The sequence below is a fragment of the Mizuhopecten yessoensis genome, unplaced genomic scaffold (assembly GCF_002113885.1).
Source record: "Mizuhopecten yessoensis strain PY_sf001 unplaced genomic scaffold, ASM211388v2 scaffold11069, whole genome shotgun sequence".
NCBI lineage: Eukaryota > Metazoa > Mollusca > Bivalvia > Pectinida > Pectinidae > Mizuhopecten > Mizuhopecten yessoensis.
Window position 1 is genome coordinate 1312415 of NW_018408864.1, and position 72089 is coordinate 1384503.

The following is a 72089-nucleotide window of genomic DNA, read 5'->3' on the forward strand; positions in this document are numbered from 1 at the left end:
GTAAACAGCTTAACCAATGAGGAACACTCCTTGAAAACAGTTGACCAGCTCTGTAAGAAATCATCAGGATATAACGTTAACGTCGATGCTTTCCCAAACTCAATAATACATCAGTGACAGTTGTTCTAAGTTATTCAATAAAAAGAGATTCCTTCATATAGCATAAATGAACAAGATCATAATACAAACGAAAAGAGCTTTTCACCGACCTATATCGACTTAAGTGACACATCCAATAACGATACACATTTAATGTAATTGCCCACTTTACTCCGGAGTTGACTTTGTCACTGACACCCGTCAGGGATTTCATTAGGTGGTCTCCCGTTCTCGTCAATATGCAAATCGAGGCCGGAGTAGGCGGTGATTGTGTATAACTTGTGTTACTGTGGCTAATGAGGCTGCCGAATCTCGTCACGTGGTTTCAGGGACAGCCCACTTGTAAACATAATATCTGTTTAGATTATTATAGGAAAGGAAACGTCCAAAATAAAATAGATATATTAATTCGGCACTGAGGATAACAAGACGGCAAAGAGAAAACTGTATTTGTATCACTAATCAACTTGTATTGTTTTCTGGACACTCTAGAGACAAATTATCTGTGCAAAGAGTCTGGAGTAAGACCATGTTTCCTTCACTGTCTATGAGGTAAGTTGCAATAGTTTAATCAAATGACCAAAAAGTAGCAATCTAAATAAATTCCATGAACATCTTATAACTACACTGAACGAAAATGAAAAAATTTACAAGAACGAAATAAAAAGTAATAAATACGTAGGGTTCCTGGTATGATTCTCCACTACAAAACTGGATGGTCTACATAACAAAAGTGAATTAGTAGATAACGGATTTTTTAGAATACAAACAGTATATGTAACGTAAAAGTAAATGTAAAGTTTATATCGTTATTTATTTTGACATACTTGCAGAACGGCACAGCTCATATTCATTATTGTAAAACACCGAGCATATTCTTAGCCTATCTGTATATCCTTAAACTATTTGTATATCCTTAAACTAACTGAATATTCTTAAACTAACTGAATATTCTTTAAATATCTGAATATTTCTTGTAGCATTAAACAGTCATAACTTCCAACATCTTAACTCTACAAATACTCATTGTTTCAAAATCGGTTTGGTATCGATAAGTAATTGTTTAACGTAGAAAGTTAGGTACATATTATCTAAATACGTATAAGTTAAATATACAATAGCATAATTTCTTATGTGAATATTATGGCGTTCAACGTGTAGTTATATGTCTTTTGCAGTCACGACGCGAAACTAAACATTCATTAAGATGCACTGCGCGTTACACAACTAACAACATCTTGACTCTACAAATACTTATCGTTTCAAAATCGGTTTGGCATCGATAGGTAATTGTTTAACGTAGAAAATTACGTACATATTATCTAAATACATATTAGTTAAATATACAATAACATAATTTCGTATGTGAATATTATTGCGTTCAACGTGTAGTTATATGCCTTTGCAGTCATGATGCGAAACTAAACATTCATTAAGATGGGGCAATGGTATTAGTAACATATTAGGCTATATGATGAATGCAGTATATACGACAAACACTAATCATTCTTTAACTCAAAGTAATGAGACTTAACAATAATGATAACATCATGATTTCTTTGAACTTTTTAAAAACTAATATTAAAAACATATCTATTAACTTCAGAAATTGAAAACTACATACCGATTCAGGACTTTCAGTAGAGTATTTATTTAATGGGCGAACCTTACTTGCAATGTTTTTCCATCTCTATATATATTAATATTCATACCCCGAAAGGCTTAATATAACATCTGTATTTTTCTGTTTCATGAATTAGTTAACATTTCAAATCATACACTATAGTAATTTTCTTTTCTTTCTATCTTTTCTTAAATTTAATGTTATACATAAACCAGAATGTGTCGAATATGTGGCAGTTAGAATTAATTTGATTCGTCTACTTAATGAACTGTTAGAAATACACAAAATCGTGTCGCAAAAGGTAAAACAGACAATGTAGTCTTCATACAAAAAAGCAAAAATAGGAGATTCAGATTCGGTTATTTAGGGCAGCGATACAGTGCAATTTATATTTTCGTTATATATCAGAGGCCCTCAACAAAATTTGCTGATATATTAACTGCTTTTTTCGGTTTCATCAAACCATACAAAAATATTTTGTTTAATTACCATTACAAAAGTCACCAAAAACATATTGCTGTTACATATTAATTATACCGCTGGAACCGATAGTCCACCAGGAGCACAATAAACCGAAAAGGAATTTCGGTGCAGCATTTGATAAAACATTCTCAGATAAGTTAATATTGTCAACTTTAAAGAAGAACGAATAGTATAAAAGACATTGTATCAGTTAGACATTATATAAAATGATTCAATTTTACAATACGTATTGTTTACGGCAGGCTTTACATAGCTTCGTAATGACGAATTATTTTAAGACTTTTGCACGACTACATATATATTTTAATGTGTGTTTTTTAATATTCTGCATGTTGTGTTATCTAATAATTTTTTTAAGAGGATATTTCATTTTAAATGATAAAAAAGTGTTTTTGAAACTAGTGTGTCATAATCAATAAGGCTTGCTCGGATTTAATTTAAAAAAAGGCACTCATTTGGTCATGTAAAGCATATAATTGATATTCAGTGTATTTGCTTTTTGTCCATGTATTTAATAATGCATAGTGATATATTTTATTGTAAGTAAATAACAAAATAAACCAAAAGAAAATTAAACCTTGATCAAAATATGAAATTTATTTACATTATGAGGGATCTTTTCCTTCAAGTAAAGTGTACTTGCCAATATTCAATATTGTTTTGAAGTTCGTATTTCTGAATATAGTTTTAATGCATATTACAATGTATTATGATAGTAATATTTCCCTTATACTAAACCCTTTTTAATTTTTTTTTTTTTGTTGTAGTTATCTGTGTGTTAAGGATAATTTACCTTCTGTATCACAGGGGATGGTTGTAAGAAGTGACTATTATGATTTCCCATGCAGAATCGGAAATATAAAAAGAATACAAAACACAAAAGTTACTTGCTCCCCCAAGTTAAACACTTGGTATATTTGGCGTGTTTTATGCCTTTGTTTCATCTAACTTTACTTCCACCTCTTTTTGCGTCATTGTCTCTTCTTCTACAACCATTTTCTATGTTACTCATGGAACATTGTTTAGTTATATTTATCTTTTTTTTGTTTGTTTTCATTTCATCCACATGCCTCTAAAGAAATATCCTCCATCTCTCCTGGTAGTTATATCGCTTACCCATGTTCAATTAATTGTCCGTGTATGACATTATTGTGTTGATGGACCGTTAAAACTTCAGTAGTATTTTAAATAACCCATCTTGACTTTAACAAAACCTATTTAAATGTACAGCAACATTGTTTATGAAAACTTACAAATTGGATCAGACAACCACATCATTCAGATGTCTTCACAGATAGTGTGCGTCCAAACAAATTAAAAGCAATCCATTCAAGAAAGTACGAACAACTTAGGACCTTGAACATATCCCTTTGCCTTCATCGATTCCTTATTATTAGCTATAGATATAAAGAATAAATACTAACTAACAGGTGTGTATTACTATTGTGTATTTGTCGTGTCTAGAAGTACCGCATAGGTGATAGATTACCCAGGAATCTACCGACAGCACAGGAAGCATTCAGAGCAGCTCATATCCTTCCCGCTTGTCTCCTCAATGTCATGCCCGGGGGTGAGGCCACTCCCTGGGGTGACGGTACAATAAGGAATGATCAGTAGTAAACAGGAACTTATTTTAAGTGGACTTGGCCATATAAAACGGATTGAAACAGGAACAGATTGATTGAGGATTAATCAAACAGCATTAGCGTAACGATGGTAGATCATCACAGAATTAACTTAAGGATATGACTCCTTCATTCATACGGCAGTCACTTGACCTCAAATATACATTACAAATATAATAAAAATACAATCAGGTCTCTATTGTTCAAATACCCCTAGGCAAATAATGCGATTTTGATATTTCTATAAGAAGCGCACTATATGATTAGGTCTCGAAACATTGTAACCTTACGTGCTTTATACTCAATGTGTTTAATGCTATTAACCTACCCAACCGACAAACCCTGCACTGTCACATCATGACGCAAATACATCATTTTCCTTTGCAACAATTAATAGAGGCATTTTATACACACATATAAAACGTATCAACGAAAGTTCATTAATGAACCTAGGCAATGTGCAGCTTTATTCACCTTTATTATTTATCACAAAAGATACTGACATGTTCTAATACACATGGACAAATATTTTATGTAGACATCAGTCTTTATACTTTATTCTAAATTAAAATCAACATCGCTATATACCATAACCTAACCAATTATATGTCAGATGTTTAATTGGGGTCCTTAAATAGGACGTCGGCTAAGTTACCTTCTTTGAAGGGGACTGTTGCAACCCAACAGATAATAAGTCGGAATTCAAGCTTTTTCTTTCGTCCGTTTCTTAGTCTAATAAGGAATAAATATATTTTTTCCTAATTTAGAATAACTTGGATAATAAAATGCGCCGAAAAGTAAATCTTAAGTTTTTTTACTATTTTTCTCATCACTATTAGAGAAAAAAACTCCTTTTGACTAGACAGATAATTAAATAGGTATATAACACATGTATATCATTTATTTGTACCCTCGATAGTCGATTTAGATGTTGAGATATCCGTGTTAATTACCATACCAGACTATTTGTCGATACTGAATATGTGAAGGATAAGATGTCTATATTACTTGCCTTAGAATACCGTCCACTAACATTTGCAAGTCATTGCTAGTATGGATAACTCAGTATATGTATAAAGTAAAATATATACTTGTGTAAACGAGTTCCATAAATGAACAATACATCACATCAATACAGTTAGAAATATGACTACGTTAAATAGAATTACAAAGCCAGATTAAACATAAAATCAATGGTGTAGCTTAGATCTCCTCGGGACGCCATACATGCACGACATCCCGAACACGTCCTGGTCCGGCGAGGCGCCGTCACGGCTAGCATAATGAAATACACATAATACTCGGAACAGTTTGAGAGTTTTCCCGGACAAAACCTCCTCACAGCGGGAGCCACGATATGTGTGACGTCATTAGCCCCAACAGTAATTAGGTCTAGTTTTATTTTCGTTTTATTGCTGCTCAAATGTGCGAAAAACTTCAAACTGACTATAGTGATAATACATGATTTACACTCGAGCGGGGATTCAATTTTCGCAAAAACATCTGTGACAAAATTGTTAAATGTGTTATCAGCATGAGGTTATTTTGTTATTTATTCACGAAAATCGTCGCTTTTCTTTAGGATAGTGGGATACGGGGTTAGACAAATGTCGACGATAGAAATCGGCTTGAAATATAAGTGACAGAGGTAACATATGATTTGTTGTCGACAGGAATACTAACACAGTAGACGTATATGTAACACACTCATATTGGCCCTACAAGGCAGTCGTCACAACGGTAAGGTCTGTGCTGAACGGAGATACGTAGACGAGTAGTGATAGCTTTCTCAGAAATTAACGTTTATTTTATACCGACGTTTACTATTGAATATATTATTAGGTGCTGTTTGTGTCCTTTTATGTCGCATTCTTTTATAATGCGTCCTGGTGAGTTCATCAAGCGGTATGTTTTGTTTATACGTCTTGGCGATATGGTACATCTTGTTCATTGACGTTGTCATTGTAGTATGTTTTATCCTTTAGATTTATCTTTGTGTTGAGGCTATGGTATGTCTCGTCTCTGAACGATTAAGCTGCAGCATTTTGTTTTTATATATGAGTGTTTTAATTAGTTTTAAATATAGCACCTACTGTATTTAATAAGATATCATATTTATTCATGAAAATTGTGTTAAATGCCATCAAGTTTAAAGTTTTGATTTTGCTGACTAAACCACTTTTCGGATTGATGTCAGATAAATGTAGTTACCTTATGTTTCGTGTTTAGTTGACGCAAATATTTTAAAAATATTACAGTAAAGCGTACATTACTACAGCACCTTTGTATCACAAAGTGGCCTATCTGCCACTAAATACACAGGCTAAATAAAGGAGGAAATGGATTAGAGGTGACATGATTATCGAATTGCAACTATATATTGATTTCCAATGTAATTGAACTAAACTTTCTATCGGTGTCAGATGTATCAATGATGGCTATCTATTCTCTCACAAACAGGACCGATATTGTATCAATGACGCTATCTGCCTAATCTGTTTACAATTAGTTTACAGAAAACATAACTCTAATAACTTGGCTGTATCAATCATATTAATAATAGTTTATTATCGTCAAGTCAACTCAGTAACACACTTGTGCTTTAAAACGTCTCAGCGGGGTCTCAAATTATCGCTCTGGCATTTAAGATGATGTTCAATTCCTAATCTCTGCGACGTAACACGGACAAGTGAGAAATTAATTTACTATCAGCCAAATAGGCCGATCAACCTATCAGGAACCTCAGAATCACTTCCCAAGATTTCTAAACCGGTGATTCTGGTTGAACAAATACTTTCCTGTTGTTACTGTTTCGATCAACCACTACAAGTAAGGATCCGGACAACCTCTCGCCTTAATCTGAAAATTGGTTTTCTGACGCATTCATCATAATTTTCACGCCTTCAAATTAGAGAGTTACTTCCGTCTCTAACAGTTTTCTCGCCCATGTTTCCTTGCACTTATATCAGTGTTTGATCTGAATCGATCAACTTAAGTTAAATGTGACTGTCGAGCTTTATATTCAGAAAAAGCATTCTGCGGAACTTATTGGATTTTTAAGCAATTGTAAATGTCTCCAAATGTTATCCTGGTTATGTCTTGTTTATTTACTTCATGTTTTCCCCTTGATTGTAAACGCCAAGGTGTTCTTTTATATATCTCCCAAGTTATTGCATCATGGATACATTCATTTATTATTTATATTCCTTTTGTCCAATTAGAAATTAAAATTCCTAAAAACATTTGCCTTTATGAGAATTTTATGATGTACAGCCTTTTTTATCAGTCCCATTTGCTGTTTGTTCGGATGTTTTTTGTTGTTGTTGTTGCTCACACTGTTACTTTAACAACTCCTCAGAGTGATATAAAACAATTTATAGGTATTGATTGTTTAGTTTTCAATAAATAATGCAAACATTTTCGATATACTTATATGTACGTTGGTTACGATTTAAAGGTCAAACTCAAAATCGGTATCAAATACGGCTACATATGCTCAAATCATTCACTTTTTTTATCTATACATATGGATTGGTGTAACACTACAATAGTCATATGTTACTTTATCTTATACTTCATTTTTTTAAATCATTCAGAAGCATGCTTCTAATACGTTTACGAGATTTGATTTAAAGCTAACCAGAGAGGATCCTCTCTCGACAATTACTTGTAACACAATGTCAACTCCATCAATACGTTATATTATCCTCTGATTGACGGCCACTTATCTTCAGATCCCCGCACGCTCCGCACTAGCTGGGCCACTTCTAACGGAGAATTAAACTTAATTGATACAATAACGCCTCCATCAATAGGGAACACTGTAATAGCCAGTTACAGTTACCTACACAAAGGTATCCCTGACTAGGCCCAGGACGTCAACGAACCGCCAACTTGACGACAACTATATGTAAATTAAGTTTTATAAGTTTATAATATAAAATACAAGTTATATAACATAAAAAACCAATTGTACTTACTTAATGGTAATGATTTTTGAAAATCCAAAAAAAAATAAGGTGTTTGACTTTGATCTTATCTATGACAAATTACAAATAAAAAGGTGAGGTAGGATATCGTCAAGCTGAATGGATTTCATAAAAGTGGTGTCTGGGTGTTAAATGTTATTATCCTTTATATATATCGTGTATCAGTCCGTGTTTAGTCATAGCACATTTTGATTAGTAACATTTCAAAAAGTATAAGAAAATAATATAAGATAGTATACTCTAAATGAAAATACCAGAAGATTACAGCAAGAGTTCATATAACTAAAATACATTTATATATTGTTAAAAGAGGAGTTCGACCATTTTGATCAGGCTTTTTTTACGCATTTTTCTAATCTTGAATGATTTAGTACAACAAATTAAAATGACTACCAATATTATTTTTTTGCTGAAACATAAACTTTTAAAAAGTTAAAACGATAATAAATGGTATAGAACATTGTGGACTTAATGACAACTAGATACTTAGAACTCTCTTTAGTTTAAGCCACATTATTTTATTCCATTCACAATTATCGTATCATGCCATCTTGTTAACTCATCACAGCAAAGGTGTGCATTATTTACAAGATAGAACTAAACACACCAAACGAGGACATTGATAATCTGATTAAACTTAAACAAAGAAAAGTGGTTATTATTATTAAGAAAAAAACACTTTACAGCAAATTTGAACATTTAAAATATGATGAAACTTAAACACAGTAAAAGCGGAAATTATCAATAAAATGAAAGTACATTACAGCAAGTTTGTGATCATTAATACGAGCAAATGTGTAATAGCATATGTGTACATTTTCAATTATATAATATAAAATATAAATGTGTGTACAGCTAATGTTGACAGTATTATGTTCATTCAATAGGTTCTTGATCAAATATACAAAGTTGAACATAAATACAAAGACAGTTTCCATGTATATTACAACTATTTGTATCGTCTGTAATGTTGTGTTTATATGTGATATATTACAATGAAAACATCAGATTACGTGTCATAACTGCTGTTATTTGTGAGCAAAATTAATATTGTGTATCGGTAAACTTTCGCCCAGTCCAACATTCGCCCTTCGCCAGAAAAAGTCATATTCACCGAGTGTATATTTCGCCTTCACACTCCATTACTATGCATATAAGGTTGTTTAACAATGTTCGTCGTAATGATAAATTCGCTATCATTACAATGGGCAAAAATGGCGAAATTTAAAAAGCAGCAAAAAATTCATGGAATACAGTAGATAATTTGAATACAAGGCTTTTATATGTTAATAAGCAAAAAATATACATAACAATTTTCAATATCGATGGCGGGATTAGAACTCATTTCGAAACGAAGTGGTGTTAAAAAACAAGTGCATACCGAAACAAACGGGAGACATTACGAAACAAAACAAGGCCATTGTTTAGAGTTGAGATTATGGCATGCTAAAAAGAAAAATTATATAAATTCCCAGTGTGTGAAATAGAACACGATATGAGTCCAATCGGACATTGTTAGTCTAATCTTACTAAATGTGATGTGTGATGATGTGTGTTTTGTTATCAATACATATATATGAGCCACGGCATAACAGTAAAGCCGGTATTAGCATGGCACTAAACATAGTCACATGTCGTTTAGGTTGTTAGTACTGTATACGTTCATTCATCAAAGCTAAGACATAACATTATTTGTTTTAATGAGATAAATCAAAAGGTGTTATGGAACATAAATTTAATATCTAATAACTAAAATGGTGTTTTTTATGTTATACAGTGGTCCCGGCGCCTCTTTATGTGATGCTGCTACAGTGCGCCCGACCCACGACCTGGACCGGCGATTGGCTCATCATCATCACGACCAAGCTCCAACCCTTAGGACAAGTGGTCCACCTGATAGTCTGCATCAAGGTCAAAGACCTCCTATGAGGGCGTCGATGACAGCAAGTCTTTCACTGAGGACAATCAGTGCAACCGGTCTCCAGCCCTTCCAGAACATCGCTATGACCCCTGTGAGCTGCCAGCCAGGTATTGCCATGCCTTCACCAATCCTACAATACCCCACCGCTCTGTATCCTACAGCGGCCATGAACGCTGCCACAGCGTCCAATGATCTGAAACAACTCACGCTTGCCCAATACCACGCCATGCACCCTCACTCCGCGTTCCCAACAGACCTCTCCAAATACAAGTCTCCCTTTATCAATAGGAATTACCTGGAGCTAGCCATGTTGGTATGTAATACATTCCGTGGCAAATTGTTTCCATGTCCACATTGCCGCTACGTCACGGATAGGCGAAATAATCTAAAGCGGCATGTATCCACTATGCACCAAGCGTGTGAGAAGGTCCTTGAATGCTGTGGAGTGACCTTCACAACCAAGGCGTCTCTTCGGGAACACATCATGATCTTTCACCATAACGGTTATTCTTGTCCATATTGTGGAAGGCGATTCTGCCGGAAGGCACTACTGAAGCGACATCTATCGGTTCACAGTGGACAAAAGGATTACTCTTGCCCACATTGTGACTATGCTACGAGTCACAAGAGCAATCTTGAGCGTCATAAACGTATCCACGACCGTCTTAAGGCAGGCGAAGATTGCTCAATAATAGATGTCGAACAAGTGTCCGAACTATCTGTTGATGCATCGTTACATCCTAGCTGCTTGCACATGTGTACTGACGATGATAGCGACAACGATGACGATGAACTCAACGTAACAGACGACACGGACATCAGCCCGTTTTCGGCTAGTAGCGCATGTGCACAGGATAATTTCAATGATATGAAGATGATACAGGGTGACGTCAATAAGACTGCTCTGAATCTGTGTACGACAATGCATTGAGACTGTTTACCGTAAACATGTGACAATCTCAGTTTACAACCTCAGCAATCACGCATAGATTCTAGACTCAAATTAGTTATTTGATCAATTATCAATAATTCAAAGATTCAGGTAATGCTTAGAAGTGTAGGATTCCAATACTGAATACATTTGTTTGTCAAATAGTATTTCCATTTGCGCAAAAATCATACGACGATTAGAATTGCATTTTAATATTCACAAGTATGTCACTCAGATAGATAAAAGTGTTGATGAGCCGTAACGTATCAGCACGTGAATTAACGTATCATACGAGCACACATGTTGTAGACATTTTGTTGTTAGTAGTTGACGATATGATGTTGTTATTTATTTCCACAATCTGATCTGAATCAAGTTCTGTACATAACACCAAAATATTGCCATTCGTCTACGTTCACAAGTTAGTTTCCTATTAATTATGATGTCACATGTAACATTCTCGTTAATTATTTGTCCTAGCTGTTAGATGTGTATTGTTATTTCTAGATTCACTGTTTAAAATAAATTATTACCACTACGTTTTTGTTTGCTTTAGTGATTGTGTAATGAATTATCATATACAGTCGATTGCCTCAATTAGAACGAGTTTCAAATCATATAAAATTGATGTGAGTATAACGATTTTAAAAGATGCTTAACTGAAATGTTTTTACAAGACTTACACAATACTGACTGGTATAATGTAATACGTGTGATATATGACGTTGCCTGGAGACGTGACACTGGGAGGCATCCAAAAGTTACAAATGATACAAAGATTTGTGTTGCAACATACAGGACAATACAATATTTATAATGTGGAAGATATACTTAAATACTATACTAGTAGCAAACAGTGCGATACACCAATTTATTGATGACAAATGTTTAATTAGTTTATCAATGTGTGCACAGAGAATCTTAGACTCATAGAACGATTATTAGTTTGGACAATAGATGATATCGCGACCAGTGGAACTCCTCAAATAGGAGGGGATTAAACTGTACTCGCTGGGGCAACGGATATAAACAACATGGCAGCGCCAAAATATTCAGATACGAATTTCCGCGAACTTCCGTGTAGTGAATTGGGTTATATTTTAAAGTCAAAAGGTATCACCTACTCCAAATAAAACAAAGGGGGAGCTATTCCACCTATGATAGCAAGCAGACATGTTAAATTGGCCAGATATTGAAAAAGAGGACGAAGCTAAAGGGTCAGTTGTGACGGACCGCCAGTGGCGTACTGACTATCGTGCGATACCTTTATGTAAATGAAACGTCAGAAGGCTTGTTTTGGACAAACATTTTGATTGGAATGTCATCAATAGATGTATTTGATGTGACCTCTATTCTCATGAGTTATTTTTGTTGTTTCAAAATACGAGTTCCTTGAAAGAAAACTGACAAGGGTAAGCGTTACCAGCTACACTGCAATGGCCACATCCATGACGTGTTGATGTTCGTATTTGGTACTGTAGGTGTATTTAAAACGTGCAACACTGTATGGAAATCAACATGTATTCTAAGCCGTTTGTGTCAAATAATAGTTCTTGAAATTAAATAAATAATGACATCTATTTTGGTATTCCTTTCAATGTCAAGAAACAGACTACATGTGTTTAAGGATTATCTTTATATACTGTAGTTTACATCACCATATGGTATTTGTGTATGTAAATGATGCAATACTGATGTTCTAGAAATAGTGCATACTTGCCAACCTTTTTAAATGTCCATGGGGGAGATTCCACATGCTCAGATTTATAAACATAAATAAACTGTTTTGTATATCTCCCCTGAGAGAAAATAACTGTTTAAACCTACTTTGAGTTGCCCATTCACATGAATAGTTTAGCTAAAACACTAAATACATTTGAGGCCCTTATACATGACACCCTTCTCCTGCTCAAATTATGATTTTGCACTTACAGAAATCCAATTTTGTATTCCAGTAATAAATTAAAACGTTAAATTCTGTCATCGAGTCTCAATATTTTGAAGAGATTTTGATCCGAATACTGTCTACAGTGTTTACACTTGACATTTTGATGATTTGACCCAGGAAGCTGGGTTTGCTGCTTGAGCATGAATACGGGCCCAGTAATCTCTGTAATGTCAAGGTGTTTTTTTCATTTTGTTCAGATTACAAATAAAAATATCTTTATTGAAAGATTTCCATTTGATCCTGTAAAATGTCAAATTCTTTTCTCCAAGATAAGACATTCTATGAAACCTTTCTTCTTCCTCTCAGCTCTGTGCTGAATTAGAAACTTTGAAAATACAAGAAAATATCTCAATTAAAAGTGACTATTTTTCAATTTATAACATGTACATTTTCAAATAATATGATATGACATATCAAGCAACTACAATTTTACACATTATTTGATCATATCTGTGTAGGCTATATTGAATAACAATCATTCTTGTATTTCCATGATTTTGTACACACAAATTATAACAAATTAATATAACTTGTATACAAACTAAAGCATTCAAAGTGTTATGTATCTTGCAAGGACTACATGTGCTGGCCTAGTTGGGCTCCTGAATTGCTCGATTTTGTGTATTATAGCTTAGTTCAGTTAATCACAGCAGCAGTGTCAGGGTATTTTAGATTGCCATGCTTTTCTTAAATTTGTCTCAGGATGACCGCCTAATCAGAGGATCTAAATTTTCGCACGTAATAAAAACCACCTTGAAAATAATTAGGACAGTTGGGCGAAACATATCCCAAACCACACAGCAAGGGGGAAAAAATGCACAAAAACAAATTCCTCTGTTATGGTCAGCTTCCTTGCAATTGACACTTCTGGTTTTACATGTCTATCTTGTTGACTGATCAGAAATTAGGACTTTTTTTGTGATATTATCGTCTGAATGAAGTTGTTGTTTCAGGGTGTCATTCTCTTCCTTCAACCTTGCATTCTCTTCTGTTAGATTGGCACATTTTGTCTAGAAATAGCATACAATATTCTATATGATGGAAAGGATTTATCAAGAAATATCTAAACCTACCAAAGCTAGCTATGACCATTAATTTCTCTGGCGTTGTTATTATTACAGCATTATAATTGTAATATCAAGAATTATGTTGTCACAATCAATGGTTATGCTAATTTTGTTAGGAATAGCTGGTCAATGATGTTTGTTCATTTTATCAAGAATCAACTTAATGTTTCAAGCAAAAATATACAAAAAAATAATTAACAATTTTGTAAAAGTCAAAGAAAATACAAGTTTTGAACAGCATTCTGTTCAGCCTAATAGTTCTGAAAGGTTTGTATTACAGTGTAAAAAGTTCATGCCTAGAATGATTAACTTTAGTCTTATATGACAATAATATATCAAATTAAGAACAAGAGAATGAACATAATTTTACTATAAAGCTGCGGTTTTAGTTGTAAAGGCTACACATATGTATTTGTTTAATTTCCCTTATGTTTCTAATACCAAAACAAGGGATTGCTTCAGTTTTGAGAAACAGTTCAAGTATTACACTACAGTAACAGCTACTTAACGAGTTAACATATCATTGTCTTGCTTAGCACACAGTTCAAATAAAAAGAGGAATATATTATGTTGAATAAATATTATAGATTCTGTTATGGATAACATCATTCTGCTTACTATTTAGCTGTTTAGTGTCAGTGTCTGTATTAAATTAACATACATACTTATCATACCTGCATAGACACTATTTTGTCCTGAAGATCTGTTACCGGACAGTACTTCCTGCCTGGATCCACACATAAATAAGCATGATCCTGGGTGATGCCTGCATACCGATCAAGTCGCACATCTACAAAATTGTTCACAGATGTGTAGGATATCAAAAGTATCACCAACCCATCAAGCAGTATTGATAAAGTATCTACTTTAACCACCATCTTATATCAAATAAAGCATTTTAGGTAAGTATACCAGTAGTCACTATAATTCTAAGTTTGCTTTTTGTCAGTTTATGATATTAGATAAATTATCAGTTATTTTGGAATAATTTTTTACCTAAACCGCTGTCGGCACCTGCTGTATAAGTGCGTGTGTCACTTAATTCCACCTCCCCGGCAACATAGGAATAGCACACGTAGTATTTGTCACTGGTAAGCTTGACGAGTCTCACCCTCTTCCTTGCAACCGGAGCATGCTGGATAACATGTTCCACGGGTTCACAAAACCTACTTCTGGTATAACTTTCCTTATTCCGAGACTTCTTTTCCATGAAATCATTGCAATCGAAAATAGTAGGGAACTGGTTTTCAATACTGGGTTGCCTATCAACGAAATGCTTCGAACACACAACGTAATGTCTGATGTCTGCATAGAGACTTTTACGTAATTTATATTAATGGCGATATTTTTCTCTAAACTGTCTCTCATTACGAGTTGCAACCATTTTTTCCTGACACTGTTTACCTTTGGAAGTTGGGAAAATGTTGTGTCCGGGTCATGATTTCTGCTATCTGACGTACAGCAGGTGGGGCATATTGTTTACACATGGCAGATTGTTTTGCCCCCGTATCCTCGCATTCTCTCGCGAGACTTGTGCATTTTCAAGAACTCTTCGAAGGGGAATAACAATTGGATGGTCGCGATAACACGTATTGCCATATAGGTCTGTTCCGTTCATATGTTATGTTCTAGTCCGTACACTAATTGTATACCTGCATTACAGTAAGTTTTAAAATCACATCCGAATGGCATTTCTTAGCTTTTTATCTTACATTTTTATTTTCTCATTTTTATTGATTAAGGTCCTCCCGCGATGTATGTGTAAACCATCCATGTTTATTCGGATACGTCCTAGAAGGACGAAACAGCTACATAGTGCAGTGGAACTCATTGTTGACATGCTGGAACTCATTGTTGACATGCTGGAACTCATTGTTGACATGCTGTATCTATTACCAAATGTTATAGAAGTATCACCTCTGTGTGTCTTAAGTTTACCTTTTATGCAATAAAACAATGTACCAGCAGCAAAAACAGGCTATAACAATACGTTGTTATTAGTATAACATTTTAAATAAGGTATGTGGAAAATATTGACCATCAGTCTTAAAGACTTTAGAAGAAATTACTTTGGGCCGAGACGGATGTACTTTTATATTTCTGGGAATGAGATAGATTCCTTAAAAAAAATAGACAACATAATATTTTGCTATAATATATGCATTCAGACCTCTGGAGAAAAAAATCATGTAATTTATTTCTGTTAATGCTTTACAGTAAAATAAAAACTAATGCAATTAATTATGTATTATAAGTGTTCCCTCACAAGTTTGCTGAGAAACATCCATTTATATCCTTCAATATTTGCACTATTTATGATAAAGACCATGAAATGTGCATATCAGACAAACAAACATATGACCATTTGCTTAATGAACTTGTACTGAGATAAATTGCATAATGAATCATTTATCAGAAATTCATCCAAAAATATTGTGGAGACTAAGGTCATACACCATATACACTTTAGTAATGTTTATTCGATCCAACCCTATCATAAGAGTTGTACAAATTGGTTTAAAATCGTTTTGCATTTTGCCAATTATAATTATGAGCATCGATATATAATGATTCCAAAAACTATACGCGCTTACATCAACGAAAATATTGTAAACCTATTATTTCAATGTCTTCGCATCGCATCTCCTTAGAATAAAATACAGCAAAGGTAGAATGCCTTTATTGTGTTACACATATCTGCTACAATGTTTCTGTAAAGTTAGAACGCCTTTATTTGTTACACATATCTGCTACAATGTTTCTGTAAAGGTAGGACGCCTTTATCTGCTAAACATATCTGCTACAATGTTTCTGTAAAGGGAGGACGCCTTTATTTGTTACACATATCTGCTACAAAGTTTCTGTAAAGTTAGAACGCCTTTATTTGTTACACATATCTGCTACAAAGTTTCTGTAAAAGGGAGGACGCCTTTATTTGTTACACATATCGGACGCCTTTATTTGTTACACATATCTGCTACAATGTTTCTGTAAATGTAGGACGCTTTTATTTGTTACACATATCTGCTACAAGGTTTCTGTAAAGATACGACGCCTCTATTTGTTACAAATGTCTGCTACAATCTTTCTGTAAAGGTAGAACGCCTTTATTTGTTACACATATCTGCTACAATGTTTCTGTAAATCCATTCTACAACATTTAAAAGGAAATTAAACATAATTGGAAAACTGATGCAGAATCACACCGTTTTCAAAATCCGTACCTGACAAAAATATCATTGATATAGACGGAACAAAGGAAGAAAACAGTCTAGAACATTTGATATGCTGATTCAAAAAGAGAAATTAATAGCATCCATTGACGTTCAATTGGCCAAACACTCCGAGCCCACCGCCTGGGGTGAAAATGACCCGGCTCGACTTGGGTCTCACCGAGGCTACTTTAAATCATTTAACAATTGTACAGCCAGATCACATAATTGTCTCCCTAACCGATTTGGAATTGATACGGCAGCCTCCGTAGCGGGGATCGTGTGTGATTTAATTTACCGTTCACAGGAATGGTGGTGATGGCCATAGATGGCAATTCACAAATCCACGCTACAATACACGTGCTAATTATTGGATTATACAGCAAGCGCGTGTATGCACGTGTTGCGTCTAGAGATAATGTGTGTTTGGGGACTGTCGACAATTTGTGTCATTTTATTGAAAAACAGATATTATGTGCATATAAATACTGGAGAGGCTGGTGACACACATGCACCTTCACTCTCAAAACAATCTGGACTATATCATCACACCCGCTCGCTACAGGGGGTGAGAGGAGAGGAGTTAGGGAGGACAATGTCTGGACAGTGCCTACTTACAACGGTTACCAAACAATCCACAAGGGCCAAGAGGTCAAATATGTTATTGACGTAAACGAGTTGGTATTATTACAGATTGTACTGATATTTACATAATATCTTAACTTCATTTGCCAATAAATAATTCAATTCGGACCTGTAGACAAGTAGCGAGAAGTTTAAAATCATAAAACTAACATGCAATAACATAATGTATAATGTAGTGTAATACTTGACTGGTTATATACATTAGCTAACATAAAAGTGTTACAAATTTCATAATTAAATTAACAAACATTAGAAACAAATCAACAAAAAGTTTATATACAAATAGACAATTGCATGGCGTTATTCCATAAATATCAACGAAAGCGTTGAGTGACCACCTCACCTGCTCTGTTCCATCGATAATTTGTTACCAATCAGAATAAAAGACGTTCAACCACACAGGGCGCGTAAATCTATTTGGTTAACAAACTCGAAAAGAAAAGTTTTTATGGAAAGACAACCATAGTTAACGCCTATGACTGAAAAAAAGCAGAAAGACATTAACAAAATAAGCGAATCACATCCCAGAATAACAAAAATAATCCTGCATGACATGCATCAGTCATCGTTATCTACTCCTGCTATAACAATGACAGTGGACCAGTCATCTAGGACACAGGGTGGGACCAGCCATCTAGATCACAGGGTGGGACCAGCCATCTAGGACACATGATGGGACCAGTCATCTAGGACACAGGGTGGGACCAGTCATCTAGGACACAGGATGGGACCAGTCATCTAGGACACAGGGTGAACAACCATTTCTAAGATAGACATCGTCATACCCAAATAAGATATCACGTATACAACTGGACAATGAATTGTTTATCGGGCAGGTGACCCAATGTTTTGTTCCATATTCGATCGGGGAATCAAAGTCCGGCCATCTAGATGATAAGCGATCGAGTAAACTATTCATTACACCAGCCAACCACCCAAGGTTTTATATTCAAAAACAAAACTACCAAGAAAAATAAAAAAAATATCGTTGAAATCTTGATTATTATCATATTTTCAAATAAAATATTAATCCTGCTTCGATTACAATGAACTACACCAGACAGGAATTATGATACAATTCATTTTGATAAAATTAGGTCCAAGACAACTTATTCGAAAGAGTATTTTTAATGTATTAAAATTGTCAACTTTTAAAGCAATTCGAACTTTTTAAATATTAAAGGATTTCGGAAATATTTTTATATCGAAAAAAAACCCCATAAATATAAATGGGATCGCGACTCTTTTCATAATCATTTGAAATAAAGTAAAACTTTAAAGGTGATCGTAACACCCACATTTGATTACACCTATACCGTGTGGTAATAGATACAGTGTAACAAACATGAATTATACTGCACCATATACTTGTTTCTTAAGCGTAAAACCCCTAAATTATTCTAATCAAAAAGTAAAGAAATATTGTTTCATTTGATATTGATAATAATTATGAACCATGCCACTACTCAAAAAAAATAAAATTGTGGCTAACAAAAATCGAAAAAAAATATGTGCATTATTTGTTGTGTTGTATAAGTCTACACTGTACATGTGTGATAGCATTTTGCTTGTGCTTTTACAGTGTGCTAGGCATTAACGTTTAAAAAATATTTTTATTCATCCATAAGTTGCTTGGTCCACGTTTATTTATATATTAAGTGTTCTATACAAATGCCAACTGATTATCTAATCTAATATACACATGTACGTAAAGTATAGTTATGATTATATTAGTTACGTACAGTCAACTCTTATAGAACGACAGACACTCTGTCTAACGGTGAGAGCAGATCAAACGCCTGGACTCATGGCAGGCTAATACAGGGGGCGGAAGGTTGTATGGTAAACATATTCACGCCAATAAGACTTTACGACTCCTCCATAGACTCCTTGTCGGCGCAACCATAGACTACAAAATGCTATAAATCTACATGACATTCAAACGCTCGTCCGAATCATCCTCCGAGTTCTCGGTAGCCTCGTTATGAGGTTCTTTGACGACATTTCAACAGACTGATTTACGGCAGAGTCTAGCTCTTGCTCTGTCCTACACTCCTGGTGGTAGATTTTATAACCCATTGAGGAACACGACCGTCGACATACTCGGAGCCATTAAAAAGGTCTCTTTTTGATAAAAAATATAATGAAATCTCTGAAGTCTCGCGAACACCTCGTCTCGGGTGGTGCATATAGAGGAGGCGCATTTTACGGTGAAGTATCAAGTGGACTATGTGGGTAGCGGCGCCTAGTGCGGTAGGTCCTCAGTGGGGTAAGTATAGGAACAGGCTGTACATGCCCTGTATACGACTGACCTCGGTAATAAACGCAAATTGTCAACAATTTATCAATAAAATGCCTTGTTTATTCATAGAATTTCAACGCACGAGTTACCATGTATTGATAATAAGCATGTCTGCCAAAGTGTCATTGAATTTCAAACCGATTTTATGTTTTAATCGCAAAGGTTTCATTTCCTTTGAAATATAGAGGACATATGTTTATCAAGCAACGTGTTTTATTTGTGAACCGGTCACAGCTTAGGATTTCTTTGAAATATGAATAAAGTGATCCATTAATTTGTTATGCGTTTAGCAAATATAGTATTGCTCAATGTTAATACCTTCATTTTAATCTATTATTGGAATCACCAGTAAATCGTCGTTGGGAACATGCAATTTCGTCAAAAACATTACGTTACTTCTACGTCTGATTCCTATAATAAAAGTCTGCTTTACAGAAAGGCTCTCCATTGCATAGGTATTACGGCTTTGGTATTACGCCGACACATACATTTTGATGAGTACGTTATACATGTAGGTTAACTATAAAGTTGTAATAGAATTACAAAAACAAATATTTTTGCAAGGTTGAAATGGCTAAATGTATACTACAGCATCGCGATACATTGACAATTCGAATCTTATACCGACCATCATACATATTGCGTCTCGAAAGCGATAATACTTAGCCGATAGGATACATATTTAAGGAAAAGATATTGAGACAAAACCGCGGTTCAAGATAAATCCCACAAACTACACATCACAGACGATCGTATATATCAAACTACTGATGTCTTATACTTATCCATAAAATAATTTCGTGTGATCGTAAATTGAAAAAGAAGTATTGGTGTTAAATGGACAGGTTAAAAATTTCACCTCAGGCGCAACTTAAAACTTTTACACTGTTTAACATTAGTCAGGATCAAACACGCAGACCTCCCCATCTCTATGTCTACGTTTACCCAAAAGAAAAGTGGTATGAACAGAAATGCAGCGTCAACATACAATGTCAACATATTCCACAGCTTCAACATACAATGTCAAAATATATCACAGCGTCAACATGCAATGTCAAAATATACCACAACGTCAACATACAAAAGCAAAATATACCACAGCGTCAACATACAATGTCAAAACATACCACAGCGTCAACATACAATGTCAAAAAAAACCCACCTCGATAGGTAGGGACAAAATATACCACATCATCATCATCCAGACAAAATATCGCAGTATTGTTTTTACAAAATATAATGCACGTACTCTGATACGTCATGCATAACATAGACTTAAAGATGATCCAAGGCATGAACATCTAACAGGTTATGTCTAATAAATTTTAACAGCCTTGTGATTCCGTCTTTGCGTATTGCAGAGTTATCTTCTCTTGGGAGCAGGTATTGATTGTTACGTTATTGGTTTGTGTGAGAAAATTACGTCGTTTTCTCAAAAATTGATGACGTTACTCTCACAAACAAGTGACGTAACAATCAATACCTGCTCCCAAGAGAAGATAACTCTGCAATATGCAAGACGGAATATGTTAGCTTCGATAACGTAGCCTTCTAACGACGAGAGATTTTTTTTTTATATATATATATTGCGTCCGGCCGGGACAGAGGAGGCTGGGTATTTCTATTAATACTAAAGGTAAGGTAACCTTACACAGACCTGGGCTCATATTCATAAAAGCGATATGATGCTCAAGCCTGAATTATGTGCTCAAACCAGCTTTCTGTTGACTTTCAGTTACATGCTTAAATCTTGTCACACAGTCAAATGTGAACATTGAAAACGGCACTTGGCTTTACTCCCTCCAAAACGCTCCCAAATCATTGACGAAGTGTGTTTTATTAATTGATCTCCATAACAAAAACAGAGTTAGAGCGTAGAACTTGGACTGGAGATTGAGAACTCTTCCATGAACACGGACCCTGGTTCAAGAAAGCCTACATGGGGAATATCTGGACAACTATAAGGTGGTGGATTTGGACGGTAACCTCGAAAGTCATTTACCACGAAATATACTGTATCTAAAAAAGTCATTTCGATAATCATATCCAGTAATTTCTTTCCTCAACATCATTTAGGAGGGATGCCAGGGTTGGGGTACCCCGGGTTCATCCCTCTCACATAATGTAACCTCACTCTGTCAATCCCATTAATTCCAATAATAATAATAATAATAATATCTAATTTAATCGAAATCGACATCCAGTAACTAGTAACGATCATCTTCTGTTTAGTCTGGCCATCAAGTCCAAATTATTACGGTCATGAACGGTTCTAACTAAAGTAGAAAACAGACAGACCACAACATCGATACAAAAGGCCGAACTCAAAATACCCAAATACCCGTGTCATAATATAATCCAATAATACAATTGAAGATTAGCACTCACCATACATCACTAAGCAGGTACCCATGGTTTGTCGATCAAGTTGCATTCACAGATGTCCTATACCTCAACGCGAGACATCCAGTCCCACAACAACACTCACACATTAAGGCACCATTTGTCTATTTCGTCTATTAATTAAGGACCTATCCCGGTACCAAATAGGAATACAATGAAAACTATAAAAATTTAATCTTTGGGTACAACATATTTTTTAAAGTATTTTCTATTCTAATCATAAACAGCACTTGAAAACAAATTTTACAAGCTTTCGAAGACAACTGTTTTCTTAAGGATGTACTCTTCTGAGGTTACAATTACGTTCATGTCTCGTTTTGATCTGGTGTAATGGGTCTTGTAATATTTAACAAATTATGATCAAGTTTAATAGCAATCACACATCTGAAAAATATGTCAAAAACTAGATGCCTGTTGTTTGTACAATTTTTTACAAGAATTTAAAACAATTACCAATTCGGTGGCCATTTTGAAAATGTGTATTTATGTGTATTTCTTGCGCTTCAAAAAAGGCCAAAATTTCACCCGTTTTTGACACTGGATTGATCATTTAAATTGTCATTAAGTCGCCATTTTTAATTGTAGCAAGTTCAATTTTGCTGTACAATCATTAAAAATTAGGGGGTAGGGTAACTAAAATCGGCTTTCTGAGTTAAAAGAATAAGATTAAGAAATGTTACTTCTATAATTTAAAAGAAAATAATATTTTCATCAATTCTACAAACATTCATACATATCTGATATAAATTGTATGAATTAGTTCTGCAAATGGTCCAAACCCAAAAAATCACCTAAAATCACATGTTGTTTTAAATTGGTATCTTTGACCGATCATAGCACAAAAACGAACTCACGGACATATTTTATTTTTGCATTTTCTACTATGCCATTAACTCCGTTTTCCAAAAATCCATATAAGAAAAAAAGTTTAATACAGGATTTTTTTTGACTTGAGGTGTACATCCTTAACAGGTGCTTGCAAAATTAGTTTTCAGATATGTCATGTATCAAACGTAACGCATTAATACTTATACTGGCAAACTGATGATCCCATCTCATGTCAAAGGAAATTCGAATACAATGTTACAATCAACCTGGGGGACAGGTAGTTAACAGCTGAGTTAACCATCGTGTCACGTGAAGTAATAACTAGAAATACAAAGTGAGAAGCACCAATATAAAGATTATTTTAAATCAATGCAGGAAGCCAACGTAAAAAAGTGAACACTTACTAAATGAAATGGCTATTTCGATCTTTTTCGGTCTCATGGATGGAATAAAATTTTACAGACACAAGAAAAGATTCTCGCACACAGGACAGGGTTGTTGAGGACGGATGTTTGTAAGCGTGGACTCGACAGGGTTCCGCTGAGCTGTGAAGCTGAGCAGTGCATTTACATTAAGATAACGCAAAAAAGGTAAAACAAAATCAAGTTGGAAAGTCGTAGCTTTTGACAAATCCTTATGTGCGGATCGGGTGACATAAATAAATGACGGAAACTCCAAATATGGACTGATCATAATGCAAAGTGCAGGGGAAGCAACTCTCACAATGATAACCAAGCGTAGTTGAGTGTAATTTGAAGAAAAAAATATATATAGATACGCACACAAATTGCGGAGGACAAAACAAAAATACAGAAAAATAAGTTAACACCACTAGCTTGGTAAATAGTGTTGTACTGTTTAACTTGGTTTATAACTTAAGAATTTCATTAGAAAATCGATTTACAAGACACATAAAATACTACCACAACGGAAAACTCGAATTTATTTATAAAAAATATCATACAGGTACCATGTATATAAAGGTTGTGACAAATGGCGGAAAGAACTTCAAAATAATAAAAACTGAATTTCAAAATCCTAATATAAATGTTTTGATTATACGATTGATGCACAATGACAAAACCAGTCAAAGATTAAGTCAATATAAAAAGAAAACAACAGATGAAATTCAGGAAAAATCAGAACCTTGACTTGTTTGAAGAAGATGCAGGAGATGACATTGCCAACACGATCACTTTTTCGACGCCAATTTCAGCAGACAATACATCGGTAACCTCAATGTAAGTAAGTGTGTTTACTCCAGTCTTTATACATCAGTGTTTTTTTCGGAAAGCAGAACTTACATCTTGAAAACAACTCGATCGCAACACAATTTCACGTTAACACTATAGTTGATGTCTTTGAGGACGTGTACACTGGGCACACACGCAAATTTACAAATAGGTGGTCGATAAACGTATTCCTACAACAAAAATAAATATATTTACAGACACGTAAATGGAATTCTCCGGTAAAAATGAATATTCAAAATGATTCTGTCCGGTTAATGTTTCTCATCCTGTAGTGTTCAGTGTTTTAGCCTTTCAGGACATTGTCAGTGTACTTTTTTTTTCAATTCAAAGTTTTTTTTCTCTATTTTCCACTTGAAAGAGTACAACTATCTTATAATTAAAAGTAACACGGTTCAGTGACCAAATTCCCAAACAGACAGAAAGGAGCCACTGGTTCTAGAGGTTGTCAAATTACAGGCCACACCAATTCAAGTAGGTGTCGATTTCACAAACTTGTAACACGACAAATCTTTACTGAGTTAGATGCCATTTAGCTTGTTGATTTATTAGCAATTAATCGTGTATCTCGTGTATAAGGCCACTCGAATTTTCTTACAAATAATATTTAGTCATATTTTGTTTGCATTAACCGTCAGCTGTATTATCCCCCATTATACTTGACAAAAATGTATGTTTTTTTCTGCCTGAAAAATTACCTTTGTATCTCGCGTCCTATACTACCATTGTGACATCAATGATAACTTCAGAGTTGTTCCAAGCGGTCCAAACTGTGTTCCGAAATACAAAATGTCTGCGCCCTTGGCACGTTGGACTTTGGTCACAGATATGAAGTTTACCTGTATGCGTACTATATAACGACTCTACTGTCGTCGATCAGTGACAACAGATGTTCCGTTTAGCCAAGATGAGCGTTGATCGCTCAGTTCGCCGGTTAAAGGTGAGTGATCGACAATTTTTTATGCAGAGGACGTTTGTTTACGTAACCGCTCACTGTCACTACCAAGTTTTATCATGTTCTGTCACAGATCTCGGGATGTTATTGAACTGTTATTCTACATTTTGCTATGTTGTTTTTTCTTTATAAACTTACTTAACGTTCTTAGATTATTTGGGATGACTTATAGAAAAGGTGTCTAAAAACACGAAACTGAAAGAATGACGAAACACACGGAATGGTATTTCGTGTGGTTCACTGGTTGGTTGGTTGGGAGGGGTTGAGTGCGTTAAATATATCTCCAGTTGATATTCATGAAAGTCCTGTATAACGGAAGAAAGTGATATAGGACTTACTCTTCCGTACAGTGTTAAATAACGCCCCACTGACACTTCTATCCATATTTAAAATAAATGTTAAATAAAGTGAAATGAAAACATATTAAAGTTATTTTTAACATTATGGTTTAAAAAAAAGATCATAGGGGTTCAATTAAGGATGCTTTTAGAATGTCCATGTCCTGTACCCTAGACCTAGACATAAGGAAGACTTATATAATCATTTTTAGACCCTGTGTATGGTTCTGACAAATATTGCTCCTAGTGTTTAGGGGTTTAATCCTAATTCTACCAGGCTTGAAACAGTTTATCAACTGATCTACACATCACATCAAGCTGTTGTTGGCCAAAATCTCTTTTGTTTCTAGCTGGTGTTTGAGTGCATTACATTGTTGTCAATTTGCTGTTTAGCCCGAGTTTCCTGGGGCATATAGATGTCAAAATGTCTAAGTCTGGTGATACAGGTAGGGCAAGAGAAAACTCTGGCTATTTGCTGTTATTCTTTAAAACAGGAGCAGGTTCCTGTGAAAATTTTACAATACATTTGTTTGCATTGCAATTGTCACTATAAGTACAGACTTAGATAATTCCGTGCTATAAGTAAAAATACACGTATAGATAGTGCTCTATAAAATACTTGATCAAAGTCTAAATTTCATCATCTCAGCCATGTATTATATTTGTTACACTGTTTGAAGAATTAAATGTGGACGTTTTGAGATGAAAACTCATACAAATAACTTTAGTCATAGTATATATATATATACATGTAGATAAAACTATATGTATTGTAATAATATGGGAATTATGGACAGCTTCCATTAATTTTTATAGAAACATATAGTACTGCAGATTTGTTTTATCATTGTCAGAGACACTCTATGTATGACTCCCTTAACAAGCTTACTGGGTATAAATATATACTGTACAGGTTTATACCTACACATCTAGATTGTGTATTGGTGTACATGAGGTTACAACGTGTTCTATATATTGACCCCAATGTAATAGTTATTCACCTACATTGTACATATATGTGTGTCACTAAGCTTGGTACAGTGGAGATAACAAATGGAAATATATCACTGGCTTTTCTCTTTTATTTGTACAAAGATAACAATGAGTAAAATATAGGATGGCCCGATGCAGAGAAAAGATATAAATGTGCAATTACTGGGGTTATATTATCATATACAATTATGGACTTTTGTGCTGGTGAATATGATGTGATATGAACCTGAAAGAGTGATATTGACTGAGGCGAAGCCGAGGTCAATATCACTCTTTCAGGTTCATATCACATCATATTTACCAGCACAAAAGCCCATAACTGTTTTATTACATGCTTCAACAATAAAATAAAACGAAACAAAACTAAAGGTTCTGATATTTGTACGCGAGCCTCCGTATAAAATTTAGCCAGGTTTGAATACAACAGTTCATCATTGTAGCTTTCGAAGGCATCGTCTATGTTCTTTTTCTTAAGATAAGCATGGAGGACATGCACTGCGTGTTCAATGGCCTTTTTTTTTACGTTAACAGCATCTTTATCCTCGAATAGTTTTGGTAATTTTCCTAATGGAGAAAAGACGTTCGCCAGCAGCCATCTTCTAATGTCGTCTGACAGATCGCGTTCCAGTCTAACTGCGCATGCGCTACAACAGGTTCCGGGGAATTTCCATACAAGCTATATTTAGAAATCGATATTCACCGGATAACCAGTCTACATGAGTTTTTGAGGACTGGTCACGTGTATAGGATCCGACCAATGTGATTGCGAGAAATGTTCATGCATATAATAATGGCTGTTAATTACTGTTCCACTAGCCCAATGTCCAGGGCTACCGTGCTAGTAGATTTTATGTCTGGGCCAGAGCCTGGCTTGTAGATGTTGCAAAATGTGTATGCAGGCCTATTGTACACCCCTGATCACATACAATTATATATACTTACAGAAATTGTTGATTTGTTAATTAATGGTGTTTATAGAGGAGATTTGACTGTTGACTAAAACAGTACCTGTTGTTTTGTTTTTTAATGTAGGTGCTCCAGGCGATTCTTCAGGATGGCTATCTACACAGCAAAGACAGCATACTTGCCATTCGCTGGTGTTCAGGGAGTGGCACTAAGGAGGGTGTGGTCAGTATTGGGGACATCAGCCTACCGCTGAGGAATGGGCGCGCTCCTGAACTGATCCCTGTCAAATATTTATCAGAGAACACACCTCAGTCCGTTCTTAGACACCTTCGATGGATCATGCAGAAAGATGCCATTGGTCAGGATGTCTTCCTTATTGGTAGGTATAGGTCAAGACAATATGTTCCTCTAGTGATAGGTGAGCCAATCTATATCCCTTACATGTAGACATGTACACATACTAAGCAGGAGGACTTACATTGTAGCTGTTCCACTTAAAGTTAGTAAAGGGATGAAAATTGAAATGATGAGCAACAACACCACTGATCTGGTACAAAATGTAATGTTTGATTTACATCCAGATTCAGTGGTGTTGTTGCTCATCATTTCTATTTTCATTTGCTCTACTTTCCCTTATGAGCACTGCTGATTACCATTAATGTATCCAACCCAGGATCCCTAGTGCCACTATGGAACTGACTTCCTTGCAGGGGTGTTGGGTCTCCACCCTACTGTTGTTAGTACAATGTATAGGGATGTTTGATTGAATTTTAGTTGTTCTTATAACTGATAAGTATTAGTATGATAGCAATGAGCTGCATACATATATATGCTTTGTCAGTACAGGTGTGTGTAAAGGGGAAGACTGTTTTTTTTTTTTTTCAATTTATTTTCAAAGTATTTTTCACATTACAATAACATATACATTTCATTATACATAATGAATTCCACTTTCACACATACTTTCATACTAATTAATATTGCTCTTTTTGTAAGTGGTATTTTATTTTTTTGTAATGTTATATTAGAAAGGAAGGAAAATCAGATAAGAGAAACAAGAAAACAAAGAAATAAAGTAAATAAAGATAGGTAAATGGACAGAAAGAAAGACAGACAGACAGACGGAAAGATAGACAGACAAGAGGAGAAGTACCAGTATTAAACAAACCAATTTAAAGGATAGAAGTCTGGTAAGACTATTTCTGTACATTGACACCTTGTTTATATTATTTCTTACTGGATAATCTGGAAAAAAAAGTTTTCAAAGTAGTTCAAACACATACATATTTTGGTTATTGATTTCTTTGTAATCTTAATTCATTTTTGGAATTATTCCACAAAAGATAGGGATTACTCCCCTTTAGCTGTCCTAGAAGTGTTGTCATATGTTGCTGTACTCACGGAATCTTCACAACATATATACAGTCTCTTCATGAGTTGAGCATCTGTGATTTAAACTTTTAGAATAAATAAATATGTTCTGCTTTCCCAACCTACTCTAGATTTTGGTGTCTCATCTTTATTTTTTCGTTATTTATATAAACAAATATTGTGTTTGACACTATTTATAACATTTGAAAAATATTTTTTGTAAATTAGAAAGCTTTGTCTGCCTACTAACCCTAATTTCGAGAGCTGAGCACAGCAATCATTTTGTGTCGCCTAAATCAACCTGTTCCTCATAGATTTGTATAAAGACAGCCTACATGATGGATGGTTTAGCCGTATTATGCTATAGTCTTTTAGTCTTAACATCATCATTGATTGTCCTGAAGTATCTTGAAGCTCTACACTATGTCTTCTACTTATTTATGTGTATAATTGTAAAGTTCTGAAACAGTTTACCTATACAAAAAATTCACACATAACTATCAACTGACCAGGGTTGAACTCCTGTGGTTAAAACAATGTATTTGCGTGAAACATGAACAGGTGCTTGCATGTGTAACTTCAGTTTTGTGAGACGTCTTCAAATGCTACTTGTTGAAAGTAGAGTTGCTGATTGTAAATCAAATAAAGCTATCTTGGCATCATATTGACCAAGATATTTTTGATTTGACAATTTCCATAGATTGGCCAAACTTTATACAATATTAACATTGCTCTGTTGGCCAACACCAAATGCTCTTATTGGTTTCTTTGGACGATCATGATCAATGCACAGTTAAAGGTTGACTGAGGCATTTTCAACTTCCTTTCAACCTCTGTCATGGGAGCTTTTTCAAAAACAGCTTTAGCAGATTTTCGTGAAGTGTAAAGGGCAGTTCTTGGGTATATCATAATGAGAATCTTGATGATTTCTTAAATACACAATGTGGTACCATTACAAAGAAAAATTGAGATGACAGACATTTCAGATATGACAACTGTAATGTTAGGTAAATATAGAATTTAAAATCCATATTTACAATATCACATTACATGTGTAAGACAGACGTGAGACGTGTGAAATGAGGAGGCAGGCAGAGAGCTGTTTACATCATAATCTTCTATTTATACTTATATGGGGTTCAAACGCATATAGATATAATGGAAGGATGAATACTTGATATAAGTATATCTATGTTGACAAAGCTCGTACATTCTATATGTAGGTCTAGAGGATGTATCACACCGAGGGCATCTAAGTATCCCTAGGTGGTCGGGATTTAAAATGTACAGATGGTGGTGTTGACCCCTCAGGGGGCTGAAGGGCGGGGCCAACAAGTGTAATTTGGCTATATTGATTTAAGCGACTTCTTTAACTTAGTGATGAATATCAACTATATTTTTGTTGGAAGCATCCCCTGGTGGTAGAGATTAATAATGGTACAATGGACAGGCTGACCCCTGGGATAAGGGGTAGGGTCAAAAATAGTGTATAACTTGGAAATAGTTAAGATCCCCACCCTATAACAATATATACAATTGTTGATCATGAGTATAAAGAGATGAATGCACATGTATATGATTCCAGGTTTGCTCTGGGGTCCGACCCCACCACTTAGTCCCTGGGTCATAACTTTGAAATGGTTGAGATACTCGCCCAAAACTAAACATACAATTGCTGAGCATAGACACACAAACACAATTATGATATTAGTATTGACCCTTGGGTCTGGCTACAAACCTAGGGACCTAGTTTCTGAGTCACAACTTGGAAACAGTTGAGATCCCAACCCCATAACCATAATACAGTCGCTGGGCATGACAAATCTAATACAGATATGCTACAAGGATTGGCCTTTGGGTCTGGCCCTATCCCTGGGATCTAATTTGGAGAGTATTTTGCCGTGATTGCTAAGATATCCAGGTGAGCAATACAGGCCCTCTAGGCCTCTTGTTTTATTTTGATTTCCTAGTTACAAAGTCCTCCAGAGATACTGTAAGAAGGATGATACACTTACACCTGATATCAAAATTAGCTTCAAAATTTTAAAGTTTTAGTTTCATTTTAAATTTGTTTTAAAACATTTAATGTTTAAAGTTTCCCACTCTGTATACTGAAATTCAAAAAAAACACCTACTTTAATCTGAAGTACCATTGATGTTTTTGTTTACAGTCTCATTAAAGATTATAAATAAATCAACATGTTGTCAAGCTTGAAAAAAAGTGTAAACACATTTGATTCCTCTCCTGTGTGGTATCATCAGTTTTGATTGTGAAGTCAAATTTCTATATACTGTCTGTACAGTGTAACAAGATTTGGAAGTACATGTAGGTCTGGATTTTGCTGGAAGAGAATTCTTCAATTTTGTGATTCCCATTGAGGTCGTGACACGGCATACACAATGTTTTCAGTGTAAAGGCCAGCGTCTAAAACAGGCATTCCTTGTAAATATTGCATACCATACCTACCACCACCGCTATTTCTATTGCATAACAGATCTGGCAATCTTAATGTCATTGTGATCTGTGTCGGTTCTCTATTGATCTGTTTCATCGACAATAAAAGCGCACAGGGGCCTGAATAGTTAGGTACAGTATTGATTAAGGTTTCCCAGACTAAACATGTACACAGGTGCCTGATCATAATATTGGTTTTTCAGACTAAACATGTACATAGGGGCCTGGTAATATTGGTTTTTCAGACTAAACATGTACACAAGGGCCTGAATAGTTAGGTACAGTATTGATTCAGGTTTCCCAGACTTAAAATGTACACAGGCACCTGATACTTTTGGTTTTTCATATTAAACATGTACATAGGGGCCTGGTAATATTGTTTTTTCAGACTAAACATGTACACAGGGGCCTGGTAATATTGTTTTTTCAGACTAAACATGTACACAGGGGCCTGAATAGTTAGGTACAGTCAGTATTGATTCAGGTTTCCCAGACTAAACATGTACACAGGCGCCTGATCATAATGTTGGTTTTCAGACTAAACATGTACATAGGGGCCTGGTAATATTGTTTTTTCAGACTAAACATGTACACAAGGGCCTGAATAGTAAGGTACAGTATTGATTCAGGTTTCCCAGACTAAACATGTACACAGGTGCCTGATAATATTGGTTTTTCAGACTAAACATGTACATAAAGGGGCCTGGTAATATTGGTTTTTCAGACTTAACATGTACACAGGGGCCTGCATAGTTAGGTACAGTATTGATTCAGGTTTCCCAGACTAAACATGTACACAGGCGCCTGATCATAATATTGGTTTTTCAGACTAAACATGTATATAGCGGCCTGGTAATATTGGTATATATTGGTGTATAGATGATACTTGTATAGGAAGGGTGTAAGGTGACAGTGCTTGGTATGTATGTATTATACTAGTATAGGAGGGATGTAAGGTGACAGTGCTTGGTATGTATATATTATACTAATGTAAGAGGGATGCAATGTGACAGTGCTTGGTATGTATATAGATTATACTAATGTAAGAGGGATGCAAGGTGACAGTGCTTGGTATGTATATATTATACTAGTATAGGAGGGATGTAAGGTGACAGTGCTTGGTATGTAAATATTATACTAGTATAGGAGGGATGTAAGGTGACAGTGCATGGTATATATATATTATGCTAGTATAGGAGGGATGAAAGGTGACAGTGCTTGGGCTGTATATATTATACTAGTATAGGAGGGATGTAAGGTTACAGTGCTTGGTATGTATATATTATACTAATGTAAGAGGGATGTAAGGAGTCAGTGCTTGGTCTGTATATATTATACTAGTACAGGAGGGATGTAAGGTGACAGTGCTTGGTCTGTATATATTATACTAATGTAAGAGGGATGTAAGGTGTCAGTGCTTGGTCTGTATATATTATACTAGTATAGGAGGGATGTAAGGTGACAGTACTTGGTATGTATGTATTATACTAATGTAAGAGGGATGCAAGGTGACAGTGCTTGGCATGTATATATTTTACTAGTATAGGAGGGATGCAAGGTGACAGTGCTTGGTATGTATATATTATACTAGTATAGGAGGGATGTAAGGTGACAGTGTATGGTATATATATATTATGCTAGTATAGGAGGGATGTAAGGTGACAGTGCTTGGTCTGTATATATTATTCTAGTATAGGAGGGATGTAAGGTTACAGTGCTTGGTCTGTATATATTATGCTAGTATTGGAGGGGTGTAAGGTTACAGTGCTTGGTCTGTATATATTATTCTAGTATAGGAGGGATGTAAGGTGACAGTGCTCGGTATGTATATATTATACTAGTATAGGAGGGATGTTAGGTGAAAGTGCTCAGTATGTATATATTATACTAGTATATAGTAGGGATGTTAGGTGACAGTGCTTGGTATGTATATATTAAACTAGTATAGGAGGGATGTTAGGTGACAGTGCTTCGTATGTAAAGATTTTACTAGTATAGGAGGGGTGTAAGGTTACAGTGCTTGGTATGTATATATTATACTAGTATAGGAGGGATGTAAGGTGACAGTGCTTGGTCTGTATATATTATGCTAGTATTGGAGGGGTGTAAGGGGACCGTGCTTGGTATGTATTTATTATACTAGTATAGGAGGGATGTAAGGTGACAGTGTATGGTATATATATATTATGCTAGTATTGGAGGGGTGTAAGGTGACAGTGCTTGGTATGTATTTATTATACTAGTATAGGAGGGATGTAAGGTGACAGTGCTTGGTATGTATATATTATACTAGTATAGGAGGGATGCAAGGTGACAGCGCTTGGTATGTATTTATTATACTAGTATAGGAGGGATGTAAGCTGACAGTGCTTGGTCTGTATATATTATGCTAGTATTGGAGGGGTGTAAGGTTACAGAGCTTGGTCTGTATATATTATGCTAGTATTGGAGGGGTGTAAGGTTACAGTGCTTGGTCTGTATATATTATACTAGTATAGGAGGGGTGTAAGGTTACAGTGCTTGGTCTGTATATATTATTCTAGTATTGGAGGGGTGTAAGGTTACAGTGCTTGGTCTGTATATATTATTCTAGTATAGGAGGGGTGTAAGGTTACAGTGCTTGGTCTGTATATATTATTCTAGTATTGGAGGGGTGTAAGGTTACAGTGCTTGGTCTGTATTTATTATACTAGTATAGGAGAGATGTAAGGTGACAGTGCTCGGAATGTATATATTATACTAATATCGGAGGGATGTTAGGTGACAGTGCTCAGTATGTTTATATTATACTAGTATAGGAGGGGTGTAAGGTTACAGTGCTTGGTATGTATATATTATACTAGTATAGGAGAGATGTAAGATGACAGTGCTCGGAATGTATATATTATACTAATATTGGAGGGATGTTAGGTGACAGTGCTCAGTATGTTTATATTATACTAGTATAGGAGGGGTGTAAGGTGACAGTGCTCAGTATGTTTATATTATACTAGTATAGGAGGGGTGTAAGGTTACAGTGCTTGGTCTCTATATATTATACTAGTATAGGAGAGATGTAAGGTGACAGTGCTTGGTCTGTATATATTATACTAGTATAGGAGGGGTGTAAGGTTACAGTGCTCAGTATGTTTATATTATACTAGTATAGGAGGGGTGTAAGGTTACAGTGCTTGGTATGTACAGATTTTACTAGTATAGGAGGGATGTAAGGTGACAGTGCTTGGTATGTATATATTATACTAGTATAGGAGGGATGTAAGGTAACAGTGCTTGGTATGTATATATTATACTAGTATGGGGGGATGTTAGGTGACAGTGCTCAGTATGTTTATATTATACTAGTATAGGAGGGGTGTAAGGTGACAGTGCTTGGGATGTATATATTATACTAGTATAGGAGGGGCGTAAGGTTACAGTGCTTAGTATGTATATATTATACTAGTATAGGAGGGGTGTAAGGTTACAGTGCTTAGTATGTATATATTATACTAGTATAGAAGGGATGTTAGGTGACAGTGCTTGGTATGTATATACTATACTAGTATAGGAGGGGTGTAAGGTTACAGTGCTTGGTATGTAAAGATTTTACTAGTATAGGAGGGATGTTAGGTGACAGTGCTCGGTATGTATATATTATACTAGTATAGGAGGGGTGTAAAGTTACAGTGCTTGGTATGTATATATTATACTTGTATAGGAGGGGTGTAAGGTGACAGTGCTTGGTATGTATATATTATATTAGTATAGGAGGGATGTAAGGTGACAGGGTTTGGTATGTATATATTATACTAGTATAGGGGGGATGTTAGGTGACAGTGCTTGGTCTGTATATATTATACTTGTATAGGAGGGGTGTAAGGTGACAGTGCTTGGTATGTTTATATTATACTAGTATAGGAGGGATGTAAGGTGACAGTGCTTGACCTGTATATATTATACTAGTATAAGAGGGATGTAAGGTGACACTGTGTTTGGTATCTATTCTCTATACCAATGTCAGGTACATCTGTCCTTAACTGCCTTGCATATTACAGTGTTTTGTATGCATGAGTCTACATACCTTATGCAGGCTAGTGAAGTATCTGAAATTGAAATCAATATTTGACCCAGTGGAATTGGAAAATTCCAAACTGCTTTCTCCAGGGCATGTTTTGCTCACATTTGTTTGTAAGAAAGGAAAGTGTGTGTTTGTGATGTATTTGGCAAGATATGCATGCATTCCACAAGTCCAGTTTTTTTGGCATTGCATTTCAGGGAAGTGTGTTTCTGATGTGTTGTTGTCAAATGTGTTTTAAATGTATTTTAACATTACATCATAGCAATTGTTTTTGTAATGTAATGATGGCAAGTATGTTTTGTGATGTGCTGTTGTTATTGGAAAATTCATTTTCAAGGAATGTTGGTGTATTTTATGAACTGTTGTTGTTGTGTTGTATGAAGTGTTTTTATTGAGATTTATGAAGTGTGTTGTTGAAAAGATAGAAAAGTGTTGCATTTAGGGTGACAGATCTATTTTGATTTCTTCAAAACCCCTTAGCAGGAAGCATCGAAAGTATGCAGTGGGATAGCTATAGCGTGCCTAGTTTCCCTAAAACTTGCCGGTGGCACATGAGTCCCTTCCTAAAACATTCCCACCAATGCAGAGGTTTCCAGCATTGTCTTTAGAAACGTTTCATAACTATTCCGGTCTGTGCGAATATGACCTTTAAACAATCTTTAAAATATATGATGTTAAAAACAAAGTTATCTGCCATTAGTATGTAGATACTCCATCTACTTCATTGCTGGCCAAACAAGTCCCATTGGTGCTAGACGCCCAATACAGACGGATTATTTTAATCAGGATTCAAATTTTTATCTCCATAGTGAAAGGTGCTAAACTTTACACAACAAACAGACAGCCAAAACCCAGCATTCAAGCGTATGTATCCTGCAGTAACAATTATAAATTATTAGACCATGGATTCAAACTTACATCTCCAGTGTTAAAGGTGCCAAACTATATACAACAGAAAGACAACCAAACCTTAGTTTCAAACTTCTATATATCATATGTGTAAAACTCCACTCATCAATCAATGTGTGAACTCACTTAAAAAAAGACATTTGAAAACCAAATCATAAAACAATGTTTGAACCTACTCATTAAACAATGTGTGTACTCACTTATAAAACAATGTGTGTACACACTCATAAAACAATGCGTGTACCAATTTATAAAACAATGTGTGTTATCACTCATTAAACATTGTGTGTACCCACTCATAAAACAATGTGTGTACCCACTCATAAAACATTGTGTGTACACACTTATAAAACTGTGTGAACCCACTTATAAAACAATGTGTATACCCACTCATAAAACAATGTGTGAACCCACTCATAAAACAATGTGTGTACCCACTCATAAAACAATGTATGAACCCACTCATAAAATAATGTGTGTACCCACTCATAAAAAATGTGTGTACCCACTTATAAAACAATGTGTGTACCCACTCATAAAACAATGTGTGAACCCACTCATAAAACAATGTTTGTAACCTCTCATAAAACAATGTGTGTACCCACTCATAAAACATTGTGTGTACACACTTATAAAACTGTGTGAACCGACTTTTAAAACAATGTGTATACCCACTCATAAAACAATGTGTTAACCCACTCATAAAACAATGTGTGTATCCACTTATAAAACAATGTGTGAACCCACTCATAAAACAATGTGTGTACACACTTATAAAACAATGTGTGTTCACACTCATAAAACAATGTGTGTACACACTCATAAAACAATGTGTGTACACACTCATAAAACAATGTGTTCAAACACTCATAAAACAATGTGTTAACCCACTCATAAAACAATGTGTCTACCCACTCATAAAACAATGTGTGTACACACTCATAAAACAATGTGTTCAAACACTCATAAAACAATATGTGAACCCACTCATAAAACAATGTGTCTACCCACTTATAAATCAATGTGTGAACCCACTCATAAAACAATGTGTGTACACACTCATTAAACAATGTGTATACCCATTTATAAAACAATGTGTGAACCCACTCATAAAACAATGTGTGTACACACTCATAAAACAATGTGTTCAAACACTCATAAAACAATATGTGAACCCAATCATAAAACAATGTGTCTACCCACTTATAAATCAATGTGTGAACCCAATCATAAAACAATGTGTGTACACACTCATTAAACAATTTGTATACCCATTTATAAAACAATGTGTGAACCCACTCATAAAACAATGTGTACCCACTTATAAAACAATGTGTGTACCCACTCATAAAACAATGTGTGTACCCACTTAAAAAACAATGTGTACCACTCATAAAACAATGTGTGTACACACTCATAAAACAATATGTGTACCCACTTATAAAACAATGTGTGAACCCATTCATAAAACAATGTGTGTACCCACTTATCAATCAATGTGTGAACCCACTCATAAAACAATGTGTACCCACTCATAAAATAATGTGTGAACCCACTCATAAAACAATATGTGTACCCACTCATAAAACAATGTGTGAACACACTCATAAAACAATGTGTGTACCCACATATAAAAGAATGTGTGTACCTACTTATAAAAACAATGTGTGAAACCTCACACATTGTTTTATATGTGGGTACACACATTGTTTATGAATGGGTACACACATTGTTTATGAATGGGTACACACAATGTTTTATAAGTGGGTTCACACATAAAACAATGTGTATACCAACTTATCAAACAATGTGTGAACCCACCCATAAAACAATGTGTATACCCATTTATAAAACAATGTTTGAACCTATTTATAAAACAATGTGTGTAACCACTCATAAAACAATATGTCTACCAACTTCTAAAACAATGTGTGTAACCACTCATAAAACAATGAGTGAACCCACTCATAAAACAATGTGTGTACACACTCATAAAACAATCTGTGTACCCACTCATAAAACAATGTGTAAAAACCCACTCATAATACAATGTGTGTACCCACTTACAAAACAATGTGTGAACCCACTCATAAAACAATGTGTTTACCCAGTCATAAAACAATGTGTGTAACCACTCATAAAACAATGTGTGTACCCACTCATAAAACAATGTGTGTACACACTCATAAACAATGTGTGTACCCACATATAAAAAATGTGTGTACCCACTCATAAAACAATGTGTGTACCAACTTATAAATCAATGTGTGAACCCACTCATAAAACAATATGTCTACCCACTTATAAAACAATGTGTGTACACACTCATAAACAATGTGTGTACCCACATATAAAAGAATGTGTGAACCCACTCATAAAACAATGTGTGAAACCTCACTCATAAAACAATGTGTGTACACACTCATAAAACAATGTGTATACCAACTTATCAAACAATGTGTGAACCCACTCATAAAACAATGTGTGTACCCACTTATAAAACAATGTGTGTACCCATTCATAAAACAATGTGTGTACCCACTCATTAAACAATGTGTGTACCCACTCATAAAACAATGTGTGTACCCATTTATAAAACAACGTGTGAACCCACTCATAAAACAATGTCTGTACCCACTTATAAAACAATGTGTGTACCCATTTATAAAACAATGTGGGAACCCACTCATAAAACAATGTGTGTACCCACTTATAAATCGATGTGTGAACCCACTCATAAAACAATGTGTGTACCCATTTATAAAACAATGTGTGAACCCACTCATAAAACAATGTGTGTTCCCACTTATAAAATCAATGTGTGAAATCTCACTCATAAAACAATGTGTGAACCCACTTATAAAACAATGTGTGTACCCACTCATAAAACAATGTGTGTACCCACTCATAAAACAATGTGTGAACCCACTCATAAAACAATGTGTGTACCCACTCATAAAACAATGTGTGAACCCACTCATAAAACAATGTGTGTACCCACTCATAAAACAATGTGTGAACCCACTCATAAAACAATGTGTGTACCCACTCATAAAACAATGTGTGAACCCACTCATAAAACAATGTGTGTACCCACTCATAAAACAATGTGTGAACCCACTCATAAAACAATGTGTGTACCCACTCATAAAACAATGTGTGAACCCACTCATAAAACAATGTGTGTACCCACTCATAAAACAATGTGTGAACCCACTCATAAAACAATGTGTGTACCCACTCATAAAACAATGTGTGTACCCACTCATAAAACAATGTGTGAACCCACTCATAAAACAATGTGTGTACCCACTCATAAAACAATGTGTGTACCCACTCATAAAACAATGTGTGTACCCACTCATTAAACAATGTGTGTACCCACTCATAAAACAATGTGTGAACCCACTCATAAAACAATGTGTGTACCCACTCATAAAACAATGTGTGTACCCACTCATAAAACAATGTGTGTACCCACTCATTAAACAATGTGTGTACCCACTCATAAAACAATGTGTGAACCCACTCATAAAACAATGTGTGTACCCACTCATAAAACAATGTGTGTACCCACTCATAAAACAATGTGTGTACCCACTCATTAAACAATGTGTGTACCCACTCATAAAACAATGTGTGTACCCACTCATAAAACAATGTGTGAACCCACTCATAAAACAATGTGTGTACCCACTTATAAAACAATGTGTGTACCCACTCATAAAACAATGTGTGTACCCACTCATAAAACAATGTGTGTACCCACTCATAAAACAATGTGTGTACACACTCATAAAACAATGTGTGTACCCACTCATAAAACAATGTGTGTACCCACTCATAAAACAATGTGTGTACCCACTCATAAAACAATGTGTGTACCCACTCATAAAACAATGTGTGTACCCACTCATAAAACAATGTGTGTACCCACTCATAAAACAATGTGTGTACCCACTCATAAAACAATGTGTGTACCCACTCATAAAACAATGTGTGTACCCACTCATAAAACAATGTGTGTACCCACTCATAAAACAATGTGTGTACCCACTCATAAAACAATGTGTGTACCCACTCATAAAACAATGTGTGTACCCACTCATAAAACAATGTGTGTACCCACTCATAAAACAATGTGTGTACCCACTCATAAAACAATGTGTGTACACACTCATAAAACAATGTGTGTACCCACTCATAAAACAATGTGTAAAACCCCTCTCATAATACAATGTGTGTACCCACTTATTAAACAATGTGTGTACCCACTCATAAAACAATGTGTGAACCCACTCATAAAACAATGTGTGTACCCACTCATAAAACAATGTGTGTACACACTCATAAAACAATGTGTGTACCCACTCATAAAACAATGTGTAAAACCCCTCTCATAATACAATGTGTGTACCCACATATTAAACAATGTGTGTACTCACTCATAAAACAATGTGTGAACCCACTCATAAAACAATGTGTGTACCCACTCATAAAACAATGTGTGTACCCACTCATAAAACAATGTGTGTACCCACTCATAAAACAATGTGTGTACCCACTCATAAAACAATGTGTGTACCCACTCATAAAACAATGTGTGTACCCACTCATAAAACAATGTGTGTACCCACTCATAAAACAATGTGTGTACCCACTCATAAAACAATGTGTGTACCCACTCATAAAACAATGTGTGTACCCACTCATAAAACAATGTGTGTACCCACTCATAAAACAATGTGTGTACCCACTCATAAAACAATGTGTGTACCCACTCATAAAACAATGTGTGTACCCACTCATAAAACAATGTGTGTACCCACTCATAAAACAATGTGTGTACCCACTCATAAAACAATGTGTGTACCCACTCATAAAACAATGTGTGTACCCACTCATAAAACAATGTGTGTACCCACTCATAAAACAATGTTTGAACCCACTCATAAAACAATGTGTGTACACACTCATAAAACAATGTGTGTACCCACTCATAAAACAATGTGTAAAACCCCTCTCATAATACAATGTGTGTACCCACATATTAAACAATGTGTGTACCCACTCATAAAACAATGTGTGAACCCACTCATAAAACAATGTGTGTACCCACTCATAAAACAATGTATGTACCCACTCATAAAACAATGTGTGTACACACTCATTAAACAATGTGTGTACCTACTCATAAAACAATGTGTAAAACCCCACTCATAATAAAATGTGTGTACCCACATATAAAACAATGTGTGTACCCGCTCATAAAACAATGTTTGAACCTATTTATAAAACAATGTTTGAAATCTCACAAATAAAACAATGTGTGCAACCACTTATAAAACAATGTATGAAAACCCAATCATAAAACAATGTGTGAACCCACTCATAAAATAATGTTTGAAACCTCACTCATAAAACAATGTATGAAACCTCACTTATAAAATGATATGTGAACCCACTTATTAAACAATGTATGAAACCTCACTCATAAAACAATGTGTAAAACCCCACTCATAATCCAATGAGTGAAAAAACGCACTCATAAAAAAAATTGTGAAACCCCACTCATAAAACAATGTGTGAACTCACTCTTAAAAAAAATGTGAAACATTATTCATAAAACAATATATGAATCCTCACTCATAAAACAATGTGTGAAACCCCACTCATAAAACAATGTATGAAACCTCACTCATCAAACAATGTATGAAACCCCACTCATAAAACAATGTATGAATCCTTACTCATAAAAGAATGTGTGAAACCCCACTCATAAAACAATATATGAAACCCCACTCATTAAACAATATATGAATCCTTACTCATAAAACAATGTGTGAAACCCCACTCATAAAACAATGTATGAAACCTCACTCATCAAACAATGTATGAAACCCCACTCATTTAACAATGTATGAAACCCCACTCATAAAACAATGTATGAAACCCCACTCATAAAACAATGTATGAAACCCCACTAAATAAACAATGTATGAAACCCCACTCATTAAAAAATGTGTGAAACCCCACTCATAAAACAATGTGTGAAGCCCCACTCATTAAACAATGTATGAAACCTAACTCATAAAACAATGTATGAAACCTCACTCATAAAACAATGTATGAAACCCCACTCATTAAACAATGTATGAAACCCCACTCATTAAACAATGTGTGAAACCCCACTCATAAAACAATGTATGAAACCCCACTCATCAAAGAATGTATGAAAGCCCACTCATTAAACAATATATGAATCTTCACTCATAAAACAATGTGTGAAACCCCACTCATAAAACAATGTGTGAAACCCCACTCATAAAACAATGTGTGAAACCTCACTCATAAAACAATGTATGAACCCACTCATAAAACAATGTGTTCACACACTCATAAAACAATGTATGTACCCACTCATAAAACAATGTGTTCACACACTCATAAAACAATGTGTGAACCCACTTATAAAACAATGTATGAACCCACTCATAAAACAATGTGTGAATCCACTCATAAAACAATGTATGAAGCCGAACTCATAACACAAAGTGTGAACCCACTCATAAAACAATGTATGAACCCACTTATAAAACAATGTGTGAACCCACTCATAAGACAATGTGTGTATCCACTCATAAAACAATGTGTGAACCCACTCATTAAACAATGTATGAAGCCGAACTCATAACACAATGTGTGAACCCACTCATTAAACAATGTATGAAGCCGAACTCATAACACAATGTGTGAACCCACTCATAAAACAATGTATGAACCCACTTATAAAAACAATTTGTGAACCACTCATAAAACAATGTGTGCAAGCTCACTCATAAAACAGTGTGTAAAACCTCATTGATCAAACAATATGTACATTTAAGACCCAACTCATAAAACAATGTGTGTAACCCACCTCATAAATCAATGTATGAAAACCCACTCATAAAACAAACGACTGGGACAGAATTTAACACTCCCCGTCCCTTGAGTGTTGTAGATATTAAATGTGTTAAACACCAAATTAAAGACAGACACTTTATTGTAGTTTTAATATATATGATTATTACTCCATAATACGAGTGAGATATTTTCCAACTGATAACTGACAGACAGTGTATCTTGTATTGATACCCATATTAACAGACGTTGATAAGTTGTCCAATACAAGACAGTCTGTAATTGTTCCATTACTGTCTTGGTTATAGCTCTGCTACCTTGTTAATGAACCAATAAGCAGAACGGAAGACTGTCCATGAATCTTTTCTCAGTCGTCGCGTGTGTTGTACTTAAGCTTCAGCGACACCAGTACACCGCTGACGCTGATTCTACTGTCAGTTTCATTCCAGGAAGGAATACATTTCTGTTTTCCTAGATACGAACTGTCAGTCAGATTCAATCAAAGCATCGATAACAAAGTAAGAAGCATTATCAGGACAACACAGGAAAGAGTAAACAAAGTCTCAGTCTTATACATTGTCGTAAATGTCTCAGTCTTATAGATATGTGAGTAATGACATCACCTGAACTACCATACATTGTATAAGGAAGCATTTATTTGAATGTTAAGTAAGTCAATGCAAAAAAACCCAAATAAAATAAAAAATTACGCACCCTATGGTCATCCCCGTTTTGAATTTGTATACAATATTCAGTGAAATCTTTGTGAAATGAATTGAAATAGTCATTTTCGATCCCTTAAGACACATACGGTAAGGTCGATAGAATGAAACTCTGAAATGTCTAACGTGCTACAAAATGTGTTCAAGATTTAACAAAAATGGAAAAAAAGAATGTCAAGTATAGACAATGTACTGTGTTTCAGTTCTACAAAATGTATACATACATTGGACTGTGTGTGTCAGTAAAGAACGTACTGTGTGGCCCAGTCCGGGGAAATAAAGCGCGTTTCCCTGATAGGAATTAGCTTGAACGCAATCATTATTGATGACTGTCTCGACAATCAACAACTTGTCATCTCTCATTGTTTGCCTCCAAGATTCGTTTCTCATCCTCGAGCCCACTTACCCCCTTTCCCTCCCTATTAACCCCTCCCTGTTTTGTTGCGCCTTTTTTAACGATTCAAGTGTATGTATGTTTTATGTATAGACAGCAGTGCATATGTGTTTTTGTCCGCACATCAATCAGACTCTGCCTTAACTGCCAGCCCTAAATACGGGACAGCAGTTGTAAGACATCGGCCGGAAATCAATGTCCCGGCAAGAATAGGACTCGGTGGTTAGCCGTTCTCTGCCGACACCAGACCAATTAAACATTTGTATAGGTTTGCTGTGTCTGTGTGGGTACAACTGTGATTGTCTCCATCTCTCTCACAGAGCACACGAACACCAATAAAGTATTGTCTACGTTGCATCAAATATTTGTTTTTTTGTGTCATATATATGCTTTGTGTGAAAAGTATTTCATATCAAAGGCCTTGATTACATTTGCGTCTTTATCGTTTGAGCTATGAGCAAACATACCATGTAGATTGTCTGTTCTTTTTCTTCCTTTTAAAAGTTAGATGTGAATCTGTGATGTAGAGGAGTGTGAGATGTGTATCTGTGATGTAGAGGAGTGTGAGATGTGTATCTGTGATGTAGAGGAGTGTGAGATGTGTATCTGTGATGTAGATGAGAGTGAGATGTCTGATGTAGAGGAGTGTGAGATGTGTATCTGTGATGTAGAGGAGTGTGAGATGTGTATCTGTGAGGTAGAGGAGTGTGGGATGTGTATCTGTGATGTAAAGGAGTGTGAGATGTGTATCTGGGATGTAGATGAGAGTGAGATGTGTGATTTAGAGGAGTGTGAGATGTGAACCTGTGATGTAGAGGAGTGTGAGATTTGTATCTGTGATGTAGAGGAGTGTGAGATGTGTTTCTGTGATGTAGAGGAGACTGAGGTGTGTATCTGTAGTGTAGAGGAGAGTGAGATGTGTATCTGTGAGGTAGAGGAGTGTGAGATGTGTATCTGTGATGTAGAGGAGTGTGAGATGTGTATCTGTGATGTAGAGGAGTGAGAGATGTGTATCTGTGATGTAGAGGAGTGAGAGATGTGTATCTGTGATGTAGAGGAGAGTAAGATGTGTATCTGTGATGTAGAGGAGAGTAAGATGTGTATCTGTGCTGTAGAGGAGAGTGAGATGTGTATCTGTGATGTGGAGGAGTGTGAGATGTGTATCTGTGATGGAGAGGAGTGTGAGATGTGTATCTGTGATGTAAAGGAGTGTGAGATATCTGTGATGTAGAGAGGAGAGTGAGATGTGTATCTGTGATGTGGAGGAGTGTGCGGTGTGTATCTGTGATGTAGAGGAGAGTGAGATGTGTCTCTGTGATGTAGAGGAGTGTGAGATGTGTTTCTGTGATGCAGAGGAGACTGAGGTGTGTATCTGTAGTGTAGAGGAGAGTGAAATGTGTATCTGTGAGGTAGAGGAGTGTGGGATGTGTATCTGTGATGTAGAGGAGTGTGAGATATCTGTGATGTAGAGAGGAGAGTGAGATGTGTATCTGTGATGTGGAGGAGTGTGCGGTGTGTATCTGTGATGTAGAGGAGAGTGAGATGTGTATCTGTGATGTAAAGGAGTGTGAGATGTGTATCTGTGATGTAGAGGAGTGTGAGATGTGTATCTGTGATGTAGAGGAGTGTGAGATGTGTATCTGTGATGTAGAGGAGTGTGAGATGTGTATCTGTGATGTAGAGGAGTGTGAGATGTGTATCTGTGATGTAGAGGAGTGTGAGATGTGTATCTGTGATGTAGAGGAGTGTGAGATGTGTATCTGTGATGTAGAGGAGTGTGAGATGTGTATCTGTGATGTAGAGGAGTGTGAGATGTGTATCTGTGATGTAGAGGAGTGTGAGATGTGTATCTGTGATGTAGAGGAGTGTGAGATGTGTATCTGTGATGTAGAGGAGTGTGAGATGTGTATCTGTGATGTAGAGGAGTGTGAGATGTGTATCTGTGATGTAGAGGAGTGTGAGATGTGTATCTGTGATGTAGAGGAGTGTGAGATGTGTATCTGTGATGTAGAGGAGTGTGAGATGTGTATCTGTGATGTAGAGGAGTGTGAGATGTGTATCTGTGATGTAGAGGAGTGTGAGATGTGTATCTGTGATGTAGAGGAGTGTGAGATGTGTATCTGTGATGTAGAGGAGTGTGAGATGTGTATCTGTGATGTAGAGGAGTGTGAGATGTGTATCTGTGATGTAGAGGAGTGTGAGATGTGTATCTGTGATGTAGAGGAGTGTGAGATGTGTATCTGTGATGTAGAGGAGTGTGAGATGTGTATCTGTGATGTAGAGGAGTGTGAGATGTGTATCTGTGATGTAGAGGAGTGTGAGATGTGTATCTGTGATGTAGAGGAGTGTGAGATGTGTATCTGTGATGTAGAGGAGTGTGAGATGTGTATCTGTGATGTAGAGGAGTGTGAGATGTGTATCTGTGATGTAGAGGAGTGTGAGATGTGTATCTGTGATGTAGAGGAGTGTGAGATGTGTATCTGTGATGTAGAGGAGTGTGAGATGTGTATCTGTGATGTAGAGGAGTGTGAGATGTGTATCTGTGATGTAGAGGAGTGTGAGATGTGTATCTGTGATGTAGAGGAGTGTGAGATGTGTATCTGTGATGTAGAGGAGTGTGAGATGTGTATCTGTGATGTAGAGGAGTGTGAGATGTGTATCTGTGATGTAGAGGAGAGTGAGATATATGTGATGTAGAGGAGTGTGAGATGTGTATCTGTGATGTAGAGGAGTGTGAGATATCTGTGATGTAGAGGAGTGTGAGATGTGTTTATGTGATATAGAGGAGTGTGAGATGTGTTTATGTGATGTAGATGAGAGTGAGATGTCTGTGATGTAGAGGGGTGTGAGATGTGTATCTGTTATGTAGAGAAGTGTGAGATGTGTATCTGTGATGTAGAGGAGTGTGAGATGTGTATATGTCTTGTAGAGGAGAGTGAGATATCTGTGATGTAGAGGAGTTTGAGATGTCTGTCTTGCAGAGGAGAGTGAGATATCTGTGATGTAGAGGAGTGTGAGATGTGAATCTGTGATGTAGAGGAGTGTGAGATGTGAATCTATGATGTAGAGGAGTGTGAGATGTGTTTCTGTGATGTAGAGGAGAGTGAGATGTGTATCTGTGATGTAGAGGAGTGTGAGATGTGTATCTGTCTTGTAGAGGAGTGTGAGATGTGTATCTGTGATGTAGAGGAGTGTGAGATGTATGTGTTGTAGAGGAGTGTGATATGTGTATATGTGATGTAGAGGAGAGTGAGATGTGTATCTGTGATGTAGAGGAGTGTGAGATGTGTATATGTGATGTAGAGGAGAGTGAGATGTGTATATGTAATATAGAGGAGAGTGGGATGTCTATCTGTGATGTAAACGATTGTGAGATGTATGTGTTTTAGAGGAGGGTGATATATCTGTGATGTAGAGGAGTGTGAGATGTGTATCTGTGATGCAGAGAAGTCTGAGATGTGTATCTGTGATGTAGATAAGAGTGAGATGTCTGTGATGTAGAGGAGTGTGAGCTGTGTATCTGTGATGTAGAGGAGTGTGAGATGTGTATATGTAATATAGAGGAGAGTGGGATGTCTATCTGTGATGTAAACGATTGTGAGATGTATGTGTTTTAGAGGAGGGTGATATATCTGTGATGTAGAGGAGTGTGAGATGTCTATCTGTGATGTAAACGAGTGTGAGATGTATGTGATGCAGAGGAGTGTGAGATTTCCATCTGTGATGTAAACGAGTGTGAGATGTATGTGTTGCAGAGGAGAGTGAGATGTCTATCTGTGATGTAAACGAGTGTGAGATGTATGTGTTGTAGAGGAGAGTGAGATGTCTATCTGTGATGTAAACTAGTGTATATCTATAAATTGCTATCAAAGATACAATATGCCAAATCGTTATAACATTGCACAATAGAGGTAGTTATATGGATTTTTTGCTGCAGCCCGTGTGAAACTTTATAATGGCACTGTTTCTGTTTGGCAATTATTTCTTGTATCTGTTATTAAAATTTGGAATGAAGCACCTGCCCACCATGTAAACAGTGCATACCTCTGAGGATGATAGCTGCGTCTAATTACTTGTCAAGGAATGTAAAGCAAGCGATACGTCATCCGCAATATCCAGGGGTTACGTCATTCTCGATATCCAGGGGTTACGTCATCCTCGATATCCAGGGGTTACGTCATCCTCGATATCCAGGGGTTACGCTCACTAGTACTTCATCCGCGATATCCAGGGGTTACGCTCACTTCATCCGCGATATCCAGGGGTTACGCTTTCGATCTCTGCACCCCTGGGATATGTCATAGCAAAATCGAAGGCTCAGTGTGCAGCACCTTATGAATGAGACAAGAAGACTAGTTTGATCCTATGATGTACATCAAATGAATCTCGCGGTCGTGTAAAGGTAAAACTTACTGGCTTTGAAGTCGGGCGTTGCTCTTCTGTAATTTTCAAATGGCAAGTATCACCTTAAGTGATTGGTAAGGATCTTTTACCTGGCAGCAATCAAATAGCTAAGCGCTTGCTTTCAATTTTGATATGACATATGCCAAGGGTGCAGAGAGCGAAAGTAAGCGTAACCCCTGGATATCGAGGATGGCGATACGTGAATTATACATGTAATAAACACAGAGGAATCATGCGTTAGCCATCTCCTGTTTATGCATGGCTGCTAACTTTAGAATTGTACCTGCCATTTTTTGTTTTTAACCAATGTTTCCATATTCATGTTATGGTTCCCCATTGGTTTAGATATACACCTATACGTTGGTAAGGACCCTGCTGTTATAGTATGTTATAGTTTGATGTTGGTGGCCCCGTAGACATTTCGAGTTATTAACACGAAAAAAATATTTTTGTTCTTCTCCATGGCCCTAATGCACTTCCGTATAAACTAGTTATGTATTGTTTAACAAATTATTCTGATAATATTATAATATTATCCTTCTGCTCCTTTTAGAAACCTCGTATATTAATCTGGATCCGTTTGTTCGTCTGTCTGTCACGGTTGGTATTCTTGATTTGGTTGTAGCCAGATGCAGTATATATGTTATCATAAATGAGTGGGGTGGCTGGATATGGCAGTCTCCTCGATGCAGGCAAATTTAATATTTATTATGCATTGTACCCAAAACCGCAGTAGAAAGTCAGGGATTTCTTTCCAATATTTGACNGGGGGGAGTGGGGGGGTGGTGGTGTAGTTTTGCGTCGTGTCCGTCCGTCCTTCCGCCGTCTTGTCCGGGCTCTATCTCCTACATGGCTTCACCTTGATGAGGCGGTGTGTCGTTTATCAAAAGTAGGTCACTCTGTTTTTGACTAGGTCACTGACTGTCAAACATTCATATATAGAATTAGTTCCTGTAGGAATTTATCATCTGTGCATTTCACATTCGGTGGGGGACAATACTTTGCCGAATTGTCTTGTTGTATCATAATAAGCATTAAATCAACACAACACTTCAATAATGGACAACAAATATGACAAGCAAAAGGAAAGAAATTCCAATGTTTCGCTTGTTTGTTTTTGTAAACATAAAAATGTAGGTATAAGTGGGTTGTGCATCTCTTCCGAACCCCACATTGTATGTGTATATGTATAAGTGTGTTTTATAATAAAATTCTTTAGATGGTGTAAGCTCTTCTTGTAAACTTTATGTGTTCTGTGTTTGTTCTGCTCTATGGTATGTTATGTATATATTAGTTGGTATTAATAAAACACTAGCGTATTTTCGTTTTTGCAATTGATTGTGCCATAATTATACTCCGCTTATACTATGCTATGCGCTATATAACATACGTATATACATATTGTCTACTTTTTGTATTATAGGTCCTCCTGGTCCCTTGCGTCGACAGATTGCTATGATGTATTTGGAGCTGACCAAACGTGAGGGTGAATACGTGTCGCTGTCTAGGGATACGACCGAGAGTGACCTCAAGCAGAGACGCGAGATCCGGTCAGGAACGGCCTTCTATCTGGACCAGTGTGCAGTGCGAGCCGCTTTGGAGGGCCGGATTCTCGTATTAGAAGGTATCGAAAAGGCAGAGCGTAACGTTTTGCCTATCCTCAACAATTTGTTAGAGAATCGTGAAATGCAGTTAGACGACGGGCGCTTCCTAATGGCGGCTGACCGTTATGACAAACTCTTATCCGACCATACTCAGGAGGAGCTTGATCAGTTGAAACTTGTACGTGTTAGTGAGAATTTCCGTGTGCTTGCTTTGGGGCATCCTGTTCCCAGATATCAAGGTAACCCTTTGGATCCGCCGTTGAGGTCAAGGTTCCAGTCACGAGACATAAGCTCTCCACCTTTCAATGAACAGCTCGATGCATTACAAGTAGACACGAAAAACGTGCCGTCTCAGCGGTTATCGCAAGTGTTATCCTTCGCTACAGCGATTTTAACAAAGGAATCGTCGTCACTAGGTTTACCTGATTTCCCCATATCCAATTTAGTCAACATCGTACGGATGATGGATTCTGTACCTCTCATGTCCTCCCAAATATTACTGCAGATGCTTTACCCCTACAACACCATGCTTGGTAAGGATGGAAGGCTTGCTGTGGAAAGAATTCTACAAAAGTTTGAATTGATGGATGGTAAAAAGCAAAAACATCTAAAGATTACTTCAATAAAACCGAGGGATGATGGTTCCACTCAGGTCGTGCTTAATGAACGGTTTCCTCTCTCGGTCAACAATGGGTTATTCCCACAAGATAATAAAGTTGGAGGGCGTAACTTCGTAATGACAAAGTACCACGAGTCTCTCCTATCTGAGCTCATGTTGAGTCACATGTGTAAAGACTTGTGTATCGTCGGTCCTAAGGGCAGTGGGAAAAGTGCACTAGTTGGAGAACTCGCAGTGTTACTAGGTTATCACATCGAACCCATCATGCTCTATCAGGACATGACGTCACGCGACCTTCTGCAGCAGCGAATCACGCTGCCCAACGGCGACACGTCATGGCGTCTATCACCCCTTGTCACAGCGGCTATGGAGGGCAGTCTAGCGGTCCTTGACGGTGTTCACAGAATAAATCAGGGATCATTCTCCATCCTTCACCGGCTCATTCATGACCGTGAACTTCAGCTGTTTGACGGATCGCGTCTTCTTAGACACGACCGATTTCAAAAGATGAAAGCAGAACAGGCTTTAACTGATGAGCAAATGAGAGAAAAGGGGATACTGGCCATTCATCCATCGTTCCGAATGATTGCTTTGTCAGAGCCACCCGTTGTTGGAAGTACTAAGCAGCAGTGGATGACCCCGGAACTACTTACAATGTTCCTGTTCCATAACCTCCGACCGTTGTCTCAGACTGAGGAGCTTGAAGTTATCCACAAGGTGGTCAAGAATTGCCCTGACATGAATGGCCTCGTCAGCTTTGTCCACAAACTGCGGTCGTCCACAGACCCTGCGATGACCTCTATTGCATCATCATTATCAACCAGACAACTGATTCGCGTAGCCAACAGAATCGCACAATTCCCATCCAAAGATGTCTTCGGGGTCATCGAGAAAGCATGTCTGGCTAGGTTTTTGCCCCAGCTGCCTAAGGCTGGTCTTCACCAATCTATGGAGACTGCAGGTATAAAACCTATGAACAGCTCTAAAGCAGACGCACTGGCACTTGACTGGTCCATCACGAGCGAGGTAGATAACGGAACGTTACGTATAGGACATACAACAGTTCCCTTGTTTAATCCTGACAACAAGACAAAAGTTCCTGATGTGCTGTTCTACGATAATCCCCAGCATCTTAGTGTTATGGAGGACATGTTAAAAGACTTTTCACTGGGCGAGAATTTGTTGTTAGTTGGGAATCAGGGTGTGGGGAAAAATAAGATAGTGGACCGATTTCTATATTTGCTCAACCGTCCCCGTGAGTATATACAACTGCATCGAGACACAACCGTCCAGACCCTGACTCTTCAACCCACCGTCAAGGATGGCGTCATCGTATACGAGGACTCGCCTCTCGTCTCTGCCGTGAAGCAGGGCAACGTCCTGGTGGTGGATGAGGCAGATAAGGCGCCAACACATGTAACATGTATACTGAAAACATTAGTTGAGTCGAAGGAAATGCATCTAGCCGACGGTAGACGGATAGTGGCACCGCATTCGAACATACCTCCTTCTAATAATATAATCAAATGTCACCCCAACTTCAGGATGATTGTTCTTGCAAATAGACCAGGATTTCCATTTTTAGGAAATGATTTCTTCGGATCAATGGGTGACATCTTTAGTTGTCATGCAATAGACAACCCAGATATGGAATCCGAATTAGCAATGCTGAGACAGTACGGCCCAGACGTACCGGAAACAACACTGAAAAAATTGGTGCAGGCCTTTGGGGAACTACGAAGCATGGCAGATCAAGGATTAATAGCGTATCCATACTCTACACGTGAGGTTGTCAACATTGTCAAACACATACAAAAATACCCCGAGGAGGGACTCACAACAGTCGTCCGCAACGTCTTCGACTTCGATTCGTACAGTAACGAGCTCAAAGACACAATAGTACAGACCATGCATAAACATGGAATTCCGTTTGGGGCAACAGAAGCTGTGGTAAATCTTGCCAAGCAATTTCCGTTGCCTTCATTCAGACTCACAGGAAAGTGGGATATGCAGAGCGGACAGGGTCGCCGAAAGACTTCACTGATGAGTTTGCCTGTAGATTCGTCTCCAGTAGAGGTCCGTGGGCCCATAGAGGTTGCTGTTCAGGAGACTGTGCTGGAGAAGCGGGAGGCCAGGGCTGGAATTTTCACGGAACAGGATGCCTACTGGAAGATCCCCATGCATGATAACAACATCATCAGTGATGTGGCGGTCACAATGAGAGACTACCGATCTCAAGGAAAAACAAATACGGACATTGTCCACATTGCTACATCAAACCCGGTTACATTATATTCTCTCAACCCAAAGTTTTCAACTATTACTCATGTCGACATGTACGACCTGTTCCCGACTACATCCGGGTCGTATCAGCCCAAGGTTAACCTAGCGCCAATGTCAGCCCCTTTTGACGACACCGTCATCCTGCACGAGGAGGTCAGTAACGCTATATTTCTGGTCAATTATGAGTCCGGAGAGGTCCGTCGGATCAGATCTCCATATCTTCCTGAAACAGTGACGGAAAAGAGACGATTTCCCTCGTTTCAGCAGAAAAAGGAGAAAGGAAATGAATTCAGGATGTGTCATTCGTCTATTACAGACAATAAAGGGACGATGGTTTTTTACAAGGCCGGAGGCGATACATTAGTGGCCATCGCAGGTTCTCAATCTCACTCAGTGTCCTTGCCCTTTGCAATTGAGTCTATAAATCAGGTCAGCCATAACCAGTGGTTAGTCACTTCTACAGACAACCACAACAAGAACTTGGTCACGTGCTCGGACGATTATGAATTCACACTAAGGGCAGTGCAAGAGGAAGGACAGGAAACCGTTGTGGATGAGATGGCAACGATTCCTCTTTCAGATCAGCTTCTCTCACGTGTGATGAAGAAGGACATGACGTCATCTAACCGCGTCTTTGTTACGCCAGATTCGTATGCTTCCGTGCTGGTGGGATTTCCAGATGGTGACTCCTCAGAAGTGTACTCGACTCCAAGGCAATTGGCACAAGATGATAGCATGATAGACCGAGTGAACAAACTTCGGGCGCCGTACGGTGATCAGCCCGAAACACAGTCCCGATACCCAACAGTTTACCTTCCGGAGAACGGCATGGTGGTGCAGGGACTTCCGACATCGAAAGTTCCCAAGTCAGGTGTCCTCTTACGCGTCCTGGATGTACCACACGTCAAGCTCTACCTTGTTTTTAGCTCCCACAAGTAACGACGGCGTGGTTACTGTAGACGTGTCCGGATGTGTGCGGCTTTGGGAACCTTATGTCACTAACCTTGAGCGATCCATGCAGGAGTGGAAAAACATGATTGGATTTTCGGACGGCAAGGAGCTTCAGATCACCTACGACCGAGAGAGCGGTCGCAAGGCGGATGGTCCAAAACACGGAAAGATTGATAAAAGCAACACCCCACATGTAGGCGGTAATCAGTGGGCGGGCGGCACTGGCGGCAGCAATACTGCAGGTGAGAAACCTCATATGACATCATACAGTAAAAGCTGATATGTTTGTTATAAGCGTTAACAGTATCGCTCCCCTAATAAAGTTTGAGATAATTTAATTGTCATTTTATGGCTGACAAATTACCCGTTTCTGGAAAAAATAATCAGATTTGTTTTCATGTTGAAAATAAAAAATGGTAAAAAAATTACTCGAAATTTTCAGTTATTATCAAAGTGTCATTATAGAAGATCCTTTTTAGAATAGCAAGAAAACTTTTTCTTTTTCATTTTCATTTGCAAAAATGAAATGTTTCGCTCATTTATATATTTTGCCAAATGGTTTGAGAAAGAAACTAAACCCCCCAAAAAACAATCTGCATGTCGACAGACATGGGCGATAAAGGACGATCTTTACCGGTTTTTAAACTCTGTACGTATACTTGTATTTTTAAGTCGTCATTCGTTGGTGGGAAGGAAGGCTTTCCGAATTACGACTCCATGTAGAACTTGTATGTTGACAGGCTTAGGCGGTTTTGGAGGACCTTACCGACTTGACGCTGGCCACCACGTGTACCAAGTACCGCAAGCGGAGAAAGACGCCGTGCCGGAAGAAGTCCGCCAGGCAGCGCGCGAGATTGCTCAGAAAGCGTTCAAGGACAGACTCCGCGAAATTAACATGAGCGAGTATGATGCAGAAACGTACAACAATTTCCTTGACCACGTGCGCGGCCAAATCCAGTCCCTACGGGTAATTTTGGACAGTCTTCAGGCTAAGGGCAAGGAACGGCAGTGGCTAAAAAATCAAGCATACGGCGACTTGGACGACGCTAAGCTTATCGAGGGCATTACAGGTAAATTGTATTACCGGTATTTGACATTAAACTTTAATCTTAACTCCATTTTAGATAATTATACTTTTCCAATACCTGATACAAATTGTCACAAGTCCTGCTCATACAGAAAGTACAATCAGCAATATAACGTTGTATTTAGGATACATTGCCTTTGAACTTTTTCTTTAAACAAATTATGCGTTTCATGTGTTTAATTAAACGTTTCATTTGTAAAAATAAGATTGCTATTTCATTTACAATTAAACTCCCTGAATAAATACATGTAGCCCCCATTTCGAGGACATATCTACAGAAACTATACTTTGTTGATAATCTATATTATGCAGTAAACACATCAATCCAAAAACGCCTTATTGAGTAAATATTTTGCTATCAGTTGGCTGGCGATATGTTTAGCTGGAAAAACTCCAAATTAACCCATAGACATTCATTGTAAAGTTGTTTTGAGATATTCTCACATCTTGAGGTATATAGATGCCTTGTCCATGATATGTTGTATTGGTCTAGGGGAGAAATCTATCTACAAGCGTCGTGGAGAAAAAGACCCCGAGCTAGGAACACCACAAGAGAAACCGAAGCGCATGCGTCTGGTTGTTGACTTGTCCGGCAGTATGTATCGCTTCAACGGCTATGATGGCCGCCTGGAACGCGAGATGGAGGCCGCGCTCATGATGATGGAAGCCCTGGATGGATATGACGAGAAAATTAAATACGATATTCTCGGACATTCTGGAGAGGACCACAAGGTGAGCTTATGTCAAGGACAAATAAACTCGCCCATTCCTTGTTTCGCCTTTCACAGATAGAATACTACTTACGAATGTTAGTATAGTCCAATATATATTGGCATGATGGAAAATTGTCATATTTGATATAAGTGTTCGCCATCATTATGTTCTTGCCCTCCGTGAATTATTAAGGGGGAATACCGAGAAAGTAAAATGTGATGAACATTACCGGGCATACATTATTTTCTTGTGTAGAATAAAAAACGAAGCTTGGGCAAATATGTTATAGACCTGTCTTTAAGCAAAAATTAAATAACACTTATATTTCTTGCATTTAAGAATACGTTTGAAAACACTCCCTATGAATCACATGTAATTCGTTCCTAATTAAAGGTTAAGCAGGATTCATGTACACCAATTGTTCACCACGTAGTATTAGTACTTAACTCTACTCGTTTACAGGTCCAGTTAGTGAAATCGGATAAGGCCCCAGCGAATAACAAGGACCGTTTAGTGGTTCTAAAGACGATGCATGCACACTCTCAGTTTTGTCTAAGTGGCGACAACACCCTAGAAGCGACGCGTCACGCAATCAATGATCTTGGCGAGGAGGAAGCTGATGAGCACTTTGTTATCATTTTAAGTGATGCAAATTTTGATCGGTACAATATTTCACCTAAAAAGTTCGGAGAGATACTCCGGTCTAACGATAAGGTGAACGCCTACACGATATTTATAGGTTCCCTGGATGACCAGGCGGCCCAGTTGATTAAACACCTCCCGTCGGGACACGCCTTTATTTGTTTGGACACCAAAGATCTACCACAGATCTTACAGCAGATCTTCACTTCTACCATGCTCTCCTCTAGTTAGGCTCGCGTGTCTACCTACTTAACAGACAAATGTTGAAAATAAAATACAGGGAACATTTTAAATTGTATCAATGTACGTTTTAACATTAACATTGATTTATATCTTTAAACATTAGCGTTCATGATTCATGTCGTAAGGGATTTATCATGAAACTGGGGATGTTTAGATGTTGATAGATTCATGCTTTCGTTGTCTAAGTAAAGGCTTGTAGTATTTTGTAGATAATTAAAAATTAAGACTTTTGTCTTAAGACGGCTGTTGTTATGACAAAATCACCAAATCTCTGATCTAACCGATGCATATGTCGGTGTTGGTTACATATCGTGTATATTATAACACTGCTGTTTATTTCCAAGCGAGAAAACTTGTAAATATGTCGTTTCAACAATGACAATTAGACGTTCTCAACATCCAAATATATAAGAATGTGTGCTCTAGTAAGTAAGGTAAATATGTTTAAAGAATTACTCCAAAGACATACTTCAATGGAAATGAATATACAGGACCATTAATCACAAGAGTAATGTATCAATAAACTCTAGTATATAATGTATTTAATTAGTCAGTGAGACATTAGTTGTACAATTCCCAAAGCAACCGGCTCCATTTTTAGACAACGCAATGACTGCTTGGCGACGACATCAATCATACTAATTACGAAATACACGAACACATTATGTATCATATGATTTCTGTAATGTCCTCTTTCAGGCCACAGAACCATTGAACCATGGAATGTATCAAATGAAATTCCCGGTTATTCATTTCTGATTTTCCTTTAAAATAAAGTTAAACCATTTTGAATGTGAATTGTGTGTCGTTTATATACGATTGACTTGATAGTATGTAGTTGAACATTGCACAGACTATGTTATCGATATTAATGTTTTTCTGCGTTTTTCTCTTTTCTTTTTTGGATGTGCTTTTAACAATATTAACAGTGATGCTTCCTTCCAAAGCAAAGTTTCAAGAACTGTTAAATATAATAATTTGTTTCACGAAGGCTAGAATCAAAATGACATGAAAAAGTATAGCGAACATGTGACCTCTTTAATGTTTATGTTAGAAAATAAAGGTGTTATTAAGCTTATAGTATGCACTTGAGATCAGGATAGTATGACGTGGAACTTAGAACTTGTACAATATCATAAGAAACTTGTTACCTGTGGCCATTCTCACACGTTGATCCAATGGATGTGATGGGGAGGGAGGTAACAAGTACTCCTACCACAAGGATTTGACCACAAGGATTTGACCACAGGAGGTTGTACTATTTAACTGATCTGATAAAACGGGTCTATGACGTGTTGTGGCACATTCTATTTATTATCTATTGTATGTACATCTAGATGATGACGTGACTGTTACTGTATCTTGTGATACCGGTGTACAAAGGAACATTGTTTATCTTATGTATATTGGTTTGTAGATGGTTCGGTAGAACGCATTTGTGTTAATGTGTGTATTTGTATTGCATATAATGATGGAAGAGGTTAGGGCTAGGGTTAACAGCCTGATTATTTCAATGACTCGTTGATTACTTTCTCAAAATTCAGGTTCAAACTGAATCTATTATCAAAGTCGATGTGGCCATTATATACTTCATGGACGAACGCTGTATATACAAATTGTAATATACAAACCAGATGACCCAAAGTTTTCATCATATCGACTTCTAAATAATTGCTGCATGCAATACGTTTGTGTCGAATTCGAGAAAACAAACTATTTGGGCAAATGTCACTGTTAACAGTATGTGGTTTTTGTTGTATTTTTTTTTTCTGGAATTGCAGGTATCAAATGATTAATTATCTCTGTGCCCGGAATCACAAAACGTATTACATGTAGCATAGAAAACATCCTCAAAGTCATATCTGTTTTAAGGGCTATATTTTATCAAACGTTAAGTGAAATGATTAATTTTATTTCTGATATTTGAAACAGCTAATAAATTGCTTAATATCCAACAATTTCCAGGAAGTCTGACATTTTGGTATATTAAAGTAAGAACAATATTATTAAGGCTTTGAAGCAGACAAAAATATATCAGAAATATTTCAAAATACAAAACCGACAGAAATGAGACGCTGCAGGCACCAGGGACGCAGCTGTTAGAAGGTACGCATTTGTCACTCTTTATTTCGTCTGTGATAGGTTATCGTTCATTTGATGTCACGCACGGTACTTGTACGCGTAAGACGTTTGTTTACGTTATTATTGTAACACCCGCTGATGTGTTAAATTCGAATTATCTACACGTCTTTCTTGTAATATTTGCCGCGTACGTCAATGTTTTGTCCGACTTGTAATGTCTCCAGGCTTGTCTGGCCTGACACATACCCAAATTCTCATTTGTAGTGTTTCCTTATACGCTCTATGATGTACGATAAGTGTATAAGCTTGCATTTATATCTAACTTTGTCTACATAGAGATAATTTAAACATTCTTCTAAGTCCGATCATGTGCTCGTTTTTGAGTGCTGGACATTTCCTTTTGTTGATTTTTGTGAATATATTTAAACAGAAACAAAATCAGTTGTTGAACACTGTATGTATGCATCATAAATGATATTCACTTGATCTGTTTTTTGTGAAAACATTTCGACCGCGAAGATAAGGGCCATGCTATAGAATCTTCTTCCTATAGAACGTCTGCCTGTAAACATGTAAAGGTGGAAGTTTAGACGATTTGAAAATGTACGCGTTTGTTTTGTCGTTGAGACAATTAGCGCAAAACTATTCATAGATTGTGGATATATAGGATATAAAGGATATATATAAAACTCAGATTATTATCAACGCAAAACAATCCACGCAGCGATCAGTTTGAAAAGTTTGGAGCACGTGCATTTCCAAACGGTATACGTCCCACTTTTACATTATACTACTAAACACAATAAATTCGAGTTAAGTCTGGTATATACCGAATTCATTAACTGCTGCGTTCAGAGTGAAATTGTACCTCCTTATTTATGACATTGAACAATAAATTCATATCAACATGTTGTAGTCGTTCTTTCCTTTTTTTCCTTTTTTTTTACAAATTACATCCAAAATAGTGAACACTATATATCTGTATCAAGATCAAATGATAGGGTTACAAAAATAAGTTACGATGAGAAAGGTTACAAAAAAGACATGACTGGGGTGGGGCACACTAATAAAAAAGATAACACATCATAGGGTAGCTCCCACGATCACACGGAGGCGAGATCAGGTATTCCAGAAACATATCCGGTTCCCGTACCACCTGCGGGCCTCCTTTTGATGTCTTGCGTCCAAACCAGGCACGTTTATATGTCGTTAGCAAAACAAGAAACGGTGAACTTTTAGAATTGTAAATAAAGGCTTTGTGTTCTGAACAATCCTTTAAAGAGGAAGGCCAATTTTCTTTTATTTTTATTTAAATATTTGCCCTCGAAATAGGAAAGTTGTTGAATTATTTCCAGCCAGTCTAAGGTACACGAACGACGAGTCGCAATGAATGCTTTGTCGAGAAACCTAAGCTACAGATAACGTAATTGTTCTGCCGAATAATTCCAGACACGCGCGATAAATGACCGCTGTAGCAGGTAGGCTACCACGTGACTGGTTGTTGCAATGACGTCGGCCACACGCGCTCCGCGTTAACGAGTCGCTACCAGTCTGAGGAAAGGTCAACTATGTGTCTGAGCCAGAGAGAATTATTTAATTCCAACGTTAACACAACTACACTAGTGCAGAATATCGCACAGTGACGTAAGTGTCGCATTACGAGCTTGTGCCCAAAAGCTATACTGCAATAACCTCATTAGTTTAATTAAACATCAGTTTTCCATTCTGTTGTTAATTTTTCGCAAGGATACTGCTTAAGAGATTGATGCGTCACTGATGATTGCGAGTAATAACTTCTGAACTGAAGTCTGTTGCCCTTTAGGGACGGAGACGAGCAGCGAATAAGGGACAGTTTGATACACATTTTAACAACTTCAACATGCTTCAGTGTTTTGGCCGATCTTGTTGAATGGAGTATTCCTAAGCAGATCCTATCAATTGTTAAATAAAGTAGGAGTCAACAGACCCTCATGGCAAAGAAAAGGGCCAAATTTAGGAAAATAGGTACCAACAAATATCCCGCCCCACGCTTTGAGGACTAGCACTTACTTACTGGACCTAGCTTTGTATTGTTTGTGTCTTTGATGAAGGTGCAGACACTTTCCCTTCAAGTCTTGAATTGTTTATAATTTGCGATTGCTTTAACTATTTGATTCGAGTTACGGTTTTATTGGCACTTTCAGTCTTTGTTTTTTTCAAAACGTAGCAACGATATTTGTTGTAATGAATGGCAATTTTCATCTTCTCTGATAATGTAAATTTTTAAATGAAATACACAATTATCGATACTTCATCATATGATAAAGACACAAAATCAACTCCTACATGTATATCAGATTCAAATGTATTCCTCCAACTTACACACTGGTACACGAGACAATAAAGCTGCTGGTCAGTGATATCTACTATAGAAGCATTTGGCATGCTGTCATACATGTACATGTATTCCCATTTGGTAAAATAGTATTATCATTTGCAATACACAGGGTTTTCAGGCCGGTTTATTTGTTATTATAGTCTGTCAACTCTACAAGGTTACCTCAGCCAGGTGTAAGTAGTTCAGCTCTTTAAATTACCTATTATGTTCTATCACCTTACATGATATTGTTGTAGTGTACCTAGCAAAGTAAAAATGAATCAGATACGTTGAACCGTGAAGCTTCGGCATATTAGGTTTGGTCATTAGCATACTTTACAAGGGATGCAGCAGTAGACGGACCCTATTGGCAATACTTATCAATTACTGAGAAATCGTGAAATAATTGATTTCTGATTGGAAATATCTTTTTTGCCTGCAGACGGTAGACATACACATAGAAACATGTATGGGTCTCGAATTTTTTGTTGTTATTCGGTGCTGAATTTATCATGATGAAAGAAAACGGACAAAAAATAAATTTGAATTAAATGCGTAGATTGAATTATTCACAATATCCTTACAGTTACAAGGACTTGTTCAACTCTTCTTTTATAACATCGTGCCATAGATTAATTGTTTTTGAGTTCGAACTATTTCTTTTTGCCAAGACCCCATGTTGCTTTTTTTTCTCTTGCTTTATTTATTTTTAACAACACATGACGTAATTACTTTTGTCACTTGGTGCGTTATCAAGTAGATTTTTAAGTTGAAAAAGCATTGCTTAACTTCACCAAAGGCACTAGAAATGCTTCTTACAAAATTGTCTTCTGGCAATGGCCACTCGTTATTCGACTGTAACTCTGAAAAGTTCATATCGGTGAATATCTTCAACTAGATCATCGATTTCCAGTGGCACACAAACAAATGTTAGCTCATACGTTGCAGCTGTTGTTCCCGTCTGCCTACATGACATAGTTTAAAGTAATCTAAATGATAATAGCTACACAATGTAATAAACACATCGTTGGAGTCTTCATTTTACAAGATAGAAAGACAGAATTGTAAAAGAGAGTTCGATTTTGTATGGATAGATGCATCAGGGTACCCAATAAACAGTCTAGCACAGCTACAGAAATATCTTTACGTATATATACGCTTATACACGCACTGGTGGTAGTTATCGTGGTCATGGGCCGTGTTTATTATTCCTTACTATTTCAATACTTAAACCATTGGATAGGAGAACTGACGGAGACATGGGGACACATATGCTGTTTCAGAAGGCAATACATTACAGTTAAAACGCAATATTATATCATTTACAGGTATCAGCAACTTTTTCAACTCGATTTCAATTTTACGACACGGGTATTTTTTTAACAAATGTTGGTAGGAGAGACGTAGTCATATGGATTTGTTCAAACTAGACTTTTATTTCTTAAAATAAAAAATACTGCTTATATAGTAATAGAAAAAAAAACTGAGTAGGAAAACTGCAAATAAACATTTTTATTCAGGATGGTCTTATGTATATTAATTGAATACCAGTAGTAAACTACACATAATATTATAACAATATATGTTCATGTGCCAGTTTTCTACGATATATGTAATCCTTCAACCCTTTCTGCTACCTTTTTTTTTTATAAAATGTGTAAGGAATCTTACCTCTTACCTTCGTTTACTAATTGATGAATCTCATTAAGATTGTGTATGTTTGTAGTTAGCGTACTTATTCATCTGTATAGACAATTACAACTTTCAATGATGCTTATTTTAATATTTTGATATTCACAACAAATTTATCTAGATGAGCCTCAATATACCTAGCACTAGTTCAAAGGTAATTTAATAAATTCTGTCACCGCACAGCCAAATCCGAAAAGCCAATACCATACTCTAGGGCCTTGGCAGACTTCAAAAACATTTACAGAGCAATGCACTGCAACACTTTCGACATCATCCGACAAGAATTGAACAAGTTAGTTAAACGAAGGTTGAGAATAGGTGTGAAAACGCTCCCTATATAAAAGCACGGTGTGGATAAGATATACCAATGAAATAGATTCGTGCATATTTGTGCAGCATAAAAGGCACCTCTGCCGTCACATTGGAAAATGTTTTAAGGTGGATGACCAAATTCCAAATGGTTAAGGTTGACGTCAAAGACGACACACGGCCAGCGAGGCCAGTTACTCTAACTCATATGGTTGGCGTTCCAGAAGGCATAACACATCACAATGTGTCCCTTTTGCTGATATCTGACCACAAAGAAGACGTTTGAAATGTGCTTAAGTATGGTAACTGCCTTCAGGAAAGCTATATGATTTACTCTGAACCCAGCAGTGTCGAGAACTCAAGCAGGACCAGTATTTGCAAGACGTATAAAAACACTAAGGATTTTTTGTATACATTTTTTTTCAATTCTTGTTTGCTTGTGGTTCAGATACCGTGCAAACATTCTAAATAAAAAAACGTCCAAGCAATGGGAGGAATAGTGACCAGCTAATTCACGACAATGCTTCATCCCACAAGAGGAAAATTGTACAAACGGCTTTGATACAACAGAAGGTAGCACAAATTAACCCCAGTGCCCGCGACTCTTTCTTTTTTTCTTTAATATTAATGCTATCTTGGAAACGGTGTGTCTCTAAGAATGTTCTTGGTAGTGCAAGCTGCCAGTGTTTCCTGATGTGAGACCGCAACGCAGCGTTTAAAACAGTACGTTTCTGCTATGGGGGATACTTCAAAGAAATGTAATGGAAAGCTCAAACTATTTATAACATACTTGTGATTCCTGACAATAGTGACAGCATTTATTTAATGGCCCTTGTATTAGATAAAAAAAATACACTTTTCATATATTACTTGTGCAAAACATTTAACTATAATTACCCTAAAAGAAATAAAATACTTAAGTGTCAAATTCTCGAGAAATAGAAGTTCGGTGTTTATACGAAAAACAAGAATTGAAAATCCATCAAAACGAGAGTTAAGACATAATGAACCTTCTGTTAAATGGGGGCGACACTAGATCTTAGCTAGAGTAAAAACATTTTCCAAATACGACTCCCTTCGTGATATCTACCGTCAAATGCAGGAACGTAATATGCCAGCAGCGGTCTACGATGACAGCAGGAATAGTAATAGTGACCGTATAATGTTCTCAATGTAGGTTTAAGTTTGTTTTGATTACTTTGTGCATTGTGCTACATCATTGATAGAGATTACGTCAAGATAAAACATCAGGGACTTAATGAAGATTATAGTTGTAAATACACATTTGTCAAACTAACTTACTTTTAGCACTTAACTCAATAACAAATTGAATACACGGACTCTGATTATCCGATATATTCACTTTCTCTAACGTCACTATAAAGTACAAATGTTTTCCTTAGAGCTTTGAGATCCTGTCGTAAACAGTTCTGTTTGATGACGTCACACATCACACTATGAGGAAGCCGTTCTGCTGTAGTATTGTCTTCGGTATATTGCAGCTGGCATACTAGAGTCACATTGACGGCGTTTGTTTTAAAATCATTTTAACTAATTACAACGGCTGTTGCTGCATTTTAACGTGAATAGTAAATAGTAAAAATTCCTAAACCTAATTGTAATGATCTATTCTGCACAATGTTTTACTGTTCTCAATCCATCAATCGATATTGTATACCTCTTGTAAAGAGATACAAATTTGAAGGGAAAGTGATAAATAGTATTAATAGAGGATCGCACATGAGTGTCCATGTTGTATGGTAAGTATTAAACGAGTTCAATACATTAAATATGACATGTACTTGTATGCAATATTTTATTAATCACATAACATTTATAATTTAACCAAAAATTCACACACAATAATGTGTTATCAGTTGACTCTATATAGGTTAAAACAAAAGTAACCCGATCCTATATTTAAAAAAAAAATTAATAGGGAACAATTTTGAATGCAATGAAAGGCAAAATTGACTATAAATAACCATTTCAAATTCATTTAAAATAAAAATATCTATATCACGTGGTATATTTAATGAAAGTAGTACCTGTAGTGGCGTAGGAATACGTGTCCATGGTTTAGACCAATCGCAGCACCTTTAGGATGTACAACGTGTATGCTACGACATGGCCGTATGACAAAGTAAAACGGGTCAGTTGATTAATGTTACAATAACATTCCGATCCTAGTATTTGTTTCTTTCAGTGATATACATATATAATATACATATGACAAATATACATATCGACTATATGCAAATCAATGTTTCTGCTTTTTATCTCCATCAATCTTATTAAAATTTGACTGCTTTTGACATATATTTTGCACCGTCAAGATCAAATGCCTTAGTGTCCACAATGGTTAATCATATCTTGATATCTTGACATAGATGACGCCTGAAAACCTCTTTAAGAAGTAAATTAAAACAGCGAATAACCTCTTTGCCATATTTCTGTAATTGATGCCATCAAATCAACTCTAATTGTGTTTTTGACGTCACATGTCGTCAATGTCTGTACACTTGGGTCAATGTATGAAATTACATTGGTTATGTTGATCTCCCGTCCAATTTGTTACAATGTATGGTCGACACGAGTTTGTTTGAATACCGTATCGCGGAACTATCTTTATTTATTTTGACAGAATGGTACACATAATCCATGTTTTGTAATTTCCATGTTCGTCCCAAAACGTAACAAGTCTCTGTCCTGCTGCATTCGATAAGCAAGTAAACTGATTTGCATAAAGATGGGGTTTTTTTTTACATTTTGTTTCCATAAAGTTTCGATGGAAATGTTGCAGTGTCTATGTAAGTATCTCGAACATTTTTAGACGTAGTATATAAGAGTAGGTTGATAATAAAACAAAGAATATTCGGTTTCCATTTCTCTATTTCAGTCTCTATTCTTTGTAGACCTTATACGAACTCTGCTACATGTATGTCTGATCTCGTATACGACGAGTTGTCTTAGCTTTTTAGTGTGAGAATACACGATTTTATTGTATGTCTTTTTTGATCGGGTTATACCAGAACTTCTTTCTTGTTTAAGTTGTCGTTTGTTGGCATGCTTTTCTTCCTTTCGTACATTCTTTCTGTATTGCTCCGGGGCACTTAAACTGTAGTGGACAGTGTTACTAGTGCCGTCTGTATCGGAGAAGATCACTACCACGATCTCAAATTAAATATCTTCAAGCTTTGACCTCTCTCTCTCTCTCAGTAACACTAAACTTAATTGAAAAAAATAATTAATTTAAAAATTGCCATCTTGTATATATATATTTCATTATGTTATAGGTAAAGGGCTCTACAGAAGTTGGACAACTTGTGCCCAATCCTTTTTGTATATTAGATGCAAATAAAAATATGTTTAAATCAATCAACTCTTCAGAATATATCGAACACACATGTTTACATGATTTAAATGAATTTAGCTCTCAACCTGTAGTGTTGACGTTATGGCTGCGCCCTTCCCCAGATATAGCTATCGTGCTCTTTTCCGTGTTATATCGGAAGTGCATGGCATTTGCACACGTAGGTATGTTTTGTTGTTTCCTTAATTAGAACAAAATTGTCAGAGCGATTGCCGGCACTCTATTGAAACGAACACATCAATACACGCGCGCGCGATCGGTGTGTGTCACCAATTGTCGTTACGCTAACTAGAAATAGACATTTCAGAACAGTGGCCCCACTAAGAAGAGAGACAAGTTCTAAATACGTGGGGTTAACTTAGTAACGTAGGCGTAGGGGTATTGGGTCTTTGTGACAGATAGAGTTTCTATAAGGATCAAACCCTGATTTGGAACATGTTTCGGTTATGGGTCATCTGTCTACATTACACAAACGCGTTAATCCGAAAAACAACAACAACGTTTCTCTATTTAAATACCAGTAGTGGTAATGGTATCTAGTACAACATTTAATATACTAGTAAGCTGCCCGCCGCCCGCTGTACAAGTTAACTGATGGGTTTCCGCTCGTTGATCGGTGCCGATACAGGGTTAATTATCCTGATGGACAATCAAAACACACAGGATACACAACATCATCCAATCCGCTTTGTAAATTGGCAATTACGTACAACGCGTAGAGCAGTTCCAAAGGGCAGACATTCGTTATCTGTCTGTCAACAAATACCTTCTGATAAAAGTCCCACTTAATCGAACGCTTTTAGATTTTCAAAAGAAATTTAAAGCGCAAGAATAGCTGTGTTCAGTTGTCACTTCCTTTCATTTTCGTATTCTGAGATAAACAATGTTGAATTTAGATACTTGATATAAAGACAGTGATGATTTCAGTTTCATACAACTGGCCATTATTGTAAACTATGTCTCAATAACTGACTGATTGCGTGGCTTCGCCAACGTGATCCCACGCATACATTCACGAGCTGACCTATGAGTTATATGGCAAGTATATGAAATACAGCGTAAAATCACCGGCAGAGTGACAGATTGTGTTTTGTACTCCGAACACCTCATTACTAATGACAGTCCTTCTCAAACTAGGAACACTTAACTACTTATACATGTAACAGTCCTTCTCTAACTCGGAACACCTACATGTAATTACTTATAACAGTCCTTCTCTTACTCGAAACACCTGCATGTAATTACTTATAACAGTCCTTCACTTACCGAGAACACCCAACTACTTTTAACAGTCCTTCTCTTACTCGGAAAACTTAATTACTTACAACAGTCCTTCACTTACCGAGAAGACCCAACTACTTTTAACAGTCCTTCTCTTACTTGGAACACTTAATTACTTACAACAGTCCTTCACTTACCGAGAACACCAAAGTACTTTTAACAGTCCTTCTCTTACTCGGAACACTTAATTACTTACAACAGTCCTTCAATTACAGAGAATACCTAACTACTTATGACAGTCCTTCAATTACCAAGACTACCTAATTACTTATAGCAGTCTTTCATTTACCAAGAATACCTTATTACGTATAAAAATCCTACATTTTCTCATACCACTGGCCAAAACATGGATAGGCTGTACATTTTGACTAGCTGAGATTATCATACATGTAGAAACCGTTTTATGGAAATAAGAGAAGGAATGTTCATATCGTTGAATACAAAAAAGATGAGGAACCAGGAGCACCGAAAGTGTAAGCGTTTTATTGGACAGATGTGACATCCGTCACCACAAAATGGCATCCGTAATAATGTCTGGAAAGTATGTAGGCCACCAGTAGTAAATATATAAACTGAGATTCAGAAAGTTTCCCAAACGGAGCCTTGGGATCATATGTTACTGATCTTAATCATCATAGACAAATGTGTGTCCTGGTTTCTTTTATCTAGGTGTATTGAAAACTTGAACGAAATATAAAATGCTGTTTTGATTTCATTTGGTAAAAACTTTGAAGAACACTTATACCGAGCCGCACTTTTATATTTGAGAATTCTGTTTTAAAACTTTCTCTATGAACCAAATCAATACGGTCACAGTCGACATTTGTATTACTAATGTTTGTTTTTAATAAAAACAAAACCCACTTTCGCTCCTGTCCGACACATGCAATGCATAAACCTTACTCACTCCGACGTTGTACAGCCCACAAACATGTATCTCCTCTAACCCATTGCAATACATATACCTTAAACAAACCTACACGGTACAGCCCACAGACCTGACTCTCCTCTAACCCATTGCAATACATATACCTTACACAAACTTACACTGTACAGCCCACGAATATGTATCTCCTCAGACCCGTTATAATACATATAACTAACACAAACTTACACTGTACAACCCACATATACCTGACTCTCCTCAGACTCGTTATAATGCATATACCTAACACAAACTTACACTGTACAACCCACATACCTGACTTTCTTCAGACCCATTATAATACTTATACTTTACACAAACTTACACGGTACAGCCCACAGACCCGACTCTCCTCTAACCTATTGCAATACATATACCTTACACAAACCTACACGGTACAGGCCACAGACCTGACTCTCCTCTAACCCATTGTAATACATATACCTTACACAAAACTTACACGGTAAAGCCCACAGACCTGCATCTCCTCTAACCCATTGTAATACATATACCTTACACAAACTTACACTGTACAGCCAACATACATGACTCTCCTATGAACACAATCTACTATTCAAACCTTCAACAATGGGACACTGTACAGATTGCAATCAGAATAAAACCGAATGATGGATTTGCTGACTGTAATATACTGACCCATTTGCATCGACAAAGCTTTAAACCTCTTTAACTTGAATATTTGTCGTCTCCGAGGAATTAGTTCGGGGCTTTATCCGTCGTCATTAGTGTCACAGACAGGCGGCGTTCAGAAAATATATGTTACTAAAGTCACATCTAATGGTAAGTTGTTGCCATTGAAACAAAGTAACCCCAAAACCAAAGTTATCCAACGAACAACGTTGATATCTCCGCGGCTTGTTTTATCTGCCCTTGAAATAATGGTATTTCGAGATGCATTTTATCCGTTACCATTTGATAAATTGTATGTGAACTAAGAAAATGCCAACACACAAAAAAAACCATAAGACCCCCCCCCCCCCCCAACCCAACCCAACAACAAATCAACAACAAAAAACAAACACGTACACAAACAAACCAAACCGCTGTTCTATAATGAGAGATTCGTCAGGGTATATCTTGTCAAATTTTAAACGAACAAATAAAACAGAAATATACCGACAATGATTTGATTGTTTTCGGTGTAAATTTTGAGCGGATGACTAAGTCTCGACTCTGATTTACCTCTTGGACAATAGTATATGTATGTGTAGCGTTGTCCATAAAGAATGTGACAAAATATAAAAAGGACTTCACATCATAATGGATATTCTTTGACATGATATCTCTGCAAAGGGCATATACAATATGATCGACGTATATGGTACGTATTGTATAAACACATTCTGTCATATAATTCAAACAGATGTTTTGATCTTCCGGTGTGTAATATATTGATAGATGATGATATATAAAACCAAAGTCTTCTTCCATTAAAATATATCGCCATACAACGTTTTCATGATCTCAAACTTCTTCTACTTCAGCGTTTTATTCTGATTTTTTTGACAAAATTATTAAATAACAGCGACACATACCCCTTAGAAGATTTAGGTTTTAGGGGTTTATAATGTGTTTCCATATATTTATATATACTGTACTCATTTGCCTTACTCAAACTTAAACAGTACACAAACTACCTTCGAAGAAGCAACATGGACGTTGATTGAAACAATCGTGGACTTTCGCCCTTAAAAAGCCCGAAATATTAGAGTGACAATTGTTCTATCCTGTTTCCATATATTTTGTTGTTTCTGATCAGTTTTGTTGTTGTTTTGTGCGTAACAGTGAAAGTGAGGCTGATGTTTTTTGATTATTAAGTTCTTATCCTTCCACAAAATAACCGATTGGATATGTTGTAGTTTATGAAACAATTACATATGATCAACCATTTGATTGAATGTTATCAGTAGAAATATTGATTATGTAAGTGTTGCCAGCAAGATGAACAACACAATAGTCAAATGTTAACTATGCTTACTGACACAGGTATACAACATTGCACGATGGTAATACATATACACCAGTCTCACAAGATGGTAGTTGAGCCTGTTTGAGAGCTACATGTAGCTATACTCCGTGCCCAGACCTCTTATTACTTCCCTTTTATCATCTCTCTCTCTATATATATATTTCATTTCAGAATATTTATTGTTCAGATCTTAGATACAAAGGAATTGGGCAACAGGCAAAGCCTACGAGCGCCCTCTCCTTGCAGTTATAAACAGTTTACACACATCATATTGAATTGAAGTAACGATAAAACATGTATAATATGAACATGTACATGTTTATGTCATTTTTTTTTTTACAATTGTTATACACAAACTAGAATTTACAAAAAATGACAATTCAAATGATGCTGATCGACAGCACATAGTACAAGTATGTGCTGGTATCATTCCACATAGCAAAGTCATATGAAAAAAGATAAACAAGTAAGCGTAATCTAGTAAAAGCGTCTAGAATCTTTAATGAATCTCTGAACCATCTCCAAACTACTTATATTCATATTGATATCGAGTCTTCGACATCCATAAAGAAATGTCGGAGTATTTAATGGAATAATGTCTTTAGGAGCTGAAATGGAGTTCAAGACAATTTCCTTTTGACTAGTATACAGAGTACAATGGAAAAAAAAGTGATCACGATCCTCAACAGGAGAACTACATAAGCAGGCAGGGGTCTCAATTAGGTGAGATCAAATATATCTGAATTCAGGTTACTGGCACAGTTTCTAAGTTCACAAAAGGTGATATTAAATTTTCGATTACCATTGTATTTAAAAATACCAGTACGTTGGGGTTGAGAATCCATTTTATCTGAGTGTAAAAATCTCTTATTAGAGCTCCAATGGATGTCATTGTGGGATCCAGGCAAGTTGGATTATTCCATTCAGACATCAGTTCCGGGAAAAAAATTGGCATTATATAATTGAGTTCTTGGTATAGGAACATCAACAATTCTATTGTGTCGAAGATGATAATTGTCAGTATTATTATTAATGAACGGTTGAATTATATCATAGACATGAGAGGAGCATTTTTTATAATATATTTTATAAAAAGAAATATTTTGATGCAAATGTCTTCTTCTATTAAGTGTTATAAAACCGGATTCTCTATATTAGATATCATGACTTGTTCCACGTCTTAACAGATATTGGTCTATAGTTG

General features: G+C 36.5%; 2 protein-coding genes across 2 annotated transcripts; both read left to right on the plus strand.

The window, feature by feature from the left end:
- The first annotated feature begins 528 nt into the window (after positions 1–528).
- On the plus strand, positions 529–11201 carry LOC110465340 (zinc finger protein 667-like). The gene is made up of 2 exons (XM_021521089.1): positions 529–651; positions 9598–11201. Exons 1-2 carry the CDS (start codon positions 629–631, stop codon positions 10670–10672), a joined length of 1098 nt encoding a protein of 365 aa, XP_021376764.1. The 5' UTR covers positions 529–628; the 3' UTR covers positions 10673–11201.
- Positions 11202–25102: 13901 nt separating this feature from the next.
- Positions 25103–60205, plus strand: LOC110465282 (von Willebrand factor A domain-containing protein 8-like). Its single transcript, XM_021520991.1, has 7 exons — positions 25103–25267; positions 27646–27898; positions 50158–52925; positions 54295–54433; positions 54932–55261; positions 55772–56010; positions 56455–60205. Exons 1-7 carry the CDS (start codon positions 25217–25219, stop codon positions 56863–56865), a joined length of 4191 nt encoding a protein of 1396 aa, XP_021376666.1. The 5' UTR covers positions 25103–25216; the 3' UTR covers positions 56866–60205.
- The last annotated feature ends 11884 nt before the right edge of the window (positions 60206–72089 follow it).

What these genes read in the sequence shown, in the direction of transcription:
- LOC110465340 (XM_021521089.1), top strand. Translation starts at nt 629, where the DNA reads ATGTTTCCTTCACTGTCTATGAG. An exon ending in TTTCCTTCACTGTCTATGAG is followed by an intron (nt 652 to 9,597) that starts GTAAGTTGCAAT and finishes TATGTTATACAG; the next exon opens with TGGTCCCGGCGCCTCTTTAT.
- LOC110465282 (XM_021520991.1), top strand. Translation starts at nt 25,217, where the DNA reads ATGTTCCGTTTAGCCAAGATGAGCGTTGATCGCTCAGTTCGCCGGTTA. An exon ending in TGGTAAATCTTGCCAAGCAA is followed by an intron (nt 52,926 to 54,294) that starts TTTCCGTTGCCT and finishes TTTTCGGACGGC; the next exon opens with AAGGAGCTTCAGATCACCTA. An exon ending in ATTCTGGAGAGGACCACAAG is followed by an intron (nt 56,011 to 56,454) that starts GTGAGCTTATGT and finishes ACTCGTTTACAG; the next exon opens with GTCCAGTTAGTGAAATCGGA.